Source organism: Ciconia boyciana, chromosome 1 (genome assembly GCF_034638445.1).
Source record: "Ciconia boyciana chromosome 1, ASM3463844v1, whole genome shotgun sequence".
Classification (NCBI taxonomy): Eukaryota; Metazoa; Chordata; class Aves; order Ciconiiformes; family Ciconiidae; genus Ciconia; species Ciconia boyciana.
Window position 1 is genome coordinate 135,934,460 of NC_132934.1, and position 72,089 is coordinate 136,006,548.

At 43.3% G+C, this 72,089-nt stretch overlaps 1 protein-coding gene across 2 annotated transcripts; it reads left to right on the forward strand.

The window, feature by feature from the left end:
- Nucleotides 1-9,330: 9,330 nt before the first annotated feature.
- Nucleotides 9,331-27,943, forward strand: ASB9 (ankyrin repeat and SOCS box containing 9). 2 transcript variants are annotated; one of them, XM_072849392.1, is made up of 9 exons: nt 9,331-9,730; nt 16,900-16,979; nt 17,588-17,698; nt 18,127-18,234; nt 19,153-19,303; nt 19,862-19,996; nt 21,386-21,577; nt 25,010-25,175; nt 26,416-27,943. In XM_072849392.1, the coding sequence occupies exons 1-8, from the start codon at nt 9,637-9,639 to the stop codon at nt 25,132-25,134; spliced, it is 996 nt and encodes a 331-aa protein (XP_072705493.1). In that variant the 5' UTR covers nt 9,331-9,636; the 3' UTR covers nt 25,135-25,175; nt 26,416-27,943. The 2 variants fall into 2 exon arrangements, with proteins under 2 accessions (XP_072705493.1, XP_072705499.1); XM_072849398.1 differs by lacking the exon at nt 17,588-17,698 and having other exon boundaries at nt 9,336-9,730.
- The last annotated feature ends 44,146 nt before the right edge of the window (nt 27,944-72,089 follow it).

Genomic DNA, 72,089 nt, shown 5'->3' on the forward strand with positions numbered 1-72,089 from the left:
GGCAGCTTGTTTGAGATTTATTAAAATCTTTGAGCTGAAATGACTCATTCTGTGCAGAAAATTTCCCTGTCTGCTACTCACCCATTGTAAATGGATGAGAAATACCTAGACTTTTCATGCTTGCAGCAGCTTGGGAAGAAATATGATTTTGCCACTGATCATGAAATCACTTGTTAGATTTTTTTTTTTTTGGATGTGTCTTAAGCATAGCAACTAAAAAGGCTCATCCTTGGGACATTTTAACAGATAATTCTCTTTGCCGGTATAAACTTCTAGCAAACTTAGTTGTCAGAAGAAACAGTAAGCTGAGTGAGGAGGTTGCTCCAGATCTTCATGTGCCTGCCCCAAAGGTGTCATGAAGAGAGGTGATGAGAAAATAATATCTGGGTGCAACCCGCTCACCTTTTCAAGATGGAGAATGATTTAGAGAAGTCTTGTTTTGTTGTCTGCAGCTGCAGGCAACTTCCAGGTCTGCTCTGAAGAGGGTGGGTGCGTGGAGAACTGTCCCCTCCAAGCAGTCTGAGGGGGTGCTCAGGCTGGTGGGACGTGGGAGCATGTGGGTCTGGCCCCCAACGCCTCCTTGCACCACTGCCAGGGCGAGGTCTGGGTGCAGACCTTGTCCTCCCCACCACCAGCCAAAGGGTAGTGGCGGTCCTGGGGAGGCTCTGTTGTTCCTGGTCTGGGACACGGCAGACGACCCTGGGACCAGGTGTGGAGTGGCCCACACGCCAGGTTAGGTGCAGCCCTGGGAGAGGTCAGCTGGAGCCTGCCGTGCACTAGGGATGTCCCCACAGCTGGGGGAAGGGGAGGGCCAGGCGGTCCTGCCACACGCTTTGGTCTTTATGCTTCAGCTTCAGGTAAGCCTTGCACTCTGTACATCAGTTCCCAGAGGTGGTTTCCCTTCTGCCGCAACATCGGTTAATCAGATAAGTGGCCAAGCTGGATGGTGGTACCTAGGACAAGCTTGTATACTTGTCACTGTGCTCAGATCATAATCCTTTAGGAAAGGAAACTCTTATTTCTACAATATCAGCATTGTGAATCAGCATCCGCTAGCTGTTTCAGAGGATTTCCAGCCTCATGCAAAACAAAATTCAAGCTGTGCTTGGGGCCAGCAAAGGAAACATCTACCAAGGCACACTACTGCTGTAGATGGCTGCTTATTGCAGTCCCAACTCTGCATTTTCAAGACAGAAAATATGGCTAGCTCCTGATCTGAGCGGCTAATCTGTCCAATACCAGGTGTGTTGATTTCTTAGGACTGAAGATAACATTGGGAACAAATCCTATGGGCTTGACTTAGGCTATTCCACAAGCCCTCTTCTCCACAGCACTGCATGCCATCTTCCAGGAGTGGGGCAGGGAGACAAGTATGTTGTTCAGGAGAGCCTAGTAATTTCACCCACTTTAGTAATTTGCTAATAATCTTTGGCAAAAGAAAATGAGAGCACTTGCTATGCCAGTGGGATGCTGGAGGGAACAAAACTAGATGCAAGGTCCAGGGACATTTTCTCTCTCTGCCCTTATTGCCCAAGCAGTTGAGCTGGCAGTGTAGCTTTCTGCAGGCCATTTTGAAAGCCAACAGAAGACCCAGTTCAGGACAAGTGTTTAAGGGATCACGGGCTAATTTTTGTGCAAGCCCACCAATTGCATTTTGCGGTAGTGACAAGGTGTCGGTAACTTTCCCCACGGGGAAGTCCCGGGAGGCCATGGTTGTGAGAACAGCTGGAGCATGCTGGCTGTTCCCATCACAGGCAGAAGTGTGGAAAGATACGTCACGTGAGGGAAATTTCTAGAGGTAAGCTTCAACAAGGTCTGGAAAGCAGCCCATGAGTGTGGGTGGAAAAGTTTATTGCAATGCAATGTGCTAGATGAGCAGTGAACATCTAACCCTAGTGAAACCAGGGAAGAGAAACACCAGAGCAGAGGAGCCCCTTAATTAGATACCTCCATCCCATGAGCCTTTTATCACCCTCCCATCTGCCTTTCCGATACTCCTCAGCTGTTACTGCTGTTGCCTCCTGGTACTGATAGGCAGTGGCAAGAGAGAGCAACTAGGGGAAGACACAGAAAGTTGCTTAGTTTGGTAAGACCCACCACGGGCCTTTGGGCTTAGGGAAGATGATGCATTTGCTGGCAGTCTGCATGCTGGGGAATATGCTCTGAATGGGACCTGGCACCACGAGCGCTGCTTAGCAGGGCCAACTCGGCGGACCTCTGTGGTGCTGAGCTTGCTTGTGATACATTTGGGTTTTCTGCATGCTGGTCTAATCACTGAGATTGCTGGAAAACTATCATAACTTTTTATTTTTAAATGGAAATTGGTTTTCTGACAAAATTAATGTCTTTGTGGAAATTATTTTGCTTTCTTCAGAAATGGCTATTTTACACTGGGAAGTTTTGGAACCAAAAAGATTTGCCAGCAAGCCAAAGAATTCCCACTGTTTTTCAAACCTAATAATGAGAAGTTAGAAAAAAGGAGGAGAGAGAAATTGAAATCTGCTCTATGCCTGGATTTGGGGTTCACTTTAATTTGGTATTGGACAAGACTACCTTACCATTAGCCAAATTCTAGGAGACTGTGGTAAAAAACCACCACAGCTCTCAAGCACTAGGTTGAGGTTTTTGCTGTTGTTACACCTACCGTCTGCTTACTGGTGTGTCACATAAGATCATTTCACCACACTAGTGAACTGGCAGTGTTGACCAACCATGATTACAACCCACAAGACGGGACAAAAAAGTCCCAAGAAAGGCTTAGAATGGCAATGATTTAAAAAAAAAACTTTCAGGGTTTGGATTCTTTTTGCATGGACTGTAGTGTACAAGTTTTAAAGCCAGTTCAGAAAGCAATGTCAAGATTTATTTTGTAGCATACGAAGACACTTATGCAGGTGTTCACTGAGAGACATTTGGCACCAGATGGTGAAAACCAGAGTGCTGCTGCTCTTCTCTCTGTGAGGAGGATGCCCCTAATCCCCTCTTGGCCACAAAGAAAATACAAGAAACTTGCGTGCAAGCTCTCATGCTGTTAGTCCTGCTCCCTGGGAAATCTTGGTGCTTCTGCACATCTGCAATGAGTTAAAGCACAGATCCAGGTGCTACTGACACCAAGACGTGTTTGCTACTTCCTTCAGGGTTTGTTCGCTTTGATTTAGAGACTCTCTTGTTACGTAAAACTGCCAACCTGCATAACGGAACAACAGTTACTTGCAGAAGTCTGTTTGGTCCCCAACCAGGCTGACGGGATGTTTGCAAAGGGAAGTTTCTGTGAGGGTGAGAGGAAGGGAAAATGAAAACATTGCATGCTCAGAACAACTGTAAGAAAAGGAGAACCTCTGGAGGAGAAACTTGATTTGAGGAAAGGAAATTAGGGATAGAAGAACTGGACAATATTACGAATTTCTCCAAGGGACAACTTCTTCACTCTTTGTCTGCTCAGAGATTTCACAGCAGCTTTCCAAAGAAAACCCAGGTACCTCAGGAAATGGTGCTGGCGATTTAGTACTCCTGTGGACAAGCTCTGGCAGATTTAACTGCTGATTGTAAAACATGGCTGTCCCAGATGTTTGCCTTCCTTGTCGGCTGCAAATTACTGCCTTAGAGGAGAATGTGACCTGTGTTAGTGTCTCAGGGCTCAAGTTTACAGGCTGGAGAAGAAAACTGCTTTTATGGGGTTTTGAGCTAACATAATGGACTATGTACTAGGACAGTTGCGGCATCAGTTTGTGGCCAGTGCTGCCATCCCTTATAGGGGTGTGGGTAATCTCTGCTGAAAGTGGGGAACGGGGCAGGGGGCAACAGCTTAGACCACTGGAGCTAAATCTGCCGGAGCTGTCCATCAAAATCCTCCCCTCTGAGGTGCAGGTGCCCCAAAGTCAAGGTTTTGTGGTTCAGGCATTGGACAATGCTGGCCTTCTGCTGGAGCGAAGAGGTTTCACCCTGAGCTGTTGCATCCAGAGGCTGTGCAGTACGGAGTGCACAACAGCGCTGGCAGGTGGCCACAGTTGGGTCGCTTGGCTGTGAATTTAGCCATACTTTTAAGGTGGGTTTCAGCTGATTAAACGTACACACCTACATCTCTGCTCATCATTGAGGGCTCCCTTTTAGAGTCGGTGAAGGCTGACTCTAAAGGCCCAAGTCATGTCCTCTCAGAGCAGATATCCAAAATAGGTGACGTGAATCATGGGCTTAAAATGCCTATTTTTCTTCATTAGTTCTAAAGGAAAGCTGGGATTTCTGGCTTGGATTCTAAAGTTAAATTGAACAAACCCCATGTTTTGTGTCCAATTTTCAAAAAATTTTCTGTAATTCTGCTGTTTGCATCCTCAGAAACCAATGCCGAATTTGCATGCCAAGACATATTTACCAGCAGTGCATTTTCAATGTTTGTAGCAATATTTGTGCTAATAACAAGAAGAAAAAGTGTTATACTTGTCCAAAATAGTAAATAATAATGAAGTATTTTCTGTGATGAATAATTGCTGTGCACAATTTAAAAACTGATTAGCAAGTGGGAGAAAAAATCAAGATAGTAGAACATTTCATTGAATTACTTACAAAAATTTAAATTTTTGAAGGAGAAAAAAAAAGTGATTCTGTTTATAAGATATGCTGTAAACAGAAAAAGTAATATTGAGTGTTGTAGGTTCAACTTTACTGTGCACTTTTATCCACTGAGGATGGTTGCATTTGAATAACGATGAAGTGATTTCTGTAGCTAGCTCTGTTTATGTAGAACTTAGGGATGTAGGTGCTATTTAAATGGAAAATAGTGTTGTAATGACTAAAAGTCTGGTGTGTCTCTGTGTTGTGTAAGCTGTTTCTGATCCGTATTTGAAGTTGTGTGCTGTTTATCTTGAGATCCAGGTTGATGTTAAAACACGTTCCCTTGTAGCTGCAGAATTTTCTGCTTGCTTCCAAAAAAGATTTGCAACTAAGGAGGTTAAATGAATCAAAGCTTTCTTGCGTATTCCTGGCACCCAGCAAGGCTGTATAGACCCTATAGGAATCCCCTGACTTTGTGATGCTTTATTTGGGGAGATTCATTTAGCTTGATGATGCCGTTCATATCAAAATGATGCTTAAGAAGCAAGTGGGTCTAGATGGTAAAATAATATTATGGTAAATAATGCTATTTGCCACACCAGGCAAAAGCCAGCACACTGCCTCTGTAAGTATGTCTGAATTACTAGCTGAAGCAAGAGCTCAAGAGACACTTAATGTTCATCAAACTCTTGACCTGTGTGTTTTATAGCTACTCTGCTGTGTATGCTGCTAATCTGGCTGCATATCACCATAAGGGCATCTACAGTATAACTCGGAGGAGCACAATTCTTGGTCAGCAGAGAAGGTGACTACACTCTCAGCTCTGAGCATGTCCCACACTTGCAAATGAGGTGAAGGAGAGCTTGGGTTCACACTAAAGCAATATTTCAGGGCTTGAACCTTCCCTCTGAAGCTCCCTAGTGCTCACTGCTCCAGGGACTCATGCTTCATTGCTAATGCAGGTATAACAAATAAGGCTTTAATCTTGGGACATAATGGTACATGTCTTATAATGGAAGTTTTAGGAACCTCACATGCTGATTTCCTGGCTGCCCATACTGTCGTGGGGAAAATTGCAGCAAGGAGAAAGGAACGCAGTTGTGCAATTGGGAAGAAAAGCGGTGTTTCTTTCTTTTTCACTCTGTTCTCTGTGTTGCTAATTCAGTCTTTTTACTCATTGTGCCTCTACTACAAACTCAGTTAGCAGAATTTAAAACTAGACTCCTTACCACTGTAAAAAGTATCAACCTTGTTAATGTATGTGGCACAGAAAATTGCTGAAAGGTGAAATCTGGCCAAATGGAAAATAATTCTTTGAGGAGAAGGTGTGCATGTGCTGGAGAGAGTCTGTGGTGGACACCACACAGGACAAATGCAAAAGGTGGGGAGACCCAGGAACCTGCATTTTCACAAGCTGCAAGAAAAATATTTCTGGACCTATGATTTGAAAATAAGGTCTCCTTCATCATGGGTGAGTATCACAAAACCATTTCCAGAAGTGACAAAACCTGGGAACTGCCACTGCAACCACCAGTTGAAGAAAGAGTGCATGAGCCAATGTTTCCTTCAGTTCTCTGGGGTCAGTTTGTAAATCCAAGTAGGCCATCTTGTCCCTTAATAAGTGCAGAGGAAACTCTTGTTCTGGGTGTTGGGCTAAGGTGTTTGCTTCTAATAGGTCCCTTAGTAGGTACTTTTCTTGCTCTCCCACCATGTGATGGGAGAAACTTTGTTTTAAATGAAATAGGTAGAAGGTGTGATTTGGTTGTATATGGGTACACAGACCTACACACACATGCACGCCTGCATACACACACTAGTATACATACATATCTATCTGTATATATGTATGTACACACACACGTATATACACACATACGTACATATACACATACACATACATATGTGTGTGTGTATATATAGATATATACAGAGTATGAAATGAATCCCTGACTTGTGCAGAGCTCCTTGCCCCACCTAAATCCTAATGGACAAAGGGACCTGTGCTGGCCTCCCCCTGCACTGTCCTAACCCTGCAAAGATTGCAGTGCAAGATAGCAATGTAGATGGGTCAGGCAGGGCTTAGGGGAGACTGAACCATGCGGTTCCAGGGGCTGCAGCATTTCTTTCAAATGGTGGCTTTCCCTCACTGTGTGCCGAGAGGCAATAATCTTGTCTCATCACTTGTCAGTTCCCTGAATTTCCCACCTAATGGCTTGACACAGTCTATGCCTGTAGGGCCTTTAGGATGCAAAGATAGGCTAAAGGTGCGTTTTGAAATAAAAACAGTGTACTTGTTTGAAGACTTTGAGTGTAAATTTTTTTTAATCTTATGAAATTTTTGTAGATTTGAAGTTATTAGCTGTGCTGTCTTCTTACCTCATACTCCTACCAAAAAGAGCCAGAGCCAGCTGAGTGCCTAATATTGGGTAGAATTGTTGCTAAGACTATTAATGCCCGAAGAAATTCTGCTTGCGCCAAGAAATGGGATGGGTACATCCCAGGTAAGGGTTATTTTTCTCCAGTTTATTAGCAGACAGGTAGGGTTTTGTAATGTAAGAGATTTCCAGGCTGGAACAAAGATGGGGGAATCATTACAGGAAATGAAGGTGCTCTGACTAAGGAAAGACTTCAGGACCAGCCCAGGGGACAGGTGTCTAGTTATTTGGGAATATACCATGATCCAAAGCAGAAATCATGCCCAAAGACTGAAATTACAGAGTATGGTGCTATAGCCCTGAAAGGAGCCCCATCTCTGAGGAATGGATGTTGCAGCTGGATCCTGTGCTTGTTGTGGCTTCGCCCAGGTATTTGCCTCTCTGGTGCTGTCAGAAGACAAGTGTGATCAAACCAGAAACTCCTTTTGTGAACCCTATGTCTATTTACTCCATGAGATACAAATACATGTGGACCAGGACATCAACAGCCCAGCATAAAGCATGCCTGTGGGCTACCAACCTGCTGAAGGCATCTCAGAGGGCCCCCTTTCAGAAAGGGGGATAGAGGACAGGGATGTCTGCTCCCATGGGGAGGGCTGCAGGCTCATCAGCCCTGTTAGGTGCTCTGTGTGACCTTAGCAGACACCAGAAAGACCAGGCTACAGCTCTTCTGTCATGGCAGAGGTTTATGGAATGCAGCATGACCAAAATATGTGCAACAAATACCAGACTATTCAAACGATTACCCTATCAGTCAGCAGGTCTCTTGGTCAAAGGACCAAATGGCCAAAGACTTCCAGTCTGTGGGTGACTAGGGACTAAGGCACTTCTGTCTTGAAGGCTCCTTCTTACTATGGTTGAATTTAAAGCTCTTAGCTAATGCTTCTTCGCTTATAACCCCTGTCATTGCATATTTGGATGCATATGCTGATTCCTTTTAGTGGTGGAATTGCTGACATGTTTGCTAATACTGCTAAAGATATGATTATACATAAGATGTGGCAACCTAGGCCCTAAACTCAAGCAATACTAAAGGGGAAAAATTGCTTTTCCATTCCTCATTTTACAAGTTAATCGTCAAAACCAATATTTAAATCACTTTCTACATTTGCACATTTTTTCCCACAACATTTTAAATGTTGAAATTTCACTGGCTAAGACACAAATGTAATTTCCAGTCGGAACAAAGTGTCAGGTGGCATCCAGCATGTGGGGCCAAACCCAGGAGCGAGGAGGGCATTCAGCAGGGAGAGCCCTGGCAGGGGCAGGCCCTGTCCTCATCCATATTTCTTCAGCAGTTGGGTGCCAGCGCGTGCCCAGGTTGCCTTCACAGAGTCCCTGCTGGTGGGGTTTGTGGACAACATTCAGCTGCTGTTTGCATCTTTTAACATAACTGATTTTTTTAAAGATGTGGACAAAGAAACCCTAAATATGATTCCAGATCTCTCGCATGTGTTATAAATAGGAATAAAGATGAAACCCAGTTGCTTAGGCTCAGCCGAGTTAGGATCAGAATTAGCCCAGGTTTAGTAACTTTGTATCTCCAAATACACAAATGCAGATTCTGCTCTAGTAGACAAATTGAGAAAAAACCCAACTTAGTTTTTATTTACATGGTTTAGACTTTTGCATGGAAGTTCTGCCTACTTGCACTTGTACACAAATGAGCAAATATTCAGGGATAGAAAAGGATGTTGCGCTTGTAAATTATACTGATTTGGGAAAGAAAAAAGTACAAATGGAGATGATTAATGAGAACAGAATTTTTGCAAACAGACCCAGAGAAATGATGTGGAGGTCCTCCTGAAAAAAGGTTGCCATTTGTTCGCTGGTAGGTTCGCAATATTTGTTTTAGACCGAGAAATTGCTTAAAAATAAAAGGGCACTGCTCAGATACGAAACCCCTGATGTGCCTGCGACTCAGTGAAATTGATTGAACTGGGGGGAAGGAAATGATCCCGTTCATGCTGCGATTTCCATGCCATGGAGACAACACAGGGCCTCCAGTGGGAAGCGCAGCTCCCCAGACATGTGGTTTCAATATCCGTAGGGTATGCGGTGACCACTGCTGCGCAGCAGACGTTCGGCTCTCCGTTTCTTGCATACCATCAGGGCTTGGCAGATAAGAGGGGTGGTTTTGCACAGCGTACAGGGAGGTACGCGGCAAAGTTGCCGGCAAACAACTTGCTCGGGAGCGGTGCAGATCCGCGCGCGCTCGTATTTCTGTGGGTTTTCTTTGCAAATCCCCTGCAGGCAGAGTTTGCTCAACTAGTTGAACTGGCTCTTTCTGTCTTGTTTTTTTGGCAAACTAAGAATTTCCTTCCTGATAAAAACGGACGGCGGGCGCCCCGATTGGGCGCCGCGTTGGAGAGGATGTGACATCAGGCACATCTCTCGCTTGGCCGGATCGCTGGCTGTCTCCCAGGGCAGCCAGGGAGCTGTTTCGTTAGATCCCAACCCAGGTACTCGAGTTTCTGCATGAAGTGCTGCTGGCACCACGTCCCAGTCTGCTGCAAGGTCTGTTTGACTCGTGCGTGCAGAGTCTGCTTAATAAATTACTCCCACTGCCGGGGGCTTGCCGGGGACGATGGAATTTGAACTCTCGAGACCGACCACGAAGTGAAAAAACAGAAATTGGACAGACGGGGCCGAGATGGATGATGAGGGAACAAATCAAAACACCAGCAAATCGCAAGGAGCCGGAGGCCAAGCATCTGCAATGTCTCTATCAAACCCACTGATGAGGGGTAAGTAACGCTCCTGCCTTGCCTCAAGCCTTCACCTCTGCCAGCAGCAGCAAAGGGCAGGGTCAGGCTACGGTGCCGTGCTCATCCTGATGTCCTGCTTCCAGTGCAGGTCCACAGTCAGTCCCACACAACGTCCCTATGCCCTCGCACTTCAGAAGGGATTTTAATAAGCTGTTCCGATTTGATACTGAATTTTTGGTTGCTTTTTTGGTGCAGCAGAGAAGAGTGTCTGATTCTTTATTGCAGTTGGTACAAGCGGAAACAAATGCAGCATTTGAAACACAGCATGCTGAAAAAGAAGTTGCAATGTGGCACGTTTGACTTAGATTAGTGCCAGCTGGAAGCTCAGCACTGGCTCAGTTCCTCTTTTCTTTTTCTTTCTTTTCCTTCCCTTCCTCCTGCCTTTCCTCCTTTCCTTTCCTTTCTTCTTTTTCTTTTTTCTTTTTTCCTTTTTCTTTTTTCTTTTTTCCTTTTTCCTTTTTTCTTTTTTCTTTTTTCTTTTTTCTTTTTTTCTTTTTTCTTTTTTCTTTTTTCCTTTTTTCCTTTCCTTTTCCTTTTCCTTTTCCTTTTCCTTTTCCTTTTCCTTTTCCTTTTCCTTTTTTTCCTTTTTTCCTTTTCTTTTTTATTTCAGATGAGCAGATCCAAGTGCTGTTGCCCAGTCTGAGCCACCAGCCCTATCAGGTTCTTCTGCAATGGCCAGGGCATTGTGGTCAGTTGTGACCAATGATGTTGTGGTCACTGGTGAACAGTTATTCAGCCAAATGACCTCACTGTGATCACTGCTCTGTTGTCTGGCCTGGAGCCATTGAAAATATGACATAGTGACAAAAGATAAGTAATTTAACTTCACATAACAGTTTAGCTGGACGTGTTCCCTGTAGCTCTGTTTTCTGAGAAGCTACTCCTTCAGCTCATGGCGAGTGCAGAGGGAATTAGGTCAGTTAAGATAACATGACTTTACACTGTCCTCCCTCCTTTCCTGGGCTGTTCAGGACACTATCATTCATACCAAATAGGAAAACAAGACCCTAAAACTAGATGATCAGTGTATCATCTGCTCTGTTATCTGCCTCTCCTCATGTATGTCACATATGTACATACTGAGGCTGGGGTGGGAGGGAAGGGACGGCAATGTTATTAACAGTATGAACCGAATCAGGTCTGCACCGAAGAGCTCCAGCAAAATGGAGGCTGGAAGGAGAGGAGCCCACACGCTGCACCACTGCACACAGATCAGCTGGTTCTTTGAAAATCAGAGTTCAGTCCATTCCTCTTGTGTCTGCTTGCTCCTTAGTAGAGTCAATAAGCTCTGCTGGCAACACACAGCAGGAATGTATTAGGCTCTGGCTACATATATCACAAACTTTAGGGGAAAGCCTTAGAATATGAAAAATTCCATTTGTAATACTCTTATAGATAATGCCATAAGCATATGTGTGTACAAATGTGTATGCAAGAGCATACCTCTGCCAAAAGGATTTCAAAGCCCCTTGTGAGCTGCACCACACGGAAGGAAACCAGCCTGGGGACAGCCCCAGAGTGTGAAACACCCTCCACACGGTCAGAGGCTGGAAAAAGGTACTTTCAGCTATCACCACAAAAACGAGTGCTCTTCTAGAAAGGTCCTGTGAATGCTATGTTGTCCACAGGGAGCAGTCAGGGTTTGTGTGGTTATTGATATAAAGCTTCCTCTTGCATGCTGGCAACACTTTGCCAGCGTTCATGTGCCCAAGTGATGGCAGTGCAATAAAATATGACCAGAGGTTTAATGTAACCTCTGGGCTGGCTGGGATTTTCAGTGGTGAAAGGGGAGCTAGGTGACCTAATGCCACTGAAAGCCAGTGGGTTTTTGGATGTCTAGATGCTGAAGGTCCTGAGGCCTGACTCAGCTTGCCTGTGGACTACTAAGGTGGGGGTAAATTTCAAATTTGGATAAAAGGTCTCGTTCCTCTGTGAAAGAGCAGTTGTACACATTTTTGGTAACCAGAAATCCTTGGTGCTGTGGCGGTACATACAGCTGTGCCACCTGTGTACACTGGCCTTGCTCCTTTACGGGCAGCTCTGATGGGCAAAGTGTTTTGAGGACTTCCCTGGAAGTCACTATTTCAGGATTTAAAATGTCCATGGACAGATAGCACTGGCATTTGCTTAGACTTTAATCAAAAGCCTGTGTATGGTATAAATACTGATCATTTGTATTACGGACGGCATGCCTCTTGTGCTGTGCAGAAGGAGGGAGTGAGACCCCAACGTCCACTGCAGCCTCCCTCCTCCTCCAGGCGAGAAACAGGAGCTCCAGTCTGCAGCAGGCAGAAAACGGAAACTTTGTGGTTTGCCGGAGCGTGATGCCCTGGGTGCAGGAACTGGGGAAATTTGCCTTCCCCTGCAGGGAGGGTGCCTCCCCGGCGTTGCTTCAGGGCAGAGGTGTTTGCTGCGGACAGAGCTGAGCAGGAGAGATGGCAGCTCGGGGCCGTGCTGTTCACGGTGGCAGATTTGGAAGTACGTCGCGGCAATTAGTCATCAGACAGGCCTTTAAACCCCCTCTTTCCAATGTATCGGAGGCTAGTGTGAAGCTACCATAGGCCTCCACTTCCATTTAGAATAAAAGCCTTGGTTCCTCTCAGTACAGAATTCCCAGCTGTATTACAATGTGTTGGCACATAGGTCTTTTTATTTTCCACTCACATGTTGATGCTTATGTGGTCAAACTTTTAATTAATTGTTAAGACTTGGCAAAATTGCAAGCTAATGGCAAGTCCACAGATGACTATGGTCTGGACTGGCTCTTTTTTAGAGTCCCAGTAGAAACCTGCATTTTCTCAAGCAAGCAATGAATAGATAAATTCTGCACATGGATGTGATGGCATGGCCGTGCACCTCCCTCTTTGTCACCAGAGTGCTCACACCTCGATATAACAGCTTGCTAGTTTGCACAAAACCCTGCCTGTGTGGCCAAAAAAAGATCAAGCTGCAGCTCACAAAACTTGTTCCTCAAACTAGATTTTTAGAATTACTATAAACATGCTTCCCTTGCAACTCATGCAGATTGGGCAATGGCATTAGTTTCTAAATGTGAAAATCAAAAGCTTTTTACAGAGCCTGGATACACAACTAATGGTAATGCAGGCAGGATCAGCAAGAACAACAGCATGGTCAGATAAAAAACATTTGACACACATCACTTTTAAAGCAAAGCTATTTTAGTCAATTAATAATACTGTGCTTTAATAATTGTAGCATAGTTTGGCTATCCTTATGAGACCAGAACCATAGATTCTGGAAATGGCTGTCCATTTGCTAAAGGCAAAGGATGTTTGTGAACCTACTGGAACTACATGTTTGTTGTGGGACATGGCCCGTGGAACATAGAAGGAGGCAGGCAGAGCTCAAATTATGCCAGTAACCAAGAATACCATTTTCTTTAAAAACTGATTAGTGTACATTACCCAGATTTCCTGAGTTCATTCCCCTGTTCATTTCATGCACTTGGTACCGCGCATAAAGCTGTATTGGGGTTACGTCTCTTCCATCCTTTGGCCTTCTAATTTTGAGGCTTCTTCCAAATATGAAAGACGTCTGAGTTGATGAATCTTTCTGTGCCTGTGAAGTTTGACTTGCTTCTCAGTTTCTTGGTTTTTTCCCTTTGACTTTCATAGTGAAAGTAATACAAGACTGGAAAAGATCACCTGACTCGTGGAGTCTTGTCTTTTGAGCTATTTCTATACTGCTAAATAAAAGAGATTGGAACCATTTCTGTCTTTGAGACCAAATGGTGCAGACTGACTTGCCTTCGCATCTTCACCTGCTTAAAGCTCAATGCTGAATTATCCTCCTGGCTTTCTTTACTTGGCAGTGCAGATTTACCTACCAAGTCTGCACAGTCTCTGACAGGGTCTCACAGTGACAGGCAGCAGTGGAATAGATGGCAGGTTTCAAAGTGTCCACCAAACATCTAGTCTGTAGGCCACAGTCAATAGATCACCAAACACCTTCCCAGTTCCCTGGCAACAAACTTATGATCTGAAGGAAAAGACCCGAACCCACAGCTATAGCAGATCCATGCCAAGAGCGGGAGAAGGTGCCAAGCTTTCTCCCCGGGGAGAGTGCAGGAACGAGACTGTGCCCCGTGATGAGAGGAGGCACAGCCCCAGGGCTGACGGTCCCTCCCAGCCTGCCCTCCAAGGCATCTCTCCTTCAGAATTCAAAGCTGGTAGTCATTTTAACTGCAACCATGAGCAGGATATACTGACCAGGTAACAGAAGCTCCAACCAGATCTGTGTCCTGTTTCTAATTATGGTCAGTCTCGGTGGACAGAAAATAAACCTCCTTTTTGGCCCCAAGGGGTGCCCAGTGATAGCTCAGATCAAGTAAATGTAAACCTAGCTTAAACCAATGAATGATCTAGTATTTTATACACACCTTCTCCCTTTCCCTTCCCCTAACTAGGTAGCAGTCATAACCAGAGACAGGGAAATGAGGAGAAATGGTGAAAATCATGAATCAGCTGCTTGGCCAGTCATCCCTGAAGAGACCCCTGTTCCTAAGGGCCTTCTGCTGCCCACAGCTCACCCCCTTCATGCTTCAAACCCACCTTGAAGTTATTTCTGGGATGTCACTGGGATTCTCCTGTGAGCCAGGAGCATGCTGGAGCACTGTTAGGGAAGGATTCTCACAAGAGAAGGTGAAGTCTTGATCATTCCAATAGATTTTTTTTTTAATTACTTCATTCAAATAGGAACTATGACAAGGACCAGTTGGGTTCCCTCTTGTGATGTGTGTGTGACTACTACCAATTTGAGCAGCTGCTTGTTACAGACACCCACATTTTTTGCGTCCAAGAAGGGAAACACTAAAATTTACCCTAGTTTAGTCCATCAATGAGCCATTGTTCAGAGACAGTAAGATGCAATATGTACATATTTGCTAAAGTGTGCAGATAAGCATTGTGATGGACATTGAGTGGCTCAAAAATGGTATATGTTATTAGCAGAAATATCCTTTTGCCTACATGAACAACTCTAGACAAATGTATTGCATAGTCATAAAAGAGTCTTGCCAGAATAACTAAATCAATAGCAGGCTTTTTGCAGCTGCTATGCCCGCAAAAAATCACCCCCCTACCTAACATAGCTATGCAGGCAAAGATCTTCTGTGTGTGATAGACACAACACATTTCAGTTACCACTATCTTCAGGTCACAATTTACTTCGTGCAGAATTTTTGAATCACAAAACCATTGTAAGTCTCACTATACTAGATCTTATCTTGTTTAAATTTGATGTCCTTTACTGAGCACACTTGAAGGTGAGAGAGCACCCAACAGGCTGAGTGATGGCTGACACAGTTGGTTATCACCCTGACCCAGCACATCATGGCAAAGTCAGAAGGGGCAGGACATCAGCCATGAGGGGTTCGGCTCTCGCATGCTTGTTCATACCTGAGACAAGGCAGGATCTGTGGATCTTGCGTAAGCACTGACATCATCAGCTGATCTGTAAAAGTTATTTTAAAGAATTACGGTGGCTTATTAGGTTTTGTTGCTGAAGGCGGACTTCTCGCTGTTAAGCATCCTATTCTATGCATATGATCTAGTCCAGTCCCTGAAAACCTCAGCAACTCGTCCAACCTGGTCATTGCGGTTTTCTCTGTAGTTAGTGGAAGGAGAGTGGGACATCTCCAGAGAGCAGCAAAATGTGTTTCCAAAAGAAGCTGGGTGAAATGCCCTCTGGAAATGCTTCTCTTCCTTCCCACAGGGAACCTGGGCCATTAACGTAGACCAGACACCGAGTCTTGAGGCAATGAATACTGAAGGAGGTAAATGTCTCCCAGAGGGATTATTGCTGTTAGCTGGCCCTGAGCCATAAAATCTGTAATACTGAAGATCCCTTTCTATTAATATTTGTATGGTTCTTAGCACTAAGCTAGTTTGTTTCACTATATTAAAATAAAGAACAAATACAGCAACTAGAGAAGTGAAACATAAAAGTCATTAGCAGTATTTCCTCAGACCTTCATGTTACTCAGCATAATTGAGGAAAGATACACATCTTGTAAAATGCATCAAATAATGCTTGTGCCTGGCAAAAAAGATCTTTCAGAAAAGCACTCTACATGACTTGACAGGTTTGGTACCAAATTTAACCCTAGGGATTCCCTCCCATACCTCCTTGATCCAGCTGGAACTATGCTGACTCATTTCCAGTAATTATTTTTGGCATGTGGCTTCTTTCTGAACATCAAGCTTTAGATACCAAGATTACTTGGGAACACTAGTTAAAATTCAGTTTCTGACACGGACCTTTCATGCCTCCTCAGTTGTCTGGCAAGGTGACCTGAAGTCAATCTTTCACATAAGACCTTATAAGAGCAAACATGAATCTGTTTGCTTTATATGGGCACTTAAAGTATCGGTGTATTTATCAGGATAGTAGGAACAGTTTATGACCTACTTCACCCCGCATAGGCTGGGCCTGTGTCCTCGCTGCCGTGGAGCTTGTGTCCCACCCCGTCCCCTCGGCTGTCCCTACAAGCTGAGGCAGACCCTTCCTTTGAGCTTCCCTCCATATGTGCTGTATCTCACTTTGTGGTTTCTACAACGCAGAAATTAGCAATATTAGTAATAGCAATGCAGCTATTACTTAAAATGCACCGCTGCACAGGCTAACACCAAACACTGAAAACCGAGGAGCAAAATCAACAGGTAACACAATTTATCTCCTTGTACTTTGGTACCTTCTCTCGTTAGGTATTGTTGACTCTAGCCCAGCTCTTAGCAGGGGTAAATGACTGAGCAGCCGTACCCTCTTCAAAATGTAGTCCTTCTGAGCTAATTGGTAAAGTGTAATGAGCTTGTGAAAACAAAGGCACTGGAAATAATTCAAAGCGACGGGCAAGCTCAGTCAGAGCAAGGTGATGTTCTGCAAATCCCTCTCTCATCTCTGAAGGGGAATGCGGCCAGCACAAACATGGGATGAGTTAAAAACACACCCAGATTGAAGCCGCCCTCTTGTCTCACTCCCTCCCGGCAGCTGCTCCAAGGAAAGCTTGGCAGCTCCAGTAATAAGTTAGAAGAATAGAGGCTTGCTGGGGTCACACAGTTGAAGTAAAGTACGCTGATGAAACAGTTCATGGAGTTGTTAGCCTTTTTCCTGTCTTTCTCTTTATACAGACTTTGTTTCAGACTGGTCTCCTTTACACGATGCCTCTATCCATGGGCGTCTGCTTACTCTGAAGAAACTCATCAAACAGGTACCCCTCTGCTGGGTTTGTTCAGTTGTCGAATGCAGTCTGTGCTTTACTGTGAAACCTTCAGGGTGAGAAAATAATGTTGACTAGAACGCAGTGAAATCTGCGTGTAACAGATTTTTTTTTTCCTGCAAGCAGTTCCTTGACTAGTGCAAGCTCTGTGCACTAAGCTGATGATGTATCGACATATCCTGGGTCATACTTTAATTCTGGTGCAAGTAATGGGACCCCAGTCACTGGGATCTCCGGGCGGCTGGGGGATTCCTTCTGCAGCTCCTGCGCCTGCGAGCAGCGTTTGGTGCCCCGGGTGGGGGGCAGCTCCAGACCCAGGCAAGGCTCCGGTTGAGGCTTCAATTCAGCCACCCACACATCTGTTTGTGAAGCACCCAAGGGTATCCTACTCCCACTGCAGAAGAGCACAGCTAGGGAGAAGCGATTTCTGAACCTCACTGCTCCATTTACTCAAAATTCTTGGATTGAGCCTGTGGAGGAGTTGACAGAAAGGGAAGGGTTATTGGAAAGTTGGAGACTCTTCCAGCTTAACCTTCTGGAGCACCAAGATTACTAGAAACAAATATCCTGTAGAATCAAACCAATAGTTTCTAATGCAGGGGCTGGCTTTCCTTCAGAGCATGACACACTCTGACCAAAGACCAGAAAACACCTCAAAAGCATTTCAGGATTCGATCCAGTCAAACAACTGCGGACTCAGCAGGCAGGAGGTCAGAATGCTTGAGCGGTGATGTAAAAAGGCAGCAGTCACAACCCTGCCAAGAACGCCAGTGGCAATTTTTAACCTTTGTTTTCTATTTCAGAGTTTGTTATTCATGGTATAGTAGAAATAAAACTATGCTGAGTTTCTAAAAGGATGTCTGTATTGTCCCATCGGACAGTCCACTGCCTACAGCTTTCTGCCCCAATTAGCAGTGTGTAGAAGGCATGACCTCTGGTGTGCTGTGCCAGTGTCCACTCCAGCCAAAGCACCACAGCCTCTTTCTCTGCTTACCTATTGAGATGAGCAACTCCAGGCAGTTGAGGAAGGCGTGATTACATAAAGCTTTAAAGGTCCTTATAGAAAGGGTTGGGGATTTTTTGTTTGTATGGGGGTTTTGGTAGCTGGTTGCAATGATATTTTCTATTAATTCATCAGGGGAGTGATGTGAATCTTGTTACAGCAGACCAGGTGTCTCCTCTCCATGAAGCCTGCCTAGGGGGTCATGCTGCTTGTGCCAGTGTCCTATTAAAACATGGTGCTCAGGTGAGTGCATGATGGACAGACCATTGTCTCCAGTGTTAGTATGTTGTATTATCACTTTCTAATGTTAGGTGATGTACTATTCCATGACAGAGTATCACTGTGATTTACACTCTGCACTTAGCTCAGCTTAAAGTACATATGTTATAAAACGCACTTCTTGATAAAGCAATCCAAAAAGCACAGGTATAAACAACGGTTACTGTTGTTCGTTAGATGAAGGTGCAATGTTCTCATCATTTACTGAAAGAATAAGGGAAAGTTCCTCTTGCAAAGGGTTTATAATCCTGCAACAATTAAGGGTGCATTTTATTTTCTGCACACACTAATCCCATTGGTGTCAATATGTAGAGTCGTAAGTAGAGCTGTAGGACTGTTAGGATCAACTGACGACAAAATGGGAAGAAAAGGGAAACAACAAACAAGTATGATGGTGAAATGGGCGTGTCTCATGGCCTCTACTTTTCAAGCTAATGTTGAAATTGTAATGAATAAGAAAATTAACTCATTATACATATGTTACTTTTCAGTTTAAATTTTTTATTAAAAGGGGGTCTGCACACTTTCAGCTAAAAATGGACCATTTCAGGATAGGGCAATGGGCAGGTGTGTTTCAGCTGCGATAATTGAGAAATGGGCACACATTTAACTCAGTAACTTGATAACTCCTGAGACCCTGGAGCGGCACTGGTTAGACAGACATTTGCAGGAGGAGACTTGGGGGCAATTTTAAAAAATATTTTTTTAACGATCTTTTTAATAAAAACTTGTAATCCTCAGAAGCAGTAGGCAGTTTTTGCAAGGAATTAAATAAAAAGTATTGAGAACCCTATTTTCTGTTGAGAAACTGGATAATTTTAATCTATTTTGAAATATTGAGAAGAAGAATAAAAAGCCTGATTGTGGGTTTTTTCCCCCCAGGTGAATGGAGTTACTGTCGACTGGCACACTCCGTTGTTCAACGCTTGTGTCAGTGGCAGTGTGGCTTGCTTGAATTTATTGCTGCAGCACGGAGCCAGCCTACACCCGCCCTGTGACTTGGCATCTCCCATCCATGAAGCTGCTAAGAGAGGTAACCCCATGGACATCAGCACCCCTTTCCATGTTACTAGCAACGTGTTGAAGTGGAACAGAGAGATAAAAAAGATAATTTTCTTGATTTGGGTCATGTGAAATACTTTCCTAGTTGGTCTCATCACGAGTGGGGCAGTTCCTCCCACCCCTGGTGCTCACTGAGGGCAGCTCGGCTGGGCTCTTGGGGCCTCTGAGTTCATGTGGTGACACCTGGAAGGGGTTGCATTATCCAAGTCAGTTGCCTACAATGTGGACATCTGAGGGAGTCGTGTGGCTATCTTCAAAAGCAGTGGAGAGAAACACAGCGTGATTTGTCTCGTCTTCGGTAGACATCTGAAATGAGTCAGATAAAATGCGAGGGTTTTAGCCTGTTTTTGCTAACAGTGGCTTTGCAGCTCCTCTTTTCCAGGTTGGAAACACTGGAGTGGATGAAAGTATTACACTACCATTTCTTGACAAAACATTGAATCTTTGCCAAATTACACTGCTGCAATAGAGAATTTGCTGAAAAAATGCCTGATCTCTGTGAGCTGACTCTTCCTTTATCCCTTTTAAGGTCATGTGCAATGTGTCGAGTTCCTCGCATCCCAGGGGGTAAATATAGATCACGACATCAAGCATCTGGGTACTCCACTTTATGTAGCTTGTGAGAACCAACAAGTGAACTGTGCCAAGAAGCTGCTTGAGTCAGGTAAAAAGAAAAATAAAGGATGATGTACTTTCATTTCCTGCAACATCTATCTTTGGATTCTCTTTGCAGTAAAGATTTAGAGGAGGTCCTGCTCTGCGACCTGGAGGTGTTTCCTCTTAATGGCAGCCCTGGGTTAAATGGGTTAGCAGGGTAACCAGAGTCTTCTCGACCCAGGAACTCAGCTTTACAGCTCCCAACAAAATCATGGGTGATCCTGGATTTCACATGGCCGGTCATGCCTGGAGCAAACACTATCCTTTCCATGTGTCTGTGTGTGTGATGCTGCAGTTATTTGAAGTGGCCAGGAAAAAATTTCCTTTTTTTCTTTTCCTTCCTCTTTACCCAAAACAATTGACTTACTTAATCATTTTTACACAGTATTTCTGCAAACATGTTTTTAATTCCCACTGAGTTCATAAAAAGTTTGAAATATTTCCAACACAGGAAAATGTTCAGCACTATATACTTTGCATCAAACAAACCTAGCTATAGGTCTAAGCACTTGGATAATTATACAAGACCACTTCTTTTTATCTACAGTAATGCATGTCTTCTAACCAAAGGGGCCATATAACCTAAAACAGCCACATAGCTAGTACAAAAACAATGGACCAACAAAGCCACTTCGGAAAAAACAAGCAACCATCATGTAGACCACCTTATGCACTATTTAGCACAGTGATCTTTTTTTGGAAGAAGTCAAATAAAAATTAATCTAAATATTAAATGTTTGGCTATTATTTTCTGTTTTCTGCCATTTTGGTTTTTGCTGCCTTCTATATATGAGAATGTGTACTATAAAAACATTATAAATAGTTTTGAATTAGTTCTGCATCTCACCCTTCTTAGGGTGTTTTAGGAGCCATTATCCCAGAATAACGGATGGGGGAACACTCATCAGGGGTGCTTGCTTATATCCTCCTCTACCAAGGGCTTCTAGAACCTTTCCATCCTCACATTTTTTCTCCAACAGATACTTTGGCATTTGGAAATCCTACCGGCTTAAGCCTCTAGTACAGAGCAGGTCGAAACCCTGCTTTTTAAAGGAATGGGGCACTGGGATGGGGAGCAAAGGAGGGCTGTAGGTGGAACTACATCTTTGTCCTACTTCAACATATGCATGGGCTGGGCTGTGGATGAAGGACTTCCTCATGCACCGTTCCTCTGGGATCATTTTCTTAGTCACAACCCCACTCCTCCTCAACCAGTGTGAGTTGCGCATGTGCAAATTGTAGTACCAAGCCCCAGCGTAAGGAAATCCACCTCTGGGTAGACGCTACAGCATTTATGGATTATTCAGAGAAGTAGCAGCTAGTGCAGGAAATGGAAATAGGCTACTGTATAGTCATTATTCTTTGTCATTGTTCCTTTTCATCTCTTGGTGTTCAGGAGCAAATGTGAACAGCGGCAAGGGCCTGGACTCCCCTCTGCACGTGGCTGCCAGGAATTGCAGTGCGGAGCTGGTGACGTTGCTGATTGACTTTGGAGCGGACATTTGGGTGAAGAACGCCGAAAGCAAGAGGCCAATGGAGCTGGTTCCACCCAGCAGCCCTGTGGGCCAACTCTTCCTGCAGAAAGAAGGTGCCCCTTAGTGCTTGTTTTATCCGTTCACTCGGGATTCGTTAGGAAAAAACTACACAAACTGCTGCAAAAGGCTATGCTATTCCATGCTACAAGCACTGCAAAACTGAAGATAACTAAGCTTACCTCCATTCGCTGACATATGGACACTATGTTTTCTAGAGTCAGAATATGGTGGTGCACTAATAGGGATAATGGTAACAGCAATAACTGATCTTTCAACCTCCAGGTTGTGAATCTACTGCATAGGGGAGCAATCATATGGAGCTTGCAATATAATGCAAAGTAGAGATTAGGGTGAAAAAACAAGCAAAACGCTCCTTAGAAATTAATGGTGTCTTCTTCTGATTACCTAAAGCACGGAAGTCAGTGGGAGTCTCTCAGTTCCCTTGTTTCTGAGACAGGCGTAGACCCAGGAGTGTTATCTGTAGCGTGCTGACAAACGCAGGCAGAAAATCACCTCTGATGGGAGCTGAGGCTAGGTGGTGAGTGCTAGGACTGGGATCTTTGGTTATACTGTATGCTGATGGTCAGGTACATGCCAGATACTTGTCTCAGCATAGATGCAAAACTTCAACCAGAAAATTTTTAACGTATGTGATACTGAAAAAAAGTGTATTGAAACACTGATCTTCTAGTTCTTTGCCCTTTACTTTTATTGTTTGGCCAAGATCTTATGTAGGTGCAAAAGTATCTTTAAAATGAAAGACTCTATATTAGGTTTTTTGTGGAGATTAAGGAAAATTGCACAAGAATGATATAATGAATATATATATGTGTGTGTATACATTTATAAACTAGGCTTTTTTTAAAGGCCAATATTATGTGCTGAATAATCTAGCAGTATCAAACTGTAGGCTTAACCCTTAGGAAGTGCTTATTTTGTACCTGTAAATGAAATATTTCCAGATCCATTTTATTTTATTGGTTATGAATACTTTAATGAATTATGGAGAGAAATCTTACTTACCAATCTTCAGAAAAATTAGATTAAGGTCTCTCGTGTCTAATCATTGGTGTACTTTGTGTTCTTCTTTAGATGTTCTCATTCAGTCAGAAGACTGCACATTACTAAATAATTTTCATTATTGTCGACAAGTTGCTGATGGTGTGGTCTATGACTTTATTATTCCAGTTACATGTCGATGTGATTGTTGTCATGAACAGATTTGCACCAAGGTAAAACTGGAGTAATAAAGTGATGAATCAGGCCCTACTTGAAATAGTAACACGAAAATAATAGCGTGAAAACAACTGTGCTGTGCATGTTATGTATGAGCAACGGATATTTGGTTTCCCAGCCTAATCCACGGTGCACAGAGCGGTGATCTTTTCAAGCTCCAACCCCCGCTGTGTTACATTCCTGACTCCCGTGGCACCGCGTGTGTCCTGTTTATTTGAGATAGAAAACCATTTCAGGCACACCCTGTGGAGCCGGACCAAGAAGCGCTGCTCGGGCTGAGCTGAGAGCTTGGGCAGTAAGGAACTTTTCTAAGTGAAATTCAGCAATCGAAATCAGAAATGATAAATGGCTGAAGGGCATTTTGCTGCTGAATAGTTTTTTTCTGATGTTCTCCAGCATGCCCTTCTCTGAGTAGGGTCATGCCTGATGGGCAGCTGATGTGTTAACTTCTTTGGCCGGCTGAACGGTTGCAACCTGGGGGAGTGGTGCAAATATTACCCCTCTGGTTTCACAGGGAGGTTTGGCACTGTGCTGTGGGGATCAGAGTCACCTCGCCAGCCCCACGGCCACTCAGCACCGGCACAGCTGCTGCTCTCCTGCCCCACTCCCACACAGGGCTCCTCTCCCCAAATGCTGGGGGGCAGCAGCCCCGTGCCCACGGCCAGGGCAGGCTGGAGGGACTGTGTTTTTCCACCAGAGATGAGTTGGTGAGTGTGCCGACCCAGAGTTGCCCTAGAACTAGCCCAGAGCAGGTGTAGTACATGTGGTGGTCTCCCTTCCCAGGACTTCACCATGCTGCCAGACCACCGTCTACCCTGCTTGCGTTGCAGGGAGAGTCCTACGTGTGGGTGGGAGAATTAGCTAATCAGCCAAAAATGCACTTTTTTTTTTTAAGAGTATGCTTGTAGTTGCTAAATATTTTTTCAGTGTAGAGACACTTGCTCGTGTTTTGATGTGTGTTTAGTTTTTGAGGTTTTTGGGGTTTTTTTAATGGAAACTTTTTTACAGGCAGGGCATTTATCTGTGGGATCAGAGTGGCCAACCACACGTGCAGTGTGATACTGCAATAGCCAGCGTCACTTGCCCTGTATCAGCTTGCCTTGCTGTCTTGTATCCAAGCATCGGGTAAATCATCCCTGACTCCCAGCAGGAGGGTGCAGCCCTTTGCACAGCCCTTCAAACAGTGCAGCAGTTTTCAGCCTTGCAGGCTGCTGGAAACGTGGTGGCCCGCGTGAGGGAAGACTCAAAAGCTGATTAAAGCTGCCACCTCACCGCATTTTTGCTGCAGCCCCTGTTCCTTCCTGCTGAGCTTCACTCCTCCACCAGCACTAACATTTCAGCTCTCTGGTGAACGCTAACTTATCCACCCAGCAGGCAGGCATGGGGGTGGCACCTAAAGTGTCCCCTCCCAGCTCACTTACCTCCCTCTTGCTTTCTACAGTGTCTCTTCTTATCTCCTCCCCACTCCCAGCACCTAACCCCCACGTCCACACTCGCTGCTGCCCCTGCTTTGCCCCCTTATCTGCCCTCCCACAGCCCCCCGTGACCCACTGCGCCTGTCACCCCTCCGTGCTGCACACCGGGGTGCAAATGACATCTTGGGGGGGCTGAACGTTGAACGGTGCCACAGCTAAAAGCATCACGCAGGATCTACCTCTTTGTGACAAGGATAAGCCCCCCCAAGTAAGCGTTTAATGCCAATATACTTAAATAAAAAAAAAAGCACCACAGGTTCTTCAGCAGGGCTTGTATTTATCAGCATGGGACTGGTTAATCTGGAAGGTTTAAATAAAGGATTATATAGTATTTCTTTTGCTATGCGTTTGTTACTGTTATGAAATATGTCTCAAGAAGGCAGTGGGCTGCAAACTTGGATCGCACTGGGGGAGCCAGGGGGGGAAAGGACTTTGAAGGAAGCATCATCATCTCTTCTTCTCAGACAACACAAACCACTTCACACTCGTGCAGCTTAAAGGGGAAAGAATGATGCTGCTAACGCTAATTGCGGCTGTGTAATGACAGAGACCAGGCTTGAATTGAATTGCAGGCGGGCTGATGTCCTTTGGTGGGACAGGTCTGGCTCTCCACTGCTGAGCGTCCTGGGGTGGCCACGCACCCCCTGCGCGAGGTGGGTTGCAGGAGTTGGGGGAGTGGTAATGCACAGCTGCTGTTTCAGCTTTACAATTTTGGGGTGATAAAGCCCCATGTGTAACCCCACATGTGTAACCTCTTCCCGGCTCTTTCTCCAGGGCCGCTGTCCTTGATGCAGTTGTGCCGCCTGTGCATCAGGAGGTCCTTTGGACACAAGCAGCATCAAAAAATAACTGGACTTCTCCTCCCGGATGAGCTGAAACATTTCCTTCTCCACGTTTAAGCCTTTCATGTTCAAAATGGTGCCTTTAATAACACAGCAAGGTTCGTTGAGGAAAGACTCTTCTCATCAGTAGTGCTGCCGATGCCTGCAATGTTAATTTATGATAGTTGCTGGTCCCTAGTAAAGCCCTGGGTCCAAGAAGCACAGGACTGACCGACTCGCTCAGTCCTCACTGCCACCACCCCTGGCAGATCCATCATTTGGAAAGGAACGATTCTGCATGGTTGCATGGTGAAGCTTGAAAATGTGACTCAAGAGCCCCCTAGAAAGTGTAGAAAATGAACACAGTGTTTTAAAATAGATCTCTCGATTCTCTCTGTCCTGGCACAGTTTCAGAGGGCTCGTGGTTGACAGCCCCTTACAAAGAAAATGCACATCCCAGCCCAGCACTAACAGCACTTCACGTATATATTAAGGCTACTAAGGATAGCTACACTTTCTCTGTAAGCAGCGCTCATGTGCCTGTCATCTGTGAGGGCTGTACCCACACCACTGTACGGATAAGGAAAGGGAACCCAACTGAACCTAGCTGCAAAGGAAGAGAGGCCCTCTGGCAGATGTTATTTATTTTCTAAGTATATCACACTGCGGACAGATGAGCACCAACCAGCAATCATCTGCATTTAGGCCAGCATCTGAAACACGCATTTCTGCCATGACATCAAGTAGGTCATTGCTGATGGCAGCTCCCTACAGTGCAATAATAGTGGGGGGAAAGTTTTTAATCATCCATTAAAATCACTTATTCCTGATGCTTTGAGACATAAGGGAGCCACACTTCAGTACTACGCATTTTCTCCTTGTAGCATATTATTTTTCAAGGACACAGGCTAACTGGCTGTCAGTGGCAGGCATTGAGTGCTCCCCCTTTCTGCCCTGAAAATTAGGTGATATTTCTGAAGCATTTCTCAGCGTGCACCAGAAAAACAACAGCTTCTATCCCCTTTCCCCACCCAAGAAAAGAGATCATCCTAAGACTGAGATAATTTTTTTTTCTTGGAGAGGTGCTACCTCATTCATAGTATTTTCCATGGGAGTGGTAATAATAACACCTCTAATGCGGGGTCATAAAATAAACAATGAAAATACTGAAATTAAAGCCCACCCCAAATTAAAAAGATAATGGGTAATTTCTTCCCCCCGCTCAGTTGCTGAGCTGCTGGCTCAGCGTGCATGTCTCTCAAACAAACATGACGTGTGGTTCTTATTCCACCGAGGTCATAAGAACAAATATTTCCTCCAGCTAATCTTCAACACTGGGTGTTTTTCTTTCCCTCCCAGAAACATGTCCTGCTGCCACAAACCTAAGTGCTGTCCCGGGTACTCCCCTGGGAATATCAGCTGCCCGATACATGCGGTAGCAAAGATGCTGAAGCTCTGGCTCCTCTGCCTGCCGCCCTGTCCCCTCTCCAGCTCCGAACCAAGGTGCACCCGCGTTGCCTGGGAGCAGCAGCGTACCCACCGCCTCCCCTGCGGGGACCAAGCGCTTCAGCGCTTTTGGAGATCCTTTTCTTCTTGACTTCACTGTGAGGACTCCTGCAAGAGTGGGCTTGGTGCATGAAAACTGTGACGACATTGTTAACGCCAGCGATGAGATATACAAGTCCTCATCTCGTAAGTGGAGAGGCCAGCAGCCTTCAAATACACAAACTCATTTTGATGTTTACTAGTGTGCCGGTGTGTGCAGTGCAAGCCTTCCTTTCACATATGGGAAGTTAAAGAGGATGGATCAAATGCTACCTGGATACTCATATTTGATGTAAATGACAAATCAAATCCTTGGCTGGACAACATGACTGCTGGCTATAGGTATCCAGTATGATGGTTTGATTTTTTTGTGCTGAACAAATACAGCAAGAGCAGTCCTGTTGGTTTTATGGGACATTAATTGTACCCTAACGGGACAAAATGACAAACACAGTTAAAGCCATAACTCCCCTTGTGATAAAGACACGTAGAAATCTTCACTGATCGACTCAATCCATCACACATAATTTGAGCCATGTAAAAATTCACTGGCTGGTTTTAGATGGCCTTCTATATTCTTTCCCTCCTGCTGGGGAAGAAAAATAGACAGCTGTCTTTATACATGGAACAGAAACACACATCTTGGATAGGTGGAGCCTTCTAAAATCAGTATCTTGGTTAAGCTGAATCTGCATTGAACAGGCAGGGAACAGAAAATTAACCCAGTGCTTAACTTTTTAAGATTAAAGTGTGAAGAATCCCAGTTTTGGTAACACATCTGAAAGCTGAAGATCCAGGTTATTGTATTTTAGATGATGAAGAAACATTTTTTTACCTACTAGTTTTATTATTTACCTTTAAGCATCTTATTTTGTAACTTCAGCCAATGGGTTTATAGGAGTAATGTTAATACTAGGAGAAAATTGCTCAGAGAAGGCAGTGAGGGTGTTGCTTCTTGATTGTTTTTCTTTTGGAAATTTCATAGTGTGACTCTGTTTACTTGAATCCCTCTGATCAAGTGTAATTAGGATGAATTCTGTATGCTCAGCTTGTATCATCTCAGTATATTTGCTTATTTATTTTAATATAAATTGTGATCAACACTGGTGAATTACAGCTTTATGCATCAACACTTACCCAGTTATAAACTGTAAAAGTTGTACAAGATGCAAACTGAATAAGCTCATTATAGGTGAGGTTTGGACCTTTTTCTATATTTGAAACCATTCCAAATGTAATGCAGGACTTGAAACATTGTCAGGAATATATTTTATGAGATTCTTTCTATTATTTTGTTAGCAGTTTAATGGTAGTCAAGCCACAATTGTATAGAATATTTGCTCAAAAATAAATGGCTTATACTCTTTTTTTGATTTTTCATTCATTTTTTAAATTATAGCACTAATTTTGTGGATTGTCTGATACTATGGAGTTTTGGACTGAAGTCTGTCTGCAATCCTGCCTACAGGCAGGTAGTGTACAGAATAATTCCATCAAATAGACCTATAGCAAAGATAAGACTAAGATGCAAATACTGTGCAAATCTTGCCTTTTGCTAATGTTTTAAGGTAGAGTTGGACTCTTGCAATTATTTTTCTACTCACTTGAGGGTTAGCGAGAAGGAGCCTGAGATTTCACAAAGTAGGAGAAGATGTAAATTAACATGGTCACCATCTTTAGTTTGGTTTTTTTGTTTTGTTTTTTTTAATTGATTTACATCAGTTTGTTTCTTCTGTCTCCTCAACAAGAGGAGTAACAATCATGTAATGATCTGGGTGCCCTTGTGTGTGCCTACACAACAGGAACTCTTTACTGGAAGTGAGCATATGGAGATCCCTGTACAGTCAGAAGTCCAAGGGGTGTCTGCCAGCATCCAGCGTGTACACTGCGGGGCTGGAGAGACGTGGGAGGGCAGTAATTCCCTCTCTGTTAGATGCGTCTCTTGGTGTCTCTGCCCACAGAGACCAGCTGAGAGAGAGAGGGCAATGCCAGCAAATTGCTTTACAAGATGTTGTTTCTGCTGGATACAGAGCTGCTTATGAAAACTGTGGAACTAAACAACCAACCCCTCAACAAAAGAAGATAACTGATTTAAGCAAGAAAATTCTCTTTTGATTTATTGAAAGATGTCTGATGCAACAAATCATTGCAAAGTTGGATTGGGTCTTCAGCAGTTGCTAGGTGGGATCAGCCACGTCCCAGGACTCAGTTCTTCATTCTGCAGTTGTGTGCAAAAGTTCACAGCTGCCCTGCACATTTCTCCTTGTTTCATTTTTTTCTCTTAACTGGAAACCACAGACATCCTAATCTAATAAATTTAATATACAGCTTTGGAGTGTATGCAGAGAATGTCTTCTTGTCTCTCCACTGACATGAATTCATTGCAAGATGACTAAGAAGAAAATAAATATTACTTCACTAGCTTAGCAAAATGGGACAGACCAGCTGCAAAATAGCAGATCAGTGGTGTCAGAAGAGAGAAAAGAGAGAGCTTGTAACCCTAAATTGGGATATACTCAATTCCCCTCAGACTCATGTTCTTGAGAGCCACAGGTCTAGGACCTGATGCTCCTGAAGCCACATTTTCTTGCTTAACACATGCACTGTATCTGTCAAAATGGAGACTGCCTTGCCCTGCAGTCCCAGCCAGAACCCTGCTAGCTTTGGATAAAAATTCCCGGGAGTTATTTCTCTGCATATTGAGTGATTATTTGTCTTTCCTTGATATATTGCTCAGCTCACTGCTCCAAGGGATAATCACTTTCATGCACACAGGCAACATTTGATGCAAAAGTGCTCTCTAAGATGCCTCAGGGAGTCCACTTTTCTTTACAATGACAGCAGTCAACTATTGCTGAGAAGAGAAATGTTTCAAATTCTTATATCCCCATTCGACATGGTAACCCTTATTCCAGCTCTACCTGAGTGCTTGGCTGGCACACCTGGACAATACCTGGGTCATGTCACCATGCAACAAGGTCTTGTTTCTTTTCTATGCCAGGTGAAGCCTTTACTTTCTGAACTACTGCCCTTCACTTTTTTAAAGGGCTTGAAACTCATTAATCATCACCAATTCAAGAGACACAAGACTAGATTCATGGCTTTGGCACCTGTGAAGTAAAATTGAGTTTGTAATTTGTCATCTGTCTCACTTCACAAATTAAACTGTGGAGTCTCTGCCGAGTCTGGGGCTTTTGAAATCCCTAGAGCTTTCCTTTCCGTGGTTTGAAAAATACAGCGGTAGCAATTAAAGCAGTTCTTTGTCTCGTGAAAGCACGCTGGCTCTGAGTTCCGAAGGTTCATACAGACCCTAGAAAGATGTTATGAATACAACAAGTATAGGGTTGTCTCATTGTCATTGAAACTGCACTTTTTATTAACTTATTTTGGGGAATGGGAATTGTGATTAAATAACTGTCCCAAAACAGGAACTGTTTGACTGTACATGACTCCCCTTTTGCACCCTCCTGACGAGCATGAGGGCTGAGGTTGACAAACTCTCTCCCTTCCAACTGTTTATATATAATTTTTCCTATAAGCTGGTAGGCGGCATCTCCACCTTTCCAAGTCTCTTCAAATGAGAACTATAGGCCTCCCTTTCCAAAATAACTGCACTCATTTTTATGGGCTTAGAATAAGCAACAAAAGTATTTCTGCTTCTCAGCTAATCAGACCTCAGTGAGTGCAAGGTGCAAGGATATCCCATCTTCCTTGGAGTTAAGTCTATTAATTTGTCACATACATAGAAAAGATGAAGCACTCCCCAGGCCCTGGGAGTACCAGCTTACTCTTTGCTTGCTGATCGCTGGAGGGGGATGACTTCGCTCACAGCTCCCAGTCATTTTTTAGCCAGACACCCTACCCAAAACCTCTTCTGCATAGAGCAAAGGTTAAGAAGTAGCTTTTTCTCTCTTTCAAACTATAATTACTTTTATTATTTCTGAGGCTAGAAAATAAACAAAACCAGCCTCCAACAGTTCAATCCAAATCAAGCAAATTGCTCATTTTTCTTGCAGGAACAGAACAAAACATATGAAAAATATTATCCACCAGTTGGACTATTGGGACATATTCTGTAGAGATGATGCAAGCAAATTCAAATCCCCTCCTAGAATGAATTAGATTCAACCTCTATCTTTGCTATCCCTGGCGCTTTGGAGATAGCTCCTCCTCGGTTTTGGTGAATCTAAGCCTCTCTCTCACCCAGTTTATCCAGCAAGACCGTCTGACTTGAATTCACTAATAGTTTCCCAGTGAGAGTGCCTCAGTACCTAAGAGCATAAGACTGGATGTTTGGATTGGGGGATCCCTGGGGTGGGGGCTGAAATGGGGTCCTGGGCTATGAGCAGGGTGGGGGGGAGCCCCAGGGGACTGACATGGGGCAGTAAGGGCTGGTGGTGCCCTCAGGGCTTGGATGTCTGGATAGCCATGTAAATTCTCAGCATCCATGACATCCTATAAAGAGGAGATCTATAGCTCCACCACATATTTGTGTATGGCTAATTCCCTCCATTTGTTCTGCAAGAGTTTCCAGCTAATTTTATCTAAGAAAATTAACAATTGTTCCTTACTCTCTCCTCGGTACTCCCTTGACAGTCCTCTATCTCATCCCTCCCTCATAGCCTCTTTTTTTCCCAGGCCAAAGACTCCCAGCCTCTTCAGCCACTCTTTGGACAGAAGCTGGGAGACTGAAATATTGTGATTCTATTTGTCAATAAAGTATCCTCTCACCCCCAAAATGAAAAATAAAAAGGCCAGAGCTATCTGATGCTTCCCGGCTGCTTTCCTTGTGTGCCCTGTAGTTTTTCTTGGATAATTCTCTGTTCCTAGCTCATATAACCAGACAGCTTAATCCAAAAGAAATACCTAGTGAAAACACTCTCAGGTCAGTTCCTGAAGGGATTTTGTGCATGCTCTCTCCTTTCAGTTATCTCATTCCATAAAAGTGATCTTAATTGTTTTGCACGCTTATCCTGGATTAATTGGGGACTGCTACGTGCAAAGCTCTGGAAAAGGGCATAGCACAGAGAGCTCTTCTTTTCCTGAGACATGGAAAAGGGATCGTGCCTGATCCCTGCACGCAGTCTGGAGTTTGTGTCTGCTCTTCCTTGTGCCTGGGCAGCTGAGCAGAGAGGTGGTCAGGAAAGGCATTTTTTTCCTGTCAAGCGTGATGATTAAAAGCCCCCAAACCCCCAACTCCTATGAACCAGGACTGAAAGGCAGAACACTGAAAGAGATGTGGGACAGGAGCAGCTGAGTGCATTTCTGGCTTGGGAGGCTGAGATAGGGATTTGCTGCCTTTCCCCTGCCACAGCGGTTCCCCAGGGCTGGCTGCCTGCTGCCCCAGGCACAGGAGCCCACCCGGGGCAGGAGGGCGAGGGGCAGAAAAGCAGCCGCCATGGGGGCTGTCAGCCCGCTGCCTTTGCCCGCTCCTCCGGACAGTGCTAGGTTTAGCCAGCAGATGGTATTGCTGGCACACGCCTCTGCAGAAAAGTTTTGCGAGAGGAATAATCAGGGGAAAAAGCGAGCGAGGATAGTCGCAGTGCCGGGAGTGAACACAAACTCAGGCTCACATGGGATCTCCCATCATTGCCGCTTCCAGCTGAAAGCCAAGCAACTTTCGGTTTTTACTGTCCTACTATTGCTCAGCTTCTCTACATTGATTGTCCAAAAGTGGGATTCAGCAGAATGCATACAACGCTCAGGGTTTCTCTTAACCGACTGATTAACTGTGCTTTATATTTACTTTCCTTTTACGGTGAAGAATAATATTTTAACCATTCATAGATGCTGTGAAGAAAACACCGGGCACCTTTGGAGAAAATGAACACAAACTCCCTCTCTTGGTCACTGGTTGTCAATGACCTGGTAATTAGAGGTACCCTGCAGCACTCCCACTTTTAGAAAGGTCTGCTTGTTGACTTGGTTTTTAACATAGCAGTTTGCTTAAGATCTTTTTCCCCCAACATCCATTAACACTTGACAGAAAAAAATCTCACTTCCAGCAAATGGAACATCCATACCTACTGAAATTACTTATAATTAACCAATTAGACACTGAAATCTGCCTTGGTGTTCAGAAAGAGTACTTACTGGAGTGTAATACCCTTCAGAACCCCTTCTCTCTTCTAAGGAAATAATTACTATTGCTGGCTTCCTGATTTAACAGGCTGGCTTGTACCGCTTTCTGGACAGCAGCACTAGGCAAGAATCCTTCCCGTAATTTATTTTGGGTGAGAGTGCTACATGGAGCTCCTTGGAGCCTTCTCCTAAAAAAACATGCAGCACGGGACTTTACAAAGCCATTTGGTGTCACAGCCAGGACTCATCACATGTGTGCTCCATGCTGTGCAGTGACTCTGATTTCAGGGAAATGTGTTATTTACATGTCCTCTCTACAATGTTTTTTTTATACCGCTTGCCACGATCTACAACCCAGGAGATGTATGCATTGCATATGACGATCTAATTCAGCTTCATGTCTTAGAAATAAATGCCTTCACATACTGACTACATGTAGGCTGGGCCTTTTAAATGTAATATATGCTGTGAATTATTATGGCAGATACTCACGCATCCTTCTATGTAAAGTAATTTAGTAAGACATAAATGACTGCCTGAAGATGTGCATTTGCCTTGTGCAAACAGAGGCAGTTACTTCGATAGTGCTCTTATTTCTCTGAATCTTATGTAGGAGCTGCCAATAATATTGCACATATCAGTGAGAAAAAATGTAGGGCGCAGGAACAGCATCATAAACTTAGTGGGTTTGTGTTACTTCTGTGCAGCAAATTGCAGTTGGCTGATGTATACAGTATGCACGGCTCCTTCACCAGTTTCTTCTGGCTCCACAAAAGCTATAAAGGAAAGTAGGCAGGAGGTCTGCTTTGCTCTCTATCACTTGCATGCCTCTGGGCCCACTCTATTAGAAATCATCCTCGTAGCCTGAGTCCATGAGAGGGGGAGTGCTGTAACTGGCTGGGTGGAAACCATGCACCACAGAGGTGTAAGCACCGAAGAGTTTCTGGTGCATTTAGTATGGGCCCCATATTAGGTGATGCATATTTTAACATGAAGCTCCAGCTATGGTCATCTTGAGGCTGCTGTTCCCTCAGCAGCACTGTATTTTGTGCGCTGTTTGGTAATACAGTGCATGTGGGCTGGGGTGAACGACCTCGTTCCATATCACACATCAGCCTCTGAAGACCCTTCGGCTGACAGGAAAAGCATAGTGTGTTTTAACTACTATTTTTGGCCTCCTCAGACTTCCATTAAAGTGTAGATATTCTAATATAACTGGGCAGGGGAAGGTTTCTTGGTGGAATTTTGTACAAATGATTTCTGTTCTTTTTTTCTGATCACTTCAAACAATTTTCTAAGATCTCATTCTTCCTTTCACTAATGCACTTATTGACTCATATCTATGGAAGCACCTTGCCTCCTGGCTCCTTCTGCTGGCTCATTACATGTATTTATTGCTGCATTTTTCTGAAGCAATTTCATTAAATTCTGCTTATGGTTATCCCAGAAATCTACTGTTAGTATACAGTGCCCTTTCACACTCATAGCAAGTACAAGTTCATTCTGCCTCTTAAATTTTATTAATCTCTTTCAATCATCTAAAACTTTTAAAAAACCAGTGAAATTACTACAGGATTTTGCCTCTTTCCATTAACTGCAAAATAAACCTGATTTCCTGCAGCTTTCTGCTTTATAGCTCAAAGCTTTGGTGTGGATTACTTTTTTTGAGAGCCATTATGATTGCCCACAGGCAGAACAAGTTCAGTAAAATATCAGCTGCTGAATCTCCAAAGAAACATTCATTGGGGAAGAACTTGCAGCTCTTTGTTTGCAGCATTTTGTAGTTACTTAAGAGGCATTTCTGTTCCCTTAGCCTCATGAAAGGTGACCGTTAGCATTAGTATTTTTAAAGCGCCACAAGTGTGAGGCATGAATGTGAACGTTGTTGAGGGATTTGGAAAGCACTTTTGGAAGAGTCCAAAAGGCAGACTAAAAAAAAAAAGCTGAGATATATATTGGCTCAAAGCCACTTTTGCACCCAAATCCAGGCAAAAAAAAAACCCAACAAGCCAACCAAAAATAGACAGCTGTAATTTTTGATAACTACAGTTCATGCTCCAAATGACATAGTCACACAACTTCCCTTGACATCCAGACCCTCAAAGCTATTTAGATGCCATTGTACAGAAATTTTGCTTGGACCAGAGGGTGAATGAAAGGCCCTATGGACTGACAGGTGGCCACCCCTTAGTCTCATGGCACGTTCACTACCTTATGCAGTCCTGCTGCATTTTCAAACACATCTCAGGGATTAGTTGCAAAGAAATCCCCACATTCCTGTTACTCCACGGTGTAAGGTGTGCACATGTACCCTCCCTCTCCCCACTAGTTCCTGGATGCCTTACATCCAGCTTCCACGACTACAGGGGACCTCCTTCCTCTGTTGTGTGGATGACCTGAGGATTTAGGTTCACATCTACACTTGCATGGTGGCATTTCATCTGTATGCAAATGCAGTACATGTAAAGATTGTCCTCTGGTGAGTGTTTCATAATTGCTAAAAAGAAGTCCATGGTTGATTTGGCTTCATGGAGGCTGAACAGCATCTGGGTGCTACAGCACATCCTGATTTCTGCTCCACCCATTGCCAACATCAGGGACCAGACTGGAGAATGCTTTTGCTTCCTTCAGACCACTATTACTGAATGTCATTCCCATGAGGAGAAAGGGGGGTACAAAGCAGAGATAGTATTTACCTGAATCTCCCCCACCAAAGAGGCAGAATGGTCTGTAAACATCTGAAACGTAGTGGTATGGTCAGGTTGTAGATGTTATTCTCAGTACAGTTGAGAATCATAGGATGTTGTTAACAGTCCTTATCTATCTAAAGAGTCTGAAGTTTTTGTAAGCTTATTTATCCAATAGGTGAGTGAGCAAGGAAAGGGTGCCAAGCTGTCATTAAAGGAATCAGAACAATTTGGCTGGTTTGTTTCATGAAGTATTGGATGTCGTGCTTCTCCCAGAGAAAATAAGTGAAAAAATGACAGAAAATATTGGTGGAGAAATGAAAAAGAAAAAAACATTTGTCCTACAGCTTTGTTGAGGAGGAAGAATGTCGACGGGATAATAAGCACAACGTAATGCATCCTCCCACCCTTCCCTTGTTCTCCCCCCTGTTTATAACAGTAAACCCTGGAGGCTTTGCTGGTTATCTGTGCTTTGCACAAAAGCTTTAGCTATTTCTCCAAAACACATTTTTTTTACCCAGGGTATCTTGATTTCAAGACTGGGCTTTGGATTAATGCAGTGTGTAGTACAGTTAGCTGTGTTTGGAGGGTGCTCAAGCTACAGCTGCTGCAAAATCAAATTGCCCAGTTGTTCAGCAAAAAATGGACACTGGGAGAACATAGTGGCATTACTTTTCAGACAGGACTGGCTTCACCTGATCTCCAGCTGCAGTTCAGAACACTGACTTTGATGTTCTAATCCTTAGGTGCTAAGGACCCAGGTGCAAAGTTTGCTTGCCATGACTGTTTCCACTCGCACCACTTATTCTTGGCCACCGAGAATGCTGTGAAGCATGCTCCTGCAGAGCTGAAACCGCGGAGCTTTGTCACACAAGCTCTTTACTGGGGGTAAACCACAGTAATACAATAAAAAGAGTATGATTGAAGGCTGTTTTCCTGCATGGATGGTGGCTTACCTCTTTAATGGGGAATACTATACAAACCTAGAGAGTAAGCTCTCTCCTTTTTAGCACACAAGTTCTTAACCCAAGGATCCCTCAGGGCAGAGACCCCAGCTGGAGTTTCTTGTCACCCCCCTAGAGAATAGGTACTAACTTATCCTATGTGGATTCTCTGGTGTCTAATAATAGCTAAGCAGCAGTCTTGTTCTCTGAGCAGACACAGATAAACTACAGCTGTGCTAATACCTCTGCTGGGGCTGTTTGCTGATTCTGAGGCCAATAGCAAAGAAACCTGCCAGGCCCCTACCATTAACCTCTCCCCCTCCAAAACAAAGTGACTGCATCAGCACTTGGGACTGGTCCCTCTTGATCTGCACTAACTCGCAAACCAATCCCTTTGAGGAAGGCTGCTTTTCTAACAGTGTAACACTATAGGGAAGAGATTTTGAGTTTGTGTTTCTGGGAAGTTCTCTCTATAATATGCTGGTAGAGACATAACTATAGAGTTTCTCTCCTCTGCCTGGCCAGCTGTTTTCATGATATGTTAAACGTGATGGCTTCAAAATTTAATGGGTGAGAGGGATGGCACATACATGCCATGTGCTTGCATCTCATTCAGAAGTCATGCACTGCATGGAGTGTGCATGTCCTTGGGATATCTCAGGTACCAAAATAACAGGGAAGACGAGAGATGGGCCAGGGAGAAGGAAAGGGAGGGACTGTGGGCCATTAAACAGGCCTGTTGATGTTCTCCTGCCCCTCTCTGTGAGGGTCTGTGGCAAGCACCCAGGTTAACCCACCCAGACAGGCAGGCAGTGGGACTCTGCCACCCTCAGGGCTGGCCTTCTTCGGGAGAGGACTGAGCTCAAGAAGACATAGCTGGATGAGAGCTTTGGATGTTAGTGGTGGGAAGTTTACTGGATCTAACCTGAGTACTACTGGGAAAGGCAGAATGAATGTTTGACAAACCCCATTCTTTTCTTTAAGTCTATAGTTTTTTTAACATGCATGAAGCAAAATAAATCCTTTGAAATGATTTCTCCTTTTTTCTCCTTTCTAGTGCATTTCTTACTAACCCATACCTACTAGTTATAATCACAGGAACTAAGGCTTCAGGATGATTCCCTAAAAAGCTGGGCAGTGCTAGGAGTAATGCTGTCCCTTCAGCCTCAGTTCAGTTTCCTTGTACCTATGAATCCTGCCATGGTCTTTAACTATATGATAGCTGTTCTTCCCCTAGACCCTGCATCCTCACTGCAGATGTGTGTTGAGTAATGTGGTTCCTTCTTATTGCTCAGCATGTTGGCACCCTGCCTCATTCATTATAGGCTATTCAAAGCATGCCCTGATGATAAGGTTGTTAATTTCCTCCAGCGCTTTTCTTTGGGGCTGATCACTGCCATGACTGTCTTCTACACAAGCATTAGTCAATGCATTGTTACAGTTCCCCAGCAAGGAGTCCCCACTGTACAATCAGGGAGCAGAGTCACAGCAAGACTCCTAATTTTGGATGCCCATTTGAGATATCTGGCATCTTTTTTCCCCAGCTGTTTAGTATTATGTAATACTGTAAATACTTAATATGCAGCTGGCTCTCATTTCAGTTGCAACTGTGAGAAAGTTACTGATAATCAAGCTAGAGGTAAAGAAAATGCATGCAGCATGACTGCTTCTTTTTAAATGTCATGTTTATGTATCTTGCCTGGCAGTATGTACAGAGTAGTTGATAAGGGCAAACCAAGACCCACACCTCCAGGACAGCATAAAACACCCTGCGCCAGGATCTCATCCTTCCATCAGGAAATGTAGCTTCCAGCTCCCATGAGAATAAATCTTACAGGACTAACAGCGTCTCTGAAGTCCAGAGGACCAGAGGGAAGAGGAGTGAATGCTGGAGATGGAGCTCCTGTTTCTGATCATAGGAGATGGTAAGCTCCGCTCCCAGTCCTGCAAGGACTATTCTCACCGCAGCCCCTGAGGTCTCAATAGACCAGTATTATCGATGCTACTTTCTCTTCCTCATTCTCTTCCTTCCCTACTGCTGTTTCTTCGTATTCACTTCTGCCACCTCTCTCTTCCCTTTCTTCCTTCTCTTTCCTCCTCCCTTTCTCCTCCCTCTGCTTCTCCCTTCCCCCTGCAATTGGCAGTGACTGGAGAAACGCAAACCCGTTGTGAAATGCAAACCAATAATCCCACAAGACTTTATTAGTTTGGCCTCTGTTTCAGGCCACACCATATTTTTGTTGTTGATATGGCTCAAAGGTTCCTGCCTGGCAGTCCAGCATGTTCTGAAGCCCTTCTTTTTTTGACTCCATCACCAAACTTTTCCCTGATTCTTCCTCCCTCCCTCCATCCCTCAGTAATCTCCCACCTGCCCACCCACACCTTTCCTGTGTTCAGCATCCATCTCCATACAGAGTCATCTTTCTCTCCCTAGGTTTTCCACCTCAATCTGGCACCTCCAAGCTCCCAGGTCCAGCCCTGATTTCCCTCCAAGTCTTCTCTGATTTATCCTTCCCCATTTAATCTCTTTCTGCAGTCATTCCCACTCCCCTACCTCACAAGTCTCATCCTTATTTTAAAAAGGTGCGTTTCTGGTGTACTGTACTTGGGAGCCAGCAGAGAGAGCATGAAGGAATGGTGCTTGCTGCTCCCTGCTCCGATGGCCAGCACACCATGGGCACCAATGTTTCGGAAAAGCAACTGAAAGGAAATTAATCTTCACCTGACAGTGGGATTGAGGTTAATAAAGACCTCACTTGTAGCCTTTAGTTTCCAGCTGCTAGCAGCTCTCTGCAGACGAACACATGAAGGACAAGAAGATGATTGGGGGTAGTCAACATGGATGTATGAAGGGAAGTCTTGCTTGACCAACCTGATAGCCTTTTATAAGAAGATTACTGGCTTAGTGGATGAGAGGAGAGTGGTAGATGTTGTTTTTCTCAACTTTAGCAAAGCTTTTGATACTGTCTTCTGTGACATCCTCGTAGACAAGCTGTTGAATGGGCAGATAAATGGGCAGTGAGGTGGACGGAAAACCAACTGAACTGCCAGACTTGAAAGGTTGTAATCAGCATCATGAAGCTGAGCTTGAGGCTGGTCACTAGTGGTGTATACCAGGGATCAACACCAGGGCCAATGACCTGGATGACAGGGCAAAGTGCAAGTCTGCAAGTGATACACAACTCTTGCAGGAAAAGGCTCAGGGTATCCTTTAAGAAGAAGTTAAACATCAGCCAGCAATGTGTCCTTACAGAAAAGAAGGTTAACAGCCTCCTGGGTGCATTAGGCAGAGCTTTGCCAGCAGGTCGAGGGAGGGGATCCTTCCCCTCCACTCAGCACTGGTGAGATATGCCTGGAGTGCTGGCTCCGGCTCTGGGCTCCACAGCACTAGAGAGGCATGGACATACTAAAGTGAGCCCAGTGCAGGACCACAAAGGTGATTAAGGGACTGGAATATCTCTTATACAAAGAGAGGCTGAGCTGGGGCTGCTTAACGTGGAGAGGAGAAGGCTCAGGCGGGGTCCTAGCCATGTGTATGAGTACCTGATGGGGCAAGTAAAGGAGACAGAGCCAGACTCTTCTTGGCAGTGCCCAGTAACAAGACAAGAGGCAGTGGGCACAAACTGAAACACAGGAGGTTCCACTTAAACACAAGAAAAACTTTTTACTGTGAGGATGACTGAGCACTGGCACGTGTTGCCCAGGGAAGCTGTGGAGTCTCCACCCCTGGAGATATTCAAAACGTGACTGGATGTAGTCCTGAGCAACCTGCTCCAGCCGACCCTGCTCTGAGCATGGGGTTGGGCTAGGCAATCTCCAGGGGTGCCCTCCAGCCTCAATTACTCTATGATTTATTCTGCCAGTACAGGTAGCTTCCAGAGGGGAAAGAGCTTGGTCCACAGCCCACAGTTTGCTTAAATTTCTCCATACAATCACAACAGCAACATTCAATTACCTGCATGTCACCTTCACTTCACACCTGCACTAATTGGAAGCAGATTTATGAGTGTAAGCCTGACCTCTGTTTCTGGCTCTGAAAGGCAGTTTCACAGAAATTGAAGGGAATGCTGCTGGGGTTTTTTTGGCAGGGATTTGCAAACTCTTCCCAGAACAGGCAACAGTATTCAGCTCCCCTCCCCGCCCCCCTCCCTTTTTTTTTTTCTAGAATTAAAACTAGTACAGAATAACATTTTGCAGGACAAGGAACAGCAGATGTGGTATGCATGGCAATAGATTTTAAGAAAACTTTTCTATCTGCCTGAGAAAGATTTCTAGTGACAAGCAGAGCCCACGTAGCAACAGCAGAGGTAAACTGTTCATCATGGAAGTTTTCATTTGAAAAGTATGCTTATATGGATTTTATTTATTTTGTAACTATGTAATATGGTATTGTCACTGCCGGTAATAGGCCACAAGCTTTGAACTGAGTTTGCAAGACCTTAGGACTAAGGCTTGTCAGGTTTGCTCTGTATGAATACTTTGTGACCTTCCTGCAGCTTTGTTTTACTTGGTTTAGTTGTAATAGCAATTTTTCTAATTGATTGGGTGTCTGTGGCTAAAGAATAAAGGTGTAAAAGCATGCTAGCAAATAAAAATGCCCCCAGGTGGACCCTGTGGTGAGGAAAAAGAAACCATTAATGTGAACATCATGTTCTTCCCCGCAAAAGCTTTCAAATGCTGACGACTTGCCATAACAACCCCCCACCATCACCAGCATGAAACCACCTACACTGGGGCCCAGAGGAGCAGGGAGAGGGTCAACATAACTCCTCAAAAAGGGTAGAAAATAAGAAGTGTTTGTGTATCAGTTCTGACTGTATTGTTATTCTTTTTTTACCTGTAATAATTAAATCTGGACTAATAATGAGTATACTGTTAAGATTTCAATTATACTAATAACAGATTCCTTAAACAAACAAAATTTTGAGCGTAACAATTCCTAGTTTTTAAAATTGCGATTGTAGCATGTCACTTGATAATCACCAACAACTCCACAGACAGTGGATGATCTTAAAACCCTCATGATTTCTGTGACTGCAGCCAACTCTAAACCAGGCCATGGTAGTTCCACAAAGTTCTGCAGCAATGCAGCTTCCATAGGTCTACTCCACATGTTGTAAGACCATAACTGAGACAGACTTCTTGATTCAAACTGAGCCCAGTTTAGCTCTCAGATGCTATTTCATCTAACAGTTAACATTTAAGTCATTCACAATAATGTTTTGATGATTGCTGCAAAAGCTAACTTATTTTCTAAATCTGCAAAAGCATTAATTGGGTTTCTGTACCATTCTGTCACTTTGCTAAGCTGTCAGGAAGGAGCAAGAGGTGGTCTGTAAACCCAGTAAGGCTGTCGTACGTTAAGACTTCCTAAGCAGGTAGGCTTTGAAAGAGTTTAATGCAGAAGCCTACAAACTTTTTCATAGCTTTCCTTTTATTTTTCTCCTTGGATGACATGGAAGAAAATTGGGGCTAAGGTGGAACAGATAATAGAACAAATACATAGAAAGCAAAATTGCCATCTCTGTGTTGACCTCAATACTTGAAGAGCTTGATGTCCTCATGTCAAGGGGGCAGACCACCTCTACCTTAATAGACTGAAAGACTCACCATATGAAGTTGCAAGACTTCTATCAAGGACTTTATTAAGTTCAAGTCATTTAACTGGAGAACTGCTGACACTGTATCTATCTTCAAAAAGCAGAAAAGTATGATCTGGACAACGAAATAATTGATATGTCCTTTTTCCCCCAAATTACTGTCCTTGATGTTACCTGAAATTGCATGGGGAGATTCTTCAGTGGTTGAGGAGATAGAACATAAAAATATATTGATTGTCTTAGTAGCCCTGTGTCCACATTTTTCTGCTATCATTCCTTCTTGTCCCTGACAACAGGGTGACATCTTTACTGTTGGGAAGTTTGGGCTCTGTAAGCAGTTTGAGATCTGAATCATTCTGTGGATGAAGATCTTGCTGAGTAATACCTTCTCTGAATGGCATCCTTTGTAAGAAAAGGACTGTGATTGTGTAAGAAGATGTCCATTCATGCAAGAGATTCTTGAAGAAAGCATCCCCAAGGACAGATTGTGAGTAACATTGGTTCCTCTGCTAATATAAGACACTTTGGAGATGTGATCTGTTGTTTAGGAAAGTGTGATGCATGGGGGTTATTCAAAAAGGTGCAATGACTTTTTTTCTTTCTCTCCTTGTGTGACATTCATTAGCTAATGCCCATTAAGTGAAAGGCAGAAGGGAATTTCTGTCCAAAACCTGCACTTGTTAATAGCAGTCCTCAAAGGATCCCTTTGCAATTTATCAGGAAACATTCTAAATCCTTGTGGTGTAGGCCAATCTGGACTGCCTGCACACACTGCTCTTTTTGCATTCTCTGCTTTTGGGAAAACAGACCATTATATGTTTCTCATTTGGTCCATAATTTACTCCGCCACTAAGGCAATAAACAGGCATAATGTTAAAAAAAAAAAGCAAGAGTTTATACATTGAGACTTTAAGGTCAGGCTTCTCATTGCAAGGTAGGAAACAAAAGGTTATAGGTTAAACACATACAGTCAGAATTGTTTCTTAACAACAGCGTGTTCTTCTTGATGCTCATTTTCTCCTACCTCATAGTCCCAGCATGCATCCTGGCCAAAAGAACAGGAGTTTTAGTACTGATGGCAAGATCCCCTCTTCTGAATGGTGTCCTCAGTTCTTATTTTAGGGTTCCTGCAGGGCAGCCACCTCAGCGTCTTCTCTCTATTTCATTATTCAGATTTGGAATATGAATGCAAATGTATTTGATGGCTCTGCCAGGAAGCTTGTATTTTGGGTTCTTCACTCAAAGATTTTATCACTCCAGGGTTCATCCCTGAAAGAGCAGGAGGTATATGGACTGTGAAAATAATATGAAGGCTCTTGCTCAAGGTGGCTATGGGATGTTACCCCATCCTCTTTAGTCTTGCTATCGTGCTTCTGATGCACTCACATCAAATGTTATACAGGCTGTTGGTTATAAATGTCTTCAGGTAAGCTTACGATTTCTGTTATGTTACTAGTTTTCTTCACAGAATGCAACTGGGCACGTATGACAGGTTATTAGTTACTCTGTCTGAGCACGTCTATAGGAGGGCAAGTATCCCCTGCTCTCCACAACTGTTTCATGAGATCCTATGTCATGACAACTCATTTGCTTTAATATTTAGCCTTCACAACCCAGTTTCTCATCCAAGAAAAAGACAAAACCCTCAAAATCCAGGGAGCAGTATCTGACGCCAAAGACTTCTGGGAAAACAGGGTTACCCTGCAATATGTTACAGAGGTGCTCATTCAAGAAATGTTTGCCCTTTCTGATCCCTTGGTCTGTCTTTTCATTCCCAGGCTCTACACGTGCACCCATGGCCAGGTTGGTGCTCTTGGAGGAAGCACCTGTATCCTGCTGCTGTGGAGATAATTGTCCTTGCAGTTCTGAAAACAAGGACGGCTGCAGTAAATTACTTTTCTGTACCTTCCAAGTACTTTTCTCAAAATGGAAGCTAGATGAAAACTTTCTGTCTCTACAAGAAACCTTTCTACTGGGACATTAGAAAAGCTGTGGCAAGCTGGAACAGCAATGTTGGAAAGACAAATCTTAACACTTTTTTACTGTGTGGGTGACCAAGCCCTGACACAGGCTGCCTGGATAGGTTGTGGAGTCTCCACCGTTGGAGATACTCAAAAGCTGTCTGGACAGCATCCTGGGCAACCAGCTCTAGGTGGCCATGCTTGAGAAGAAGGGTTGGACCAGATCAGCTCCAGAGGTTCCTTCCAACCTCAACCAGTCTGAGATCCTGTCATTCTGTTCAAGTCACTGCTCTGCCTGATGCAGACCAGGACTTACTGTCAGACTTTCACACTGATTTCTCAAGCCTCAGGTCCAAGTTTTCCAGTGTCTCCTCTGCTCCTGACCTTGTTTAACTCCGTACCAATATCTAGTATTTGTGGAAGGTGGGATCACAGTGCAGATGAGCTCCCTAATCATAAAACTGTTGACCACTAGGAAGCTGATCGTACACCTTCACCACCCATGTCTGAAACTCCAACCTATCAAAAGTAGCTGATGCACTTTTGTGAGAAATCCTGCCCTCAAGTGGTTCACATTTCACCTTTCATCAGAAAAACTCCCAGTAAGCTCTACTCCTAAATAATGTAAAATGTGTAATTTATAGGGGCTTTTCTCTTTATCTTTGGACTCTATTCTGTAAGTCAATAGACCTCAGTACTAGGAAACCTTCCTTCATATCAAGCCTGTTTCCCTTTCCAGGATTTCACCTCATTGGTCCAGTATCTATGTCTCTGTCCCTTCTTAGATCTCTCACTGTGCACACGAATCTTCATCTGTGAAGCTGTAGGGGAAAGTATAACCTACATCAAAGGGGACCCCAGCAAAGCTGTGAGACAATGTCCATTCCCAAAAAGAAAAAAAAGAAAGAGGGAGGAAGAAAAAAGGGGCCTACTGTGTGGCAAAAGCAATTTCTAGGGGAAAAAAAAAGTACTGAAGCTTGCCAGTGTATTGAATGGGAAGAATAACAGTGATTTCAGCTGTTGAAAGACAAATAAAGTAGTATTTCCCTGGAAGGAGATACTCTGAGGAGCCAAAAGATGAGCTGAAAGTCAACACCGTATATTAATGGTACAGAAGGTTGTGGAAAGTCTTAAGAAGAATAGCTGTATGCTCAAGAACTGAATTTGAGTTTTCCAGTGCCAAATAGAGCTGACAAGGTGGGATGAATTGTACCAGCAAAAGCAAAGCTGTACAAGCTTGGGTTATTAACCAATGTCCTAATAAGAGACTGGAACAACCGCAGAAAGAACCTGCAAACGTCTGTGAAGGGTTTTTATCCAGTATAAACACAGCAACCTACACGGCGATGCTGTACGTTAGTGCATCATGGACTGACAAAACACTAAAGCATTGTTGCTATGGTAAATGTGTTGACAAATGCGGTTTCAGGCAACTATGCAAGAACTATCAACATGGCTCCTTTTCTGTCACATTAAAGCTAGCTTTGAGGGTTTTTTTTAAGCTATACTGAAGAGAAGCGTGACTGATAACTGATAGTTAACAAGTCATTAAGCAAACAGTAGTTTTACAGTCAGCCTCATCTGCCTATTACAGTAAGTAGCACATGCTGGGAGAGTATGTAGCTTCTTGGGCACCCACACTTTCTCATGTATGTACACAATTATTCTTGACCTTAAAAACTAGGTTATTACCAAGGACGAGCGCAGTCTTCACTGGTGAAAATCAGTAGCACTCTGCACCTGCTGATGTTCAGTCCATCCTCACCATATTTTAATTTTTCATCTCTACACCATATGCAAAATTCAAAGAGAAGAGCCCACTAAAAAGGAGAAGAAAAATTATTGCTCTGTGGGGGACACCTGCTGATGTAGTCTCCTCTGAAAGATCCTCCTGTTTTGAGGAAGGTTTTTACATATAGGATATGGTGAAGCAAGGTTAAAGGATCTTAGCTTTTGTCCAGCGCAACACTCCCGTGCAGCCATCTCTGAGGATAAGGGTGACCTGGGCTTTCTCTCCCATCCGAGGGGATTTAAATCTTCCAGCTTTATCTCTTTGGATGTATGAGGTGGTCTGTGACAGAAGATGAGGAGTGAAGGGAGGAAAGGGAACATAGCTCTCTTCATACCTGCTCTTCACCACAGGGACAAAGGGTTAAATCTGGATGAACTAAAGTAGGATTTCAAAATATGACATTTGGCTTTTTGGTCAATAATAAGTGAACTTTGATAGTAGGAATTAATGTTCTCCTGTTAGGCATCTCTCAAAGTATCATCCAAGGGCTGTCATTCAGTTCTATTTGGAAGGGAGAGTGACACACATTTGGGAAAACAGAGGATCCCAGAGACTCCAGCTAGGTTTTGAAGCTGGTCCCCATTATTTTGGCCGCTGTTTGGAAGGGAGAACATGACTTCTAGCAGGTGAATACAAGGAATCCTGCTTGATGAAGACACACATTAATATTTCGAATTCTGGAGCATATAAAATATCCTGCTAAGCCTTCTCATGAAAGTATGATAAAATTTCTATTTAGGGAAAAGCACCAATGCAGCTCCCAGGGATAGAGCAATTAATGGAGAAAGAAACTAGAGCTGGCCTCACGGCTACTCCAAGGAGGTCAATGTCTTCTGAAGCAGCATGCAAAACACTGCATTCACAGACAGTCCACCATGTTCAAAGGGTTTATTCGAAGTGCTGCAAGTTAATTAGAGGAAAGTTGAAGGGCTGTCAGATAATGCTAAGCTAGCTTCATTAAATATTGGCTCCCTGGCAAAACCTAGGAGAGAGACATGATACATTTGTTCTAATTGCTTTATTCTTTTACTGCATCTTGGCCACCTTAAATATCAACTGCTTACACAGATATAAATAACCAGGCATAAGGCAGAAGACAGTAGGGGAGTCTCACTCTCCTGGCAGGGTTTACACTAAGCCAAGAAAGTCATTAGAGAACATATTTTTGTTTACATCAGACAGACAGACAGTGTAACAACGAAGTACACGCAGTACCCACTAGGTCTTTCATAGAGCTATGAAATGAGATATATGAAATGTGACAAGCAGAGTTAAGCAGAATGAATTTTTCCTCCACCTTGAATAAAATTAACTGATCTTAGTTTCTTTAGGCTTATTGGAACATTTTTGTTTGTTTGTTTGTTTTCTCTGTACAAACCATTCTCTGCTATGTGAATAAAACTTTGGGAATTTGGAGAATAGAACAGGATTTGGATGAAATTTGTAGTATGTAGGCAAATGGGGATGCCGGCTGAAGACTAAAGTAGGTAGCAGAAGGATAACAGTGCATGAACTCAGAACAGTTATGAGATCAGAAAAAAGTCCTTCATTGCGCTGGTTTTTAGGACTCTCAGATCTATTCCCATGGCTATTTCTACAGCATACAGATATGGTAATTAGGAAGAGCAAATCATTTCTAAACAAGCTGCAGTACACTACAGAGAGGCTTACGGAAAAGTCTTTAGCGGTCTGCACATCAAAAAAGGTTGCAAACCACATGTTGAGTCCAGGCTAACAAATGAAGCAAGAGTGCATGGTTGTCTGGGACCCTTTACACATTCATGGCTGTAATTCTGAGCTAACCAACCACATACACACATTGTACTCAGCCCTGGTAGAGAAATATCCCTACTAACATGCTCCTCTGATTTGCAAAGTAAATCTTTGTGGGGTATCATGCATTGTTTTTAGAAAGAGAATGATTTTTAAATCTACAAAAGAACTTTTATGGTCATTAATCAGTACAAACCATATTGAGCCTTTGCTCAACAACTCCTGCATGAAAAATCTTGGCTGCTTTCACTAAATTGTCCCTTCCAGAGAGATTTGAAATACAGGGGAAAAAAATTCAAATGACAGGGAATCTGCCACATCTCTAGCTGAGTTGTTGCAGTGCCTCACTGATGATTAATTGCACTTCAATTTCAAGTTGAATTTGCCTAGCTTCTGCTTTCAGAAGAATGTGTTTTCCCAAGGCCCTCTCCTCCCGCCCTTTCCAGAAACTGTCAATTACTTATTTTAGTAACCAATGCAAAATACTTATTCAAGATGCCGGGATTTGGAGGGGTCAAGGAGCAATCAATACCGTGTGCTTTGGGAGGAAAGTGATCTCTGACCTCAGGGATGGTGCAGCAAATTGCAGCCTCAGCTCTGAAACCTTCCCAGGTAAACTATACCATAGCAAAGTTGCAAGTTGCAGCTTTGTTTTTTTTCCTATTTACAGCTCTGCCCAGCCTTGCCTTTATCAATAAGCGTCATTAAGCACTGTGTGCAAACCCTGTCATTCAGTCAGCATGAGAAAACCTTCTTTGACAGATATTTAGATACAGGATAACAAGGAAAACACTCTCCCCCTTCTGATGATTTCTGTGGAGTTTGTCTAAAGCATATAGCATTTGCTTACAAACCTCTAGTGATCGCCATCTGATTTTCCTGCCAGGTACGGCTCTGTTACTCTTTCTGGTTTTACATGCAGGAAACATCAAGCCTACTGCTTTGAATCAGGCGTCTCGGAGGCAGTTCATCCCTGATAAGCAGCACATACCTGAAGCAGCATCCCACATCCCTGTCCCTGAGGGGACACGGAGAGAGGCCACACAGCCCAGAGCATCCCAAGCGGGGCTTGCTGTGCCCGCGGCACTGCTCTCTCCCCAGGCTGTGTGGGGGGGTCCCGCAGCTGGGTCCCCTCCAGAGCACTGCTAAGAGGCAGTGCAGACAAAGCCACTGAGTTTTATATATAAAGTGGCTACTTTTTGGTCTCTATAGGGAAAGACCACTGCCTGCATGACCTGAGGGTGACAGGCTTACTCAGACTTCTCTTCCCCGCCTCTCCCAGGGAAACAGCAACAGGAGACGGAGGACATGGTCTTCTGGACGTCTGACTCATTCACCCTCCAGGAAAGTAGGGAAGCTTCTGGAAAGAGATTATCTCAAAGAAGATTGGATCGTATTGCATATGTACAGAGTTAAGTTGACAAAATTATACTGGTGCTTTTGATCTGAGGAATACATTTTGTAATTCACCTCTAATTCAATGGCTCGTGTCCACACAGAGGACAGTGTTTTATCAGGATTACATCACCCTGTGGAACTGGGGATCAGCAAAGAGGGAGGTTTTTTTCTGAGGAAAGCCAAAGATCTCTTCATACCCCTAGTCAAGGCACCAGAGGATCCTTGCATCCAGAGTAGCAGGGCTATGGCAGTGCAAACATTTTGGTGGACACAGGGACATGCACACTGCTGCCAGCTGAGGAGCCATCCCCTCTCCGCTTGTGCAGTAACTGGGGTGGCTCTGCCCGTGGACATCTTCCCCACCGGTAATGGGGTGGGTGGCTTAGGCCCCACAGCTCTCAGTGGCATGGAAACACCACGCATGGGGAGCGCTCAGGATTGGGCTCTCCACGGGAAGCTTTGCATGCCAGCATTAGAAAGCAAAACGGCACTCTGGAGGGCAAGTGTGACCAGCTCTGCTCTGCAGCTCCTAGCAGGGACCTGTGTTTATTAAGTTACATCAAGAATTGACCTGCAGTCCAACTAGAAAAGTTACCCCTACTTCTTGATCTGAGGATAGCATTTTTCACTCTGAATGACTGTGAGCTTCTCATTTGCCATGTTACACTGTCATCATTATCAATGACAATCTGCCCTTCAATAATCCCCAGTGAAAGTGCACATATAGCTGCTTGCCTTATTAAGTGGATGAATCCATGTGTGAATTAATTGAGCTGCGTATTAGTCAGAAAAGCTTGGCAGAGAATACTGCACCTGGAGCTGTCTGAATCTCTTTCTTTTTTTTTGGTCTGTTTTGTCATGCCCTTCTCTTCCCTGTTACCAAAGAGCATTAGGTGGAACTAGATACATGTTGTGTAAATCTTGCTTAAAGAATAAAGTGTGGGTTTTTTCAGTTTACTAGGTGATGTGTGCCTTGTGGCACATGGTGTGACACACCAGGCAAGATGCCATCGGCCAGGGAGATGCGTGAAATCCCTTTTTCCAGTTCAGGGGAGTTATCCTTTAAACATGGAACAAACATGGTTTTCCAGAAATTTCAGGCAGATGTGGGGTGGGGTGGCTGTTTCCACCAAATAAATCATCTGGAATCTAGGATAATAACTTCTTCTGTGTGCAGTCTTCTTTTCCCAGGGGTTATGTTATATATTCAGTCTGTGGTGTCCCTCATGCTTATTAGCTGGTGTAGATCTCGAAGAAAAGCTTTCTTGTAGACCTGTGTGTGTGCACACAGAAGAGGTTTAAGGGTATTATATTGTAAAAAAAGAATAGTGTAGATTATTTGTTATGACGATGAGCCTAACAAGATAAGAATATTCTACTTGTATACTGGAAAACAGAAAAAAAGGACAATACCTTGTAAAGGGCCTTGTAACTGTCTCCTGTGTGTCCCTTTTCACGCTTAACCTGAGCTGCCCGCATCTGCCAGGTTAGCGATAGCCAGTGGAATCCTCACTGAGGGCTGCTGTGCAGGCACACACATACTTTCTCTGGTGTGTATGTCCTGTTCCAGCACATGCTGGTGCCCACCTTGGTGCTGGCGAGTGTGCTGCCAGCACTTAGCAGAGGATGGAAGTAAGGCTCAGAAAGATTTTGGCAAGGGTTATCTCCAGGGTAAGAGCAGCCTTGTGTTCAATATGAGAAGAAGTTACTCCTGGGCGTTTTGTTTAAAAGGATTGGATGACTCTAGGTAGACAGCAGGTAACCTTATCCATGGAAAATTTAGCAGACACCACCATATAGTGCCTTCTCCCCATTTTCCCTCCCAAACCATCCATTTCGTAGTCTGTCATGATGGTTCCTTTGACTACAGGCACACAAAGTCATAGAAAGTCTTCAGAAGTACTTGGCAATATGCACTGAATTTGAAACCAAGTTTTCTATTTTTGTATACTCATTTTAAAGATGGAATTATTTTGTTTTTGAACCACCATAAAAAGGATAACCTTTCTGGTTTTTCCCCTATCTTTGTGTAGATTCAGAAAATTCCTTTTCTATCTTTTCCTCATCTATTTAAACTATCACAGCAGGCTAATGCTTTGTGAGCCTGTGTTCATTAGAGATTATGTTTTATTAGATAACCTTCAACCAAGTTGCATCCAAGGTCATGGTGAACGCAGGTTATGTCTCCACCTCAGTTTCTGTCTTGTGAAAAGCCAACACTGAAAAACATGAGAAAATGAGGGTGCCTCAGAGCAGCATGCTCTGCTACCCAACATTTTAGATGCTTGACCACCAGAATGGGGTCTACTACTCCATAAAGCAGAAGAGTGGAAAAATGAGGGGTTTCAGAGAAGGATATTCAGGAACTAGTATGTTGAACAATGAGACATTTAATATCAGCACTCAGAAATACAAAGAACAGAAATAGGTCTTAAATCCCAACCCACTGTGAAATGTAGGCACCTATGTCTTGGCCCCAAGTCCCTGCCTGGCAGTTTCACATTGAACCCTCCCCGCCACTCCTCCCTTCTCCCCAAGTACATGCTTAGCCAAGATCTGCCATAAGAACTCAGTTGGATCATGAAGGCTTAATCTTCTTCTCCAAGGCAATAAGAAAAAGGGTATTCAGGTTGTTGGTTTAAGGGTATTCAGGTTATTCAGGGTATTGGGGTTTTTTTTTGTTTGGTTTGGTTTGGTTTTGTTGTTGGTTTTGGTTTTTTTTCCTTCCCTCCAACCAGAGTGCCCTAATCATAAATCTGTGGGCTATTTTGCAATCTCAGACGTGCTTTGGATGTGAGGGGAGGTAGATCTGCCTATTGAAACTCTTCCATGTTCAGCAAGCCTGAGCAGGTGTATGATCTAGCAGCTAGACAGCTGGTTTTCGATGGGGAGGACATAGGCTGAGTCAGGAGAACGTAGGTCCTGGACGCAGAGGTGACTGACTGTCACTGTGCTGTGCTGTAACGATCCTGAGATGACATGGTGTAAGGATATCTGGTGGATTGTGCCCCTCCACCAGCACAGACAGAGAAGTATCTAGCTCATGAGTGCTAGAAGGATGCAAGAGTGGGCCAAGAGTGTGGGATCTGGGCTTTCAAGTCTTGGAAACACTATTTCTACTTGGAATACTTGAATCTAGCTTGGATTCATACAGATGCTGCACTAAATATGTATATGTGCTTCCAGGCTTTCAGCACCAGATGATACAGGTTTTAAAGGATCACAACTTTGGACTTAGGCAAGATTTAAGTACTGAAAGCCTTTCGTGGCTCTATTCCCAAGTCATTTGGAGTAATTAGCTGCCTATTCTGTAGGGAAAATGAAGAGCAACAGAAGATATATGTAGAAGGTCAGCAGTTTCCCATTAATCACTCTCAGTATGGCTTGTAGATGTAAGAAAAGCTAAGCACCATCCCCTATCTTCATTTCCCTGAATGCTAATCTCATCTGTAGACTCTCTTGGTCTGTACTGCACTTCCAAAGTTTTGCTGGGACCATATCCCAGGGGAAGTCCCCTGCATTTTTAAATATAGGTCTCATTGACAAGTGCTTCCAGTATTCTCATTGTCCGCAATAGACATACGGGACATCACCTAACATAGACACTTGGAGCTTCATACATGAGCCATCTGGAGAAGAACACCAATACTAAACAAAAGAAATGGCTGCAGCCACAAGAAAAGCGTGCTCCCCTCTGAGACAACCTTTACACAGAAAAGAACGTATTTGCCCTGGTGCAGCTGCATTGGCTTCAACCATGTTGCACAATTCACACTTGTGCAAAAGGAAGAAAGAGGAGCTGAAGCCCAACATTTGTTCAAGTTAATCTTTTACTCTTTCCTGTTGGAAATATTCATTTCCTGAAAAAACCCCAAAATCATTATGAGAATTTTGAAATGTTTATTTCTAATGGTACTGGCCTTCCTTGTCCATTATATCCTGAGGCCTTAACTTTGACCCAAAGATGCTGTAACGTTTCAGAAATTAATCAGCCAAGGCACTTCCAGGTTGAGTTTTTATCAGTGGGTAAGCCAAGATGCTCTTTCAAAATTATTTTAACCAAGGTATCCTAGACTGAACATTAATATAAATACTCCTGTGGAAGTATGACCATTATTTTAGAAGAGTGTCAAGTAAGTGTAATGAAATGACTTTCCAACTCCTTCCTCAGGCCTTAAGTAAGTAAACTCTTTTACACTGTGAATGCAGAGGAGTGAAGAATGGGGAGGGCAACAGATAGAAACATAAGTAGGAAGTTTGCATTGTTTCAGGTCATTTTAAAGGACTGCTCTGTATTAAAGCACTGGAAGGCCTATCAAGTAGATAAATCTTGCAGCCCCAGTTGATTAGAAAGTGATTTGATGCAGTAAAAATTCATTACATACTAAAGAATATACAGTTTTTATAGGCTTCTGAATTAAGACTGAAGAAAATACCAGTCATTGAGTCTGTTATTTAAGTGATTACTATAATACTCATCTCATTCTAATTTATAGTGTGATATTCCTTCAGATGTGATAATGGCTTGCAGATATGTTAACACCACCACTTTTAGATGACTGCATCAAACTGCCATTAATTACATTAAGATGTTACTTTTGTTAAAAGACTTTTTATAAAGGCTTTGTAAGTTTCATGAAAGCTAAAATACCTCAAAAATTATCAAGAGCTCTCTTGGAAACAGCTGAATTCACAGCTGGGAGAAAAGGCTGTAAATAAGTCTAGTTTTACCTCCTATGCATCTGTAATCAACATCAATGCTTGAGTAGAGCACGTTTGCTCTGTCCGTCACCACTGAAGTCCAGGGCATTGATGAGTGCCGTGGAATGGCAACTGAAGTTGTTCTACATGGGAGATCACTAGATCTACATGGGAGATCCACTGAGGCCTTGAATTCGGGTCTGCACTCACATAAACAAACTTTAGCGCACTGTCTGTCCTTCCCCTGGAAAACCGAATATGGCAGAACAGTGCTGCTCTTGTTCATTGATACTGCCAGAGAAGGCTCTCTTCTATCCAAAGCTGGAATGATAACTAAAAAAAAAAATATCAGCTTCATCAGCAAAAAATGTATTTCCATTAGATAAAAAAATATTTTGTGGTAGTTTCAAAGTAGTTTAAGCTTAAAGTTAAATTTTTTGCTATAATTAATCTGTAGAAACTTTGAAAGGAAAAAAACATTTAAAACCCAAACTGAGACTCTTACTTTGATACCTTCAATTGTCCTTTTTCATAGTTTTTCTATGAAACTAGAAGTCAGCAAAAAGCGACACTTTCCTAAGAAACTTTGGTTTCCAGAAATCGCAGTGGAAGGTTCAAGCAAGTTTTTCTCGAAACCTCTTAGTCTTCCCCATAGATTGCGTTGCAATGCTGGTGTTACGACATATGTGCAACCAGAATTGTAAGCCGTCCCCTCAAAATCCACTACTACTGAAGAGCAAAGAGAGATTTGTCTCCCTTGATGTCCCTAGTCATAAATCATAGGATTTATGACTAGTCCCTGAACTGCAGTTTGGTGGGAGAAAGCACATAGTGAAAACTCCTGCAGTTTTATGGATACAGATACTCCCTTTCCCAGGAATGCTGAACCTAAATCCCTCTAAACCATTTTGAAACCCTTATTCTTAATCTCAGTAAGACTTTTATTACTAGGTCTACTTACTCCAGCAAAGTAAGTGGGTAAGTGCTTGTTTACAATTGCATGTTGATTACTTCATTACAATTGTGAAATAAAACAGAAGGATATATGCAACTTTGCTCTTTCCGTTACTTGGGATTCTCTCATTTATCATATTCAATGGCCTGGAGGAAGGTACATGCCCCTGTTGAGAACCACTTTCATCAGACACCCTTTTAAATTTTATCCTTTTTGGAGAATGAATTTGTTCAGACAATGACACTACCAGGGGCCACAGGTTGATCGGAAATCCATCCTGTGCTGATAATTTTCAAGAGTTACTGAGTCAATGGTGGGTCTTTGTGACCCAGCTCTTAGTGTTTTTTCTGTTATGTAATTTCACTCTGGGAAGTAGCTGCAAATTTTTTGTATATTGTTGTTATATTGTATCCCATTGACAATTCAGCACAGACAATAGAAGGAATCCAGTTCTGCCTTCTTGGTACTTATGGCTAATATCTAGTGTGCTGACAATCAGGTCAATAAATTGTTGTGATAGGCAGATTGTGACCCACTCTCTCAAGAGTTCTTCATTCTTAATTAAAAGCCAGGGCTTCTATAAATACTTGCCAACGTGATAAGTGTGTACCTGTGTGCATGAGTACATGTGCGTGCATGCATGAGTGACATCCTTTTCCCATCTTAGCTAACGCTTATTTTGCAGCTGTCACGAATGTTGAGTTACAACTGCATAAGAAGAAAGTGGGAAAGATTTGAGCTATTGTACAATGAAGGGGTGTGATAATTTAATGACCTGGGATTCACATGAAGCATTATACTGCTAATAAGATAACTTATTGGAAAAATAAGCATGCTTCTATTTTATAATCACTGCACACTATTGTTAGAGAATAAATGAGTTTCCTACCCCTCAAGCTGCCTCTCTGACTTCTACTATATAATGTCTTGTTCTCAATACACTCCATTCCTCTTATCACTGTCAACTAACATGAGGCCCCTCTGGCTTTTCCTGGACTGCTTTCCTAATGGAGTTTTAAGAATTAGTTTATAGCTTTCTGTTCTAATTTTTCTTCACTTCTCTGGTTGTACTTGTTTTAAGTCAGCTCTGAGCAGTTTTAGAGCTTGTGTGTTAAAGCAGAAAGTATAACCTTAGAAATTCCTTAGAAAGGAATTTTTTAAACTACTTGGTTGTATTCCCATTTAAGATACGAAATAAACTTAGAATAATAACACATAATAACGGTTCCAAATAGTGATTAAGGTTCATTGGAAGGTATAAAAAGACATCAATAAATATGTTCGTAACTAGATCAACTCTGTCAACCCTACCTGGAAGAACATACATGAAACAGCTTTATAACTCATGAACACATGGCAGAATTACAAATTTGTTTTCCATGTTATTGGTATCTTGCTTGGATTTTAAAGACTTTTATGTATGTAGGGAACAACTGGAGATTAAATGATCACTAATTGCAACTGGTGCTAGAAAGGAAATTATTTTGTCACTCATAACACTTCAAGGTTTTTGGAGCATATTTGTTCTGTGTTGACCCCCCAAACTCTAGTGATGAATTGGCTCACACCACAGAGATTAGGCTTTTATGTCAGGAAAAAAATAATTTTGCAATGTAATCATGCAATTCAAAAAGTAAATTAAGAATAATGCAACACTGGTATGATTTGGTAAATTCAGATGCTACAATGATATGCAGAAAATGTTAAAAAATAATGATGTGCCTAAAGAATGGAAATAAAAAAAATTCTAAAAGAGAAAAGGAGATATATAAAATCAGGGATACCCAACATTTTTAAGAAATGAAAAAGAAGAAAAAATATATATAATTTTTATAAATGATCTGGATGCAGGAATCGAATGTACATTAAATAAGTTTGCCAATTATACTAGACTAGGAGGAGCTGTGGACTCCCTCAAGGGTAGCGAAGCCTTACAGAGAGATCTGAATAGACTAGAGAGCTGGGCAATCACCAACCATATCAAATTTAACAGGAGCAAGTGTCAGATTCTATTCTGGACCTGGGACAGGGTAATCCTGGTTATATGTACAAATTGGAGGTGGATAGGATGGAGGGCAGCCCTGTGGAAAGACATCTGAGGGTTTGGGTTGATGGCAAGTTGAACATGAGTCAACGGTGTGACCTGGTGGCCAAAAGGGCCAACCGTGTCCTGGGGTGCATCAAGCACGGCATAGCCAGCCGGTCGAGGGAGGTTATTGTCCCACTCTACACTGCACTGCAGCCCCACCTTGAGTACTGCACGCAGTTTTGGGCACCTCAATATAAGAAGGACATCAAACTGTTAGCGTGTGTCCAGAGGAGGGTGACCAAGATGGTGGAAGGACTCAAGGACAAGACTTAAGAGGAATGGCTGAGGTCACTTGGTTTGTTCAGCTTGGAGAAGAGACGGCTGAGGGGCGACCAACTTCATCGCAGTCTACAGCTTCCTCAAGGAGGGCATGGAGGGGTTGGTGCTGATCTCCTCTCTCTGGTGACCAGTGACAAGACACAAGGAAATAGTATGAAGCTGCATCAGGGGAAGATCAGACTGGACATTAGGAAAAGGTTCTTCACTGAGAGGGTGGTCGGTCTCTGGAACAGGCTCCCCAGGGAAGTGGTCATGGCACCAACCCTGTCAGAATTCAAGGGGCGTCTGGACGATGCTGTTAGTCATATGGTTTACTTTTAGGTAGTCCTGCAAGGAGCAGGGAGTTGGATTTAATGATCCTTATGGGTCCCTTCCAACTTGAGACATTCTATGATTCTATATATTTGGGCAGAAATCTTATGCCTCTTACTTAAGTTCACCAACTAATACAGGTGATGTTATCTGCAGATGAGGACCTCTGCATGAAAACAGGTTCAAGGACAGAGGAATGAAAATGGATTCTGGTCCTCTCTCATTATCTCAATCAACAGTGAGAAACATTTTTATAAGGTAATTGGATATGATCAAGCCATTTTGTCTTAGTCTAAAAAGGTGAAAAACATTCTTATTGACTATTTGGCATTCAGAACATTTCTTTTAACCTATCGCCCATAAACAATCCTGGCTTATCATTGTCTCACGCCTCTGTAATATATTCATCCTGTAATCACCACTTAGTGTAAGTATAGCTAGGCTGATGTATGCTTCTTCTAGAAGGTAAAGGAAAACTGTTAAACTACTCATACTCTTATTTATTGACTAATGGTTCTCATACTCCATTTTCTGCATTATCTCATATTAAATATTATCTCTTGGTCTACTGAAGGAGAAAGGCTACATTTGTTTTCCCTGAGCTTGACGAGAATGAATCAACAGCTGTAAATTAGGGGATTCACAGTAAAGACTTCAATCTAACTCTCCTGCATCTCAGCAACATGCTGCTCAGTGGGCTGTAGGCTCTGGCCCAGAGAGCACATATATATACATATATATGTCTCTCCATGGTTTTCAGGGGGAGGGAGAGTCTGGGGAGGCAGTAAGAGGGCAGAGAAGGGTCTAATCATTGTAGGTCTCTTGGCATCCCCATGATACTCCCATGTCTGAAGGTCATTTTTATTGGGCACACTTTGGCACACTTTGTTGGCCAAAGAAGCTAGCAAAGGGAAACTTTGCCTGTACCTGAGGGCTCAGCCATGTTTATAGACTCAGATTCAGAAATCAGCAACTGATTCACATGCTTGGACAGGAGACACCTTGTTGCTAGAGGACGTGTTTGTTACATGACAGGTTATTCCAGCTTCCGTGTCCATGCTGCATCACTAACAGTGTCCCCTCCGCTGTAGGAAGCACAAAGAGTGCTCGCAGCCTCCTGACCTAATACTTGGTTTGTCCAGTCAGTGGTGCTGCCAAGGCTGGCAACATGTTGTTATGGCCAGGGCACACCGTCAAAGCAAATCCAAAATGCTTTTATTGGGTTATGAAAATGTTAGTTGACAGTAGGAGATGATACGATTATGGTGCATAGCACAACACAATACGGACAGGCAGAGCTTTTCATGGGTGAAGGAGCTCATTTATATTATGACCTTTGGCTGAATGATTCAGGAGATGGAATTCAGTGATGGGTGAATGAGGGATGTTTATATAGGAAGGGATTGCCATGCCCTGCATATCACTCTTGATGGTGCAATTCAATACAGTTACACAGATGATGGTCAGGTTTTAGAAGGAAAAGAGAGAGGAATGTGTGGTAGCCTGGAACTAGCCAACAGCTAGTCTTGCTGCAGTAAAAAGAGCGCAGCAAACCCTGATCTTTGAGAAGAGGGATGGAAACCTTTGAATCTACATGTAACAGGCTTCTACTTCTTCAATTAAAATGACCCAAGATAGAAGCAAGAGTTTTAATTATCTTTTAACCTGTGTTAAGGAACTGCAGCTGTTACAAATAAAAACTATTGCTTGTGATTGAATTTCAATTCAGGGCCTTTGGGACTCTCTACTTTTCAGACAAAGTTCAGTTCAGACAAAACAAACAGAGTTTCTCCACCAAAGAGAACCGGTGGTAAGGGCTCTTGCACACAGCATTTCCACCTATTAGCACGTAGATCTCTCTGATAATGAAACTACTGGGTGGGACTCTCCCCTTCTCCTATAAACTGGATCTCAACAGCTTCTCAATGAAAGGTTACTTTCATTCTCTAGCTTTTTTACAAAAAGGTTAACTTATTTGCAAAATCAAAATGTTTTCTGACAAGAAGCCATTCTGGCAAAATGCTTCACCAAGTTTGCATACCACACACTTTTAGTTTTAAACATAACTTTTTTTGGAGGCATGCACTTTAACAAAAGCAATCCAGCTTCCTTTTGTTGATCTGTACCAAATAGTAATATGATTTCTCAAATTACTGGAAAAGATTCAGTCACGCATATTTCGTAGCTTCATGTTTCAGTATATTGAGCTTTTGAATCCCTTTCCCTTATTCAATGTCCACACCAATTATGTCACCTGATTCTGCATCTTTATTGAGTTTTACATCACTCGCCCATAAATCACTGGTTATTGTTTCACTATTTGGATCTCTGCCGAGGTCCTTTTTGGATTATGGGCATCGTTTAGCCTGAACGTACACATGCACCTAGACAAACTCCCTCTGGACATCCACCACTGTATCCTAAAGACAGGCACACTGGTAGTGAGAGAAGGAGGAAGAAGTGATGCAAAAGAGAAGAGCTGTGTTTGCATTTTGCAGCTGAAGTTAGTTGTAAATTTTATTGAAAACTTTCATGGAGAACTCAATCTAGTCTGAAGGTTTTTATCACCACAATTCCAAACAATTTGTTCCATTGACTATATTAAAAGGGCAAACAAGATTATAACTGGTATCATTTCAGGAGTTATTGGAGCATTGCATTTCTTCTGTTATCTGCTCCTTGCAGGATGAGTGCTAGTTTGTGGTGGCTGGAGGGAAAGTTTTTTCCCACTGGTCAGTACTCAGTAGCACCAACCCTCCACTCCAGTCCTTTGCAGACTGGCAGCAAATGGCCTCCAGCTCATGCCAGGAGAGCATCTTTATTTTTATTCACTGCCCATAGGGAGACAATGCATTCCGCCTTCATTGGTTTCACACTGATTCTTCTTGCCTCCTCTCTCACCCTCCTCTCAACAACATGGGAAGTGTTAATAGCAAAGAAAAAGCCAAAATTTATTTGCCAAAACTGAAGGGCAAACTTTTTTAGCGAAAAAAAGATTGCATATGAGGTTGCTTTTGTGCAAGTTTGAGAATCTTGCCTCAGTGCAAGGTACTTCACTATCTCTTACCCACGGTTTCTTCAGTACACACTAGCTGTGAAAGTTGTGAGTGAGGGTTTGTAAAATCTCTCCAGCCTTCCAGGTGGCAGCCTGAGCCCTCAATGCCTTCCCCTTACTCTTTCCCCCACCTCTGAGTTTGGTTTAAATCTCTAAAGCTTGGTGCCTAGGATAGCTAGCTCAGTGGAGGAGGAGGACTGGAAGGAACACCTCCAGCACTCTGAAGGGGTCAAAAGCTGCTCTCTTGGACATGCCTATAAATCCCTGCCTTCTCCCTTCCTTACCCCTCAACACTTACTGAATCCTTTGTCCCAAAGGTAAAAGAAAACAATATAGAGAAAGTGTTACCTGAATAGCAGAAGGTATATTTTTGTCAAAGGCGTGAAATGCAAAACCTGAAAGTCCTGAACATTTTACCCTTCATTGCACCAGACTTTTTTTTCCCATCTTATACAGTTTCTCAGTTCTTTTCTCTTGCTTTGGAGGTAGTAAGGAGTTAGAGGCAGACAGGCAGGTAGAGGCTGTACATTTTAAATCCACCCCAATGTATTTTCCCATCTTTCCCCACTCCAAAGAAAAGGAGAGTTGGTTTTGGTTTGGTTTTTCGGGGTTTTTTTTGTTGTTGTTGTTAAGCAGAGATCACCCAAGAAGTTTTTCTTTCAAAAGTTCATGCAAATTTAGTTTGATTTCAGTAAATCCCTATGCAAATATTCTTTTTTCAGGATGGAAGTCATCCCAATGGACTTAGTTAAGTCATTTTCGAAATGTATTATACTAAACTAAATTAATGCTACTTTTGGTCTGTCAGTACCGTAGGCAATACAGTGGTACATGAGGGTATCCAAGCTTACTTGGGTGCTGGAAGATGTGTAATCCTATCAATATGGAGCTCTGTCCCAGATGATTAGCTTCACTGAGAAACAGCATCCATTAGCACTGGTGAACTGCTGTAGGAGTGCAGCAGTATTGCTTCTGGTTTGTGAGCCTAGCTGAGGCATGCTGTGTGGCACCACTTTGGGCAGAGGGAGATGTACTCCCCTAGTTCTGAGAAAGAGTCTCAGCTGGTGTTTAATGAAGTTTAGCTCTGCAGTCTTCAAGCTCTGAAGATTTGCTTCTTTGCAGTAATTGCTTCATTTCCATAGTGGGGGATGAGGGCATCACCCCAGTATGAGAATGGCTGATTACACTCAGCCAGCTTAAATTCCAGTTTAATTTTACACTCACTGCTAATTTGGATTGGCTTTCCCAAGTGTTCCTCAAGCCCACTATGAAAAAAATGAGGTTTGTGTTCAAAGGAAGCAACTCTGCTTTGGATAAAGTAGCTGATACCTCCCTTGTATTGATCTTCGTACAGAGTGTGAATGAATCACAGGAAGGAATGAATAGAACAACTCTGTGGGGACAGAGAACAAGACTGCCCTATAGTGTACCTACCTGATGAAAAATTAATAAGAACTAACCCTTTGTTCCTACTTTACTTGAATAGGTTTGGAATATGGCAATAACAAAGCCTTTCAGTCAGGCACCACAAGCATGTGAACATGGTTAGCCTGCCTGACATCTCTAGCTGGAGCTAGTTAAAAGGCAGACCTTTTGTTGACACTTTGTTCTGAACTGGAAAACTTTTTTTTTTTTTTAGAAATGTTCTGTTAGAAGGATATAGAAGTTAAATCTGAGAACATGTTTACTTTTGAAACAGACCTGATCCTAGAACAGCAAAGGTGAAGTGTCCAGCTACATGGCAAGGAAACTGGAAGGCCGATGACCACTGGGAACCTCAGTGCTCCCAGACCATATGCTGGTCCATGGGGACCTACATCCTACCTCCCACCAGATACCTCCCCAGGTGCCAGCTCAACAGGACACAGCCTGGGCAACCCAAGACTGACCGTACAGAAGCCCAGCCACTTCAGAAACCCTTCAGGGGAGCTGGCAGGAAGGCAGGACATGGCTGTCTCCCAGTCTCATGGGATTTTTTGTATGTGATGTAACTTTATGCTATGAAGTTCTGGAAAGCCTCTAGCATGACTCCCTGAGTGGGAGGATGCTGATGCCATGTGCCATGGTGACCCCTTCTGAGCTCCCCGGTAGCACCCCTGGGAGCAAGAAGTGCTGTTTGATACCTGCACTTGCTTTGCTTTCTGCCTCTCTTGGTGCTATGAGATGCAGCAGAATGGGGCTGATGCTGTGCTGAGGGGAAGTCTTCTGGTCCTCCTCCTTGTGAGTGCCTATCTACCTGTAGCTTGAAGCTAGCCGAGTGAGGGCTGAGGGACCTCCTCCCTGCCCTGTCCATTTACCTTGTTTAGATGGAGGATTAATCTTGCTCTGGTTCACTGCACCAGCTGAGGGAAAACCACAGATTTGTAAACCCAGGGCCCCCAGAGATCAAGATTCTCCCCCTCCCTCACAGAATTGTCATATATTTTAAAGAATAAATCAGTCAGACTTTTTATTTTTCTCCTACTTTTCTCAGTTCAAAAATTATCAACTCAGCCTCATAATTCAACAGCAATAAATGCATAAAACTTCCAACATTCTCCAAGGAGCCTATCACCTACACAGGGTGAGATGCTATTTTCTATTTCCCTTTGCCTAGTCTCCTGTGAAATGGATAGGCTTCATAAAAGGGCCACAAACTGCACTTTTTTTATTAGTCATATGCTACTTATGTTTTCACATAGTATCTTTACTCTTTCTCCTTCTCAGTTGCTCTGACTTTCTATCCCAGATTGTGCTAGGTTATTTTTCTCTTTCCTCTAATAGTCTTTGTATTTTTAATCTTCTTCATGTGATATATTTGCTTGTATCCTTGGATTCCCCACCTCCTTCACCTCCTCACCTCCTTATTCTTTGTGTCCTCTGTCACATATGTACAACTTCCTCTGCTCTCTTTTCCTCCACATTTCTTGGTGTTTGCTCTAACATCACCCCTTGAGTGGTCCTATGGTCTTTGCTGTTCTATCACAGGATCCTCCACCATGACAACCACCAGAGACACAACACCTACTGCTCTCCCACTGTGCAGCACCCCCAAGTGATGCTGTGGAAGGCTCCCGTCCCCAGCTGAGTCCATACAGGCACTCCTTCCCAAGCCATCAGCACTCAAAAAGCAAACAAATGCAGAGTATTTCTTCAGATGCTGTGATTACTACCTTCAGTCAAGGGCTTACTCTTCACCACCTGGTGTACCTGGCAACCAGTAACACCAGTATGAAAGAAGTTATAAACTGCAGGGAGAATTGTGTGAAAAACCTCAGTGTGAGATGGTATAGAAGGGAAGATGATATTTATTCACAAGATCCCTAATCAGGTTGACTTTATGCATCTGCACTCCTCTCGCAGAGTTCATTCACTCATGCTCCCACACCCTCATCCTCATGAGAACCAGGACATATTTGCATGGCCTGCACTCAGAGGGCAGGACTCGTTGTCAAGTCCTCACAAGTCTGTCTCTGGGGTTCCTCTTGACTGGTGACAGCAAATGACAGTTTGGACAGACCTCTTATACCCCTTAGGAACCATCAGCTCTTATGGAGCAGTCTCTACCCCATGGTGCATGGTGCTGGCTTCAGAATTGTAAATCTTAGGCAGGGTTGCTGCCCATTCTCTGTTTTTGCTTGTTTGGAAAATATGTCTGTCTTCCTGTTAGGCTAATGGGAAAGGCCATATGTGATATGTTATATGTGATCTGTTGCTATGTAGGTGCAAACCTCCTGTTGTTAGGATGTGGGGTCTGCTGGAGAGTCGGCTGGGCTGGGGTCTTCTCATAATGCAGATCTTCTGGACTTGGTGTAACAACACGTACCCCCATTTTACTGCTGGAAATGGTGTCCTGGGAGTGGTATGCCAAGCATGGTGTCCTTCGTTATCATTACAGACCTTTTTAAAAATCCTTGTTCTGCTGCTTCTTTCACTGCTTAAACACAAAGATTTTCACTCATACTGCATTCGCATCAATCTTAATATTTTTGTTACAAACCTCTACAAAGCCACCAATAAAACTGACTAATAGCTCAACAGAGCAATATATTTTAGCGATAAATTAAGAGAGAGATAGCACAGTATGAAACACCATAGGACAAGTCTTTATAGGTATTTAGGAACCAAACTCTGATGCATTTCATCAGTATTAGTTAGCTTACTTTCTGTATTATTTCACCCAGTCAAGTCACTTGCGTCATTCTCAGAAGAATAAAAAGGTGGGAGCATGTGCAGGTAACATAGTACTGCAAGTGTTTGACAGGTCTTAGACTGAGGAGCCCAAATAGTTTTTCTGGGAATGGAACATTGACTGTAAGGTCTTGGACTGGATAGTAAATGCTACTGACTTCTTGGTATAGTTCAGGAATGAATTGAAATATCCTCCTGTTGAAATTGAGGATCTTGCCAGCTGGTTTGACAGGAAGAGGAGGTACTCCTAACTACTTAGATTTTTGGAGGCTGCTTTCAGTATTGAAAATGCAAAGACATTTTACATCTGTCCTGGCAAATTTCAATCAGACTGTACTCGAAATGTATATCCAATATGTACTGATGAGTACATGTATGCTTATATTTTTATTATTAGCCATTGCCATGTATTAAAAAAGACTAATACTATTTTGTCTACACCAGTTTTATAACTTCTAAGAATAAAATATTCCATGATTTGTTTTAGTGGCATTTCTGGGACCTGCAGGGTAGAGCACAGACAGCGAGAGTGCAGAATGTAAAGAATTCTCAGCAAGTTTTTCATTATGTGCATGGCCTGAATGCTAAGTGCAGTGGCAAATGAACTGTGATTGAATTTCTTAATGAAGAGACAGAATAATTTTAGAAACACAGAATAGTCTTCCCAGGTTGCTGTCAAACACATTGCACATGCAGGGTTATCAGATTATTTTCTACTTCATGTATCTTAAAAGCATAGGAAAAATCTGAGAGATTTTTACTCAGATCTGAGAGAAGGAGCAAACAGCAATAGAAAAAAGAGCAAATAAATTAAGATCTTTCATCATTTGTAAGGGGAAAGTCTTGGAAAATTCAAAGACAGAGAGAAGAAGGCAAAATTGCAATCCCTTGCAATACTTCCTCTACTGCAAAGTTGGATAAAGAAGAGGAAAGAGAAAGCTGAGTTTAGCCCAATGTACTGGTTTTGGCTGGGATAGAGTTAATTGTCTTAATAGTACCTGATATGGTGCTATGTTTTGGTGCTTTGTTTTGTTTATGGTGACATGGTGTAGTGGTGGACTTGGTAGTGTTAGGTTTATGGTTGGACTTGATGATCTTAAGGGTCTTTTCCAACCTATACAATTCTGTGATTCTGTGATTCTGTTTTGGATTTGTGATCAAGCCACTGTTCATAACACAGGGATGTTTTAGTTACTGCTGAGCAGTGCTTGCACAGCATCAAGGCCTTTTCTGCTTCTCACCCCACCCCACCAGCGAGCAGGCTGGGGGTGCACAAGAAGCTCAGATGGAACACAGCTGGGACAGCTGACCCCAACTGACCAAAGGGATATCCCATACCGTATGGCGTCATGCTCAGCATATATAGCTGGGGGAAGAAGGAAAGGGGGACATGTGGAGTTATAGCGATTGTCTTCCCAAGTCACTGTTACGCGTGATGGAGCCCTGCTTTCCTGGAGATGGCTGAACACCTGCCTGCCGATGGGAAGCAGTGAATGAACTCCTTGTTTTGCTTTGCTTGCATGTGTAAGCTTTTGCTTTCCCTATTAAACTGTCTTTACCTCAACCCATGAGTTTTCTCACTTTTACCCTTCTGATTTCCTTCCCTATCCCACTGGGGGAGAGTGAGTGAGCAGCTGCATGCGGCTGAGCTGCCCATCAGGGTTAAATCAAGACGTCCAAGAAAATGAGAAAGCAACTGTTCAGTGAATGGACAGGTTAGATAGGTTGGGAATGGACTGTGAAACATAAAACATAGGTAACTGTGCTTACTGGACAGCCGATTCTTTTTATGCAGGTGGTTATAATTTGACATAATGACATGACTAATTCCAAGAGGGGAAGCCCACCATCATTTAGCAATGATGGGGACAGAAAACAGCTTGCCCTCTTTAAGCTAAAGTGAACGAACTACAGACAGGACAAAGCATAGCTTAACTGCCCTGGATATTGGGCAGCTCCCTGAACTGGAACTGGGACTCATTAAATAATACTTCTTTTTGTTTTGGTTTGGTTTGGTTTTTTTTCCTTTTTCTTAAGGCTGGGGTTAAAATGTAATCTGTTTTGCACTAGTACAGCAGTATGGGCTAGGGGCACAAGGCAGGAGATCTTGGTTGTTCCTTGCAAATCACAAAACCACAGATTTCCTCAGGGCTCGCCTTCTCCCCAACCTGTCTGTGTCACCTGGGGAGTCTTAACAGGAGGAGAAGTGGATCTCTGTGTCTTTCCACTTACAGAAAAAGGGCATTTGAGCCATGTGAAGAGGGAGGGGATCGCCATCAACTAGTAGAAATGAAGAGAGCAGTCTTCCAAACAGCCCCAAAACCAAAAGCCCCCCAAAAAGCTGCAGGCACCTGGCTTCCCTGCAGCTCGGTCAGTGTTGGTGCTTCAGGCATTTCCTAATGCTTGTGGGCTGTTGGGTTATGTGAAAACTACTCCCCACACCTGCAGTTCAACATATCTCCCTAACACAGCAGCTGTATGAGCATTATAATTGCTGCAATTCTTCAGGCTTATGCAGTATTAACACAGTGGTTCTTTTTTTTCTAATTAGACAGTCTCAGAGCTTATCTGCCCAGCTAACAGGCTACTAAATGATGACATTAACAAATTGCCCTCCTTCCACTCCTAGAATCAGCATTATCCACTAATTGCACAATGGCTTTTGCACAGCTGCCTTCAGTGTGTGCATGCCAGGATGTGCAAAAGCAGATTTCCCAGAGCAGCCCGAGGCCCAGGAGATGGCACTCTTTCATAGCTCTTGTGCACATCTGGTCTGTGCTACTGCTGCTAATACAGCAGTCAGAGTAAATAACTTTCCTTCAGAAGTGATAATTTTCTGGTAAAATGATCATCAAATGGAATTCTCCAAGTTCAGAAGTCTTAGTGGAAAAATACCGGGCGATGCTGAAGCTTTACCTTCTGATGCCAGGGTATGAAAACTTTTCCCCAACTGACTGAATCAATTCTTTTGCTAACTAGTGGTGTAGAAATAGCTTTTTTCTTTATTAGCAAATAATTTCCTCAGCTGCTAGTTTCAGTCCAATGCCCAAGGTTGGCTGTTGCAAAAATATTCTTGCAGATAAAAGCAAAATGTAATACTTGGACTGCCACATAAGACACACTGGGAGTGATAAATTAAAGTAAAAGTATATGTTGTCTGATTCCCATGTGCACCATTACTTGGGGCTTAGTGGGATTTAACCAGCTAATCCCCATGTTGGTTTTGTTATCGTGCCATTACAGGGAGTGTATTCAGGCAAGGCTGCAACAGCAGAAGATAAGGCACTCTCTGAAGGTGAGGAAGAGAGCACAGGAGCTGAGCTTCTGTCCACAGGTAAGCGGGGGATTTGGGGATCAGGGGAACAAGTACCTCTGTCTTACTTATCTGTGCTGGTCTGGGGAACGGGCAATGCTGGGCAGAGAGAGTCCTTCTGTGGGCTCAGGTAAGGTAACAGAAAATGGTACTTGTTTGCTTTACTTACTCCACTCAGGTGGTAGATGCTCAGTTTGCCAGCCCAGAGCATCCCTGCCAGCACAGCCTGGGGGCCGGGCTGCAGCAGTACACACGTCCCTGTAGGCATATGCCTTCCAGTTTTGGGGCCAAGCACTGCAAATCTGTGTTGAAAATTTAGGTCTTGCCATGCATGAAGCCTGTCCCGTTGGCCTAGGGCAGGCTAGCATTGCAGCTTGGGAAAGGAGGGCTGGTTACACCACCCCACCTTCATCTCTGTGAAGAGGGCAGATCCCGTACATATGGCACGAGCACTGGCCATTGTGCTTTCCGAAAGGCTGTGCCCACCTAAACCCATCAATGGTTTGGGCCAAAGCACAGAAAACTGCCAGAACCACATGAGAGGCCCCATCCGAATTCATGGGCCTGCATCGTCCCCCCACCGCCATCCCTCAAGGCAGCTTGCTTGGCTTGTCTGAGAGAGCCCTCCCATCAGATAGTCGAGAGTGGCAATCACAAAAATGCACAGCACTACAGGAAAAAGAAAAATAAACCGACCCCCCTCCCAACACTCATGTCAATTTAGAAACGAATATCATTTATCTTTTGCTAATTGCAAATAATGGGCACAGTCTGAATGAAACCATCTGCATCTGTTACTTAATTCAACCATGGTTTTTCAAATGGGGAAAAAATAATCCAGTGGGATACAAGTCTTTCCTCTGGGGCAGTTTCCTGTCTTTCAATCTTGTATCCTGTTAAGTGTTACAGAGCAGTTAGTTGCTGTATTTTCTCTCTAGCCTCTGAACCTATTAAAACCATCCATTAAAGATAAATATTAGACCTATTCTTTACCCCTGCCTGCCCTTAACACAGTCATATGCAGTGTCTGCTGGTGCCCTGTCGTGAAACAGAAGATGGTGGTAACATACAGGAAAATTAATGGTGTGGTACAACCCTAACTTCAGCTGAGTGATACAACACTAATGAATCAACTCTTTGCTTTTTTTTTGCTTTTAATAAACCTCTGTTTTAATGTGAATTTCTGAAGAAAGCTGAAAATGAGAAGATTCTTGAAGACAGATACAGAATTCCTGGCTTACATGGATTGATTTTTTCCAATTCAGCAGCAGAGGAGACATAAGCTACCAGGAACATGTTTGCAATACAATCAAACCTCATTGCTGCGCACTTCACATTCAATACTGCATTACCAGAGTGCTTTCTTAGACCTTGCCAAGTTTTTCCAAGGCCATAGGAACTGAAACAGTGTCATTGCTCCTGGATTCATGACTAAAGAAAAGATTGCTGCATTTTGCTGTTTTTTCTGGGATTTTTCAGTGGGCTGACAACCATGTTGTTCACCCAATGCCAACCATGTCAGCTCATTGTCTGCACATTTAAGACCAGTAGAGATGGGCAGGGACCTTAACAGGTGAACGAACACATACCTTTGAGCATGTAATTAGGATATTGTGTAATGTGGGATCCCCAAGAAGGAAGGTACTAGATCTTTGTGGCTGGGACTTCTCTTGTTTGTCACTGAAAGTAAGTCTGCCCTTTGGGAGGTAAATTTACCATCCGTCTCTTCAGTTACTGCCATGGCTCGGAAGCACCAGAGAAACCTGTCAGGCCGTTCTCCCTGCACAGTCATTACCAGTTCTGTAGTGTAAATCATGGGATCACAGGCTAAAATGGCTTGGGAGGGACCTCTGTGGCCACCTGGTCCAGCCCCTCACCCAAAGCAGGTCCAGCTAGAGCAGGTTCCTCAGGCACATGCTAGGTTGCATTTTAAGTATCTTCAAGGATGGAAATCCCATAACATCTCTGGGCTTCTATTCCAGGTTTTCTCCCTTGTTCCAAATTGTATCTGTCATCTCTCATCCCATTACTGTTCACCTCCAAGAAGAATTTGACCGTCTTCTTTACACCCTCCCATCAGGGAGTTGTAGACGGCTGTGAGATCTCCCCTGAGCCTTTTCTTCTTAAGGCTGAGCAGACCCAGCCTTCTCAGCGTCTCCTTCTGTGTCCATAAACCACATATATCTTTTGTAAAATTTGATTAACAGTGCCTTGCCTCTGCACCTACTGGCTTTCTCCCTGATTCACTCCCCAACAGTTCTTAAAGAGCACCTTGCCCTGCTGATCACAGGCTGCAAAACAAATGCTCTTTAAAAAGTAGTTATTGCGATTTGCGCACAAATGAATGCAGCCTGGGAATGGCAATAAGATGGCAGTAGTAATGTGATCAGGGAATCCAACCCTGTGTAGTCAAACTCATAAAAATTTAGTGGAATTCACTGCAGTTTTGGTATTATTTCTGCTAATAAAGCATCTAATTAAAAAACTATTAAACATGCATCAATTAATAATTTGAGTCCCTTAGATCATTTCTGCTAAAATTAACATTTCAGTTGCATCAAGGATCTTTTAATGAACCACCACTAACAAGAATATCTCTCTAATTAACTCAATGTCTTTAAAACAACAAGGCAATTTTGGAGTAGTTTGCTCTTATCCCTGCATCAATTATGCTTGAAACTCTGAGATTTTATAAGTTTGGTGATGCCTGTTAGAAAACAATAATAATAAAAAAATTGTCAGAGATTAATAGAAAAATTGTATTACAGCTCACTTGGCTTTAATACTTTGCCATTGTTTCTGATATAATATGTGCTATTTGTGGGAAGCAAAGGTTTTAGATAAAAATGAAAGGGATTCAAACCAAGTTTGAAATTCACACTTTGCTGGAAGAACATCCAGGTTGGAAGGGTTCGAGGGGCTGGAGACTGGTCAGAGAAGCATCATAGGTTTTGGCCAGTAAAAAGGCAAGAGGAGGTGAAAAGTATGTCCCTTTCTCTGAAGGACCACTAGGCATCTTCATTTCCCCGTGCAGTCTTTCTTTGGGACTCAGGGTGTTCATCATAGCATAGACGTCCCAGTATTACAGGGTTTGTTTAGATACAAAGACCTTGAGTCGGAGAAGAATTCTCACGCCAGCACAGTGCTTCAATGGAGTTTGCTCCTTTCTCACGCCGGTAGGGTGGCTGCATTGCTCTTAGCAAGAGGCTCTGGGAGCTCTTCTGCTGCTCATGCTCTCCCTCTGTAGTAGGGGTGGGCAGACAGCCTACTTGCTTCTGGTGGGAGTGCCTGTGGGCAGCCTGTGGGCAGCCCATCCTGGTGTGCTGAGCAGCTTCCAAGCTAAAAGCATGCTAATGAGCTGGTGTGCTGAGGGGTCTGCAGGGCCTGGTGCAGCCCCCAGGTGCTTCACCAGTTTAGATGGAAGAGAAATCTAACCATAATAGCAGTCTTGAGACCCCTCTTGGAAAACCCGCAGTCTAGGGCTGAGACTTCAGACATGGTCCGTTCCCTTTCTTGAACAGAGCTCAACCTCAGTTTGTGTCCAGATGTGCTTCTAGACTAAGACTAATCCACCAGGTTGATGATTATAAGGTTTTAAAGCTTAGAGGTTTACTTGAAGAAGTAGGCAATGTTCAGACAAACGAAGAAATGCAAGCTGGCATGGAGATTTATTTTCCCACCACTACTTATTTTAAATTGAGTGGTAAGAGCTTTCTATGAAATGAAAGAGCTGTTAACAATCCTCAGCATCTTGTTCAGTTCCCTGACAGGGCATTACCATTTTCAGCTTAACACCTTGCTGCTTTGATATTGAAAATACATACTTTGTGGGTTTTATACCATCAAAGACATTTAGTCATGTAAACAGAAGTTTACATAGATATTGTTGATCACTCAAGCCCTAGTTTGAGCATAATTAATAATCCCTTGAAATGACATATACTTCCTTTGATATCCTCTCTTTCACAGACAGGGTTTAGCTGATGCTGTGCCAGCCATGGGTCACTTGATTATGAAAGCTGGGAAGATTAACATACCCTTTTCCCACTAGCTCACACAGCTGGACCCCTTCACAGCAGAAAGAAGCCAGAAATTAAGACAGCCTAATAAAAATTCCTACATGCACTTCTTGAATATTGCATGCATTACACCTAGATGAAGCCTATTTCCACACAATCACCTAGTTCTTTTCAAGTTTCTTTTCAAAATCACTACCACCAATTATTTCGTAATTCAAGGTCTGCCTATGAGAAGTCTTCCTTAAAACTGCTTATCCATTGTCCAAACACTTTTAAAGGCCTGTATTTGAAAAAAATCCCCCAAATTCACAGTGTCATTTATCTCCGAGTTTTTATCACTGCTTGGAGAGTAAGATTTT

Coding starts and splice junctions, on each gene's coding strand:
- ASB9 (XM_072849392.1), top strand. CDS start 9,637: ATGGATGATGAGGGAACAAATCAAAACACCAGCAAATCGCAAGGAGCC. Junction 19,304..19,861: donor CCATGAAGCTGCTAAGAGAG/GTAACCCCATGG, acceptor ATCCCTTTTAAG/GTCATGTGCAATGTGTCGAG. Junction 19,997..21,385: donor CAAGAAGCTGCTTGAGTCAG/GTAAAAAGAAAA, acceptor CTTGGTGTTCAG/GAGCAAATGTGAACAGCGGC.